General features: G+C 41.9%; 3 protein-coding genes across 8 annotated transcripts in view; 1 reads left to right on the top strand and 2 right to left on the bottom strand.

The window, feature by feature from the left end:
- rbm45 (RNA binding motif protein 45) overlaps positions 1 to 8,015 on the bottom strand; it is a 19,284-nt gene extending 11,269 nt beyond the window's left edge. For both annotated transcript variants that reach the window (XR_014030321.1, XM_081368180.1), the window contains exons 1-4: positions 7,510 to 8,015; positions 6,367 to 6,489; positions 3,567 to 3,693; positions 3,370 to 3,489 (exon numbers count right to left, since the gene is read on the bottom strand). Coding sequence is in view for 1 of the 2 variants with exons in the window: in XM_081368180.1 (XP_081224306.1) it covers positions 3,370 to 3,489; positions 3,567 to 3,693; positions 6,367 to 6,489; positions 7,510 to 7,785 (646 nt within the window). In the remaining variant the exon portion in view is untranslated. The remainder of the gene's footprint in view (positions 1 to 3,369; positions 3,490 to 3,566; positions 3,694 to 6,366; positions 6,490 to 7,509) is intronic.
- A 19,881-nt stretch (positions 8,016 to 27,896) lies between these two features.
- LOC308692307 (nectin-3-like) lies at positions 27,897 to 35,129 on the top strand. 3 transcript variants are annotated; one of them, XM_081368182.1, is made up of 8 exons: positions 27,897 to 27,954; positions 28,225 to 28,375; positions 28,464 to 28,805; positions 29,759 to 30,061; positions 30,382 to 30,487; positions 33,331 to 33,470; positions 33,601 to 33,732; positions 33,979 to 35,129. In XM_081368182.1, exons 2-7 carry the CDS (start codon positions 28,297 to 28,299, stop codon positions 33,708 to 33,710), a joined length of 1,080 nt encoding a protein of 359 aa, XP_081224308.1. In that variant the 5' UTR covers positions 27,897 to 27,954; positions 28,225 to 28,296; the 3' UTR covers positions 33,711 to 33,732; positions 33,979 to 35,129. The 3 variants fall into 3 exon arrangements, with proteins under 3 accessions (XP_081224308.1, XP_081224307.1, XP_081224309.1); XM_081368181.1 differs by lacking the exon at positions 27,897 to 27,954 and having other exon boundaries at positions 27,985 to 28,375; XM_081368183.1 differs by lacking the exon at positions 27,897 to 27,954 and having other exon boundaries at positions 28,122 to 28,375; positions 34,292 to 35,128.
- Positions 35,130 to 42,547: 7,418 nt separating this feature from the next.
- On the bottom strand, positions 42,548 to 69,477 carry LOC308692308 (nectin-3-like). Of its 3 annotated transcripts, XR_014030322.1 has the most exons (8): positions 68,691 to 69,111; positions 66,636 to 66,786; positions 66,206 to 66,547; positions 61,014 to 61,316; positions 60,585 to 60,690; positions 56,539 to 56,678; positions 56,074 to 56,328; positions 42,548 to 42,818 (listed from the first exon to the last, which is right to left on the bottom strand). XR_014030322.1 is itself a non-coding variant. In XM_081368184.1 (7 exons), exons 2-7 carry the CDS (start codon positions 66,712 to 66,714, stop codon positions 56,222 to 56,224), a joined length of 1,077 nt encoding a protein of 358 aa, XP_081224310.1. In that variant the 5' UTR covers positions 66,715 to 66,786; positions 68,691 to 69,477; the 3' UTR covers positions 55,525 to 56,221. The 3 variants fall into 3 exon arrangements, 2 of the variants coding, with proteins under 2 accessions (XP_081224310.1, XP_081224311.1); XM_081368184.1 differs by lacking the exon at positions 42,548 to 42,818 and having other exon boundaries at positions 55,525 to 56,328; positions 68,691 to 69,477; XM_081368185.1 differs by lacking the exon at positions 42,548 to 42,818 and having other exon boundaries at positions 55,525 to 56,328; positions 68,410 to 68,751.
- Between the last annotated feature and the right edge of the window lie 2,612 nt (positions 69,478 to 72,089).

The following is a 72,089-nucleotide window of genomic DNA, read 5'->3' as shown; positions in this document are numbered from 1 at the left end:
TCCAACGCTTAAAGGGGCATTCCACCCATTTGAACATTGTTTTTTATTTAAAGTGGGTCATATATGTAGTCGAAATGTAAAATAAATTTTGAATTTGGTGCCTTCGTGACCGAGGAAAGACAAAAAATAACTTCAGGACGCATTTGTATGAAAGAAAACAACTCCCACAATGCACCACATTGCACAGCTCCGCAAGCCACTCCCACTAATCCAGAAAGCGCATATCTGCCTATAAGAGAAATCACTCTTCCGTCTACAAGGCTAGCTACTACCAGAGCTTGAAATTCATTTCACATTCACACAAAATGTCTAGTTAGTTGGCGAACTCATTAGTGCATTACTCCTCGTTTGTATTTCTTTCGAAAAGGTGAATTATTGCATGGTACCTGGATGTTCAGTCAGAACATATGCGGTGCGAAACTAGGAAACTAGTTCACAACACAAACGTCCGTGTCCTCGTCTGATTCAGAGATTTCGTCCAGGAGAAATTGTCATCGTTGAAATTCTTTGCCACAGACGGACTCTATCTCTGTGTTCGTAGCGGTTCGTAGTTGCGTAGTGAGATCACCGGCGCCACCAGTCCGCCCTAACTCGAGCCAGTCCGGGCTCCTCGTCCGCGGCAGGCAGGTCTTCTGCCTCGGCTGCTCTTCGCTATAATGCGGCTTGTAAAGGTAGCCACAAACACCTGATTCAAGCATCAGACTTCCGAAATCCTCTTCCTCTATCATATTGAGCACTCTCCTCCACTATTGTCATAACTGTACATCTGTCTCCACAGAGCCTGTTAGCTTAGCTTCAAACAAGATGGAGGATATTGCTTTCAGTTTCAGAGAGTAAAGTCCCACCCACTGATCTGTAATAGGTCTGTAGCGTGAGCGGGTCCCGCCCCCTGGGAGAGATGAGGAACGAGTGTCTGTAGTCTCAACAGAAATCCCCCCCTCTTACACTTCCTCCTACAAAAACGCAAAATGACGATTTTTGCGTCATTGTAGGAGGAAGTGTAAGAGGTAAATAACGGATTTCTCCCGTCTCAGGGGAAAATGAGAGAGTGTTGCACGACCATTCAATAGTATGACTGGGTTTCTAACAATGCAAAGCTTAATGCAAATGGGTGGAGTGTCACTTTAAACTATGGCTGACAGAGTTGACTGGTACACTACATTTAGAGAGAATTAGGTATGCTCTAAAAAACAAGATTTTGTTATTTGAAAAAATGTGGTCCCCTTTTATTTCTTTTCTGCAAGCTAGTGATTAAGTTTTACTATGCCTTCATGACCTGCCTTTACCACTGGATAGCACTTTTGGGTGGGGTTGGAGGCAGTTTTTTTGTTGTTGTTGTTTTTCATGCATTTTTGTGAGGTTGTCGGTTTTATTTGAGTTACAAATGATCTTCTGCTGAAATACCAAATAAAAAACATTTAAACACAAATGGTTGCCGGTTCGAGGTAGAATTATCTATAAGATCCTGTTATCTTATCTTATCTTTCTAGTATACTGGCATTTTATAATCCCTCTAAATCTTTGAGATACGAAAATCAAAATCTTCTCTGTGTTGTCAGAACAAAATACAAACATAAAGAAGGCAGCGCGTTTTCCCGTGTCGGAACCAAACTTTGTAATGATCTCCCTCTTTCTGTAAGGTCAGTAAAGTGACTACCAAGATTTAAGGCCATGTTAAAAGCACATCTGGTAACACTTTATTTTAAGGTGTGTAGCGTCTGGACGAAATCACAATGACTTATTCATTCTAAACTTCAGAAAGCTTTTAACCTATTGGACTCACTCATGTAAATTACAGTCCTAGTGCCAATAAGTCTGGATCAAATTGCTCCATTAACACATTAGTGTCATGGTAGAGATTAAACAGAAACACCTCCAAACTCCTTCGTGAGCTTCAAACAGATCGTAATCACCTCAACTCCCCTCTCACGGCAAGCAAGAAGTGGATGGACCTCTCAGAGACGCCCCAATACACACACACACACACACACACACACACACACACATTCTTTGCATTTAACTCATTCCAAGAGGTTATGAGATATTCCTGTGTGTATGTATGTATGTTTCCCACCTCATATTAGCCTAGTTAAGACTTTCTAGTTGTGTTAGCTGAACACTAAGTGCTTATATTCAAGTGTAAGAATGTATCTCTACTTTTGTATCTTCCAGGCATATCTATCTTGGTACCGAATTAAATCTCTCGGTTTGCCTTAGCTAAATATATGTAGTAGGTTACAATAAAATGTATTATACTATGTTTACCATGCTTTGGAGTAGAAATGACGAATTCTAACACCATCATAAAACATGCAAATTAGGCTGTGTCAGAAGGAGACAAAGACACTCTCTCCCGCTCAGTTTTCTGAGTGTCATTGGTCGGTTCACCCAAAATGGTGTGGACTAAGATTTTCATTAAAGGACGATAACGGTGGCTCATCATCTCTCTCCGAGTTTTGTTCTGTGTCTTACCTCTGTTTTCTTAGCTTTTTGTCTTAGTCTTGTCTCCGGCTTCTTGCCTTGTCTTAGTCTCGTGCTCATTCATTTCTATCTACGAGTGAAATGGACTTAGCCTGAATTTCCGGCAACTTTGCTTACAAGTAAACCGTTTGAACTTCCCGCAAACCGGAAGAACCGAGAGAACGCTTCAACCTCAGGACCCAGCGAGGATCATCACACACACACACACACACGCACACGCACACACACACACGCGCACACCCTGGCTCAGCAACAAAGATACATGTAAGTATTATTTCTATCGAGATTTAAATGTATTTAAGGTTGTCTGCCCCTGCTTTAAGGTGATTTGATTCTTTGCTGGCTCTCAAAGGTTAACTGTTTGTGATATTTTGCCATTCTGTGATCTGCTCTCTCTCTTTCTTTCCTTTCGTTATTCTGTTTATATGTATTCTTTGTTTAAATGTTTTTATAGTTTAATTTATTAAAACCCATTATACGCTTGATTGTCTCTGTCTGCTGCTCACCGAACAAAGCCTCTTAAATGTGTGAGCTACAAGCTTTATATTGATGAGTACTTTAGTTAGTAATCTTATAGAACAGAAAGTTATTCTTCATGACCAGAAGAATAACCTTTCTCAAGAGTTTATAAGAAGAACAATCCTTCTTGATAGGTTGATAAGAAGATCGTATGGTCGGTTTGGTGGACGAACGGATTATACGATGTGAAATTAATTCTGTTTGATCCTTACCATGTCTATGTTTTGTGAGTTTTGTTTTTTGTATTTCTCTCTCCGTACTCCTCTCTTTTTGTGTGTTTTAGTGATTGTGAAGCACTTTGGGCAACAGCTATTGCATTAAATGTGCCTATATGAATAAATAAATGCAATGAAGTGCGCAGATACTCACCAAAGGCGTATGAGCTGGAGCCGGGATCATTCCCGGAGTGCTCCGATCTGGGGTTGCTGAAATAGTCGTTGTCTGCGGATGAATTCTTGGTCCTGGGCTCAGCTAAAATCGCTCTGTAAGCTGCAGAGACAAGCGGTTTATAAGCACACCTGAAAACAACAGCCATAGTCGTGAAGCAGAGAACATGACACCCTTACTCTTGTCACAGTTTTCGATGGCCTTGGCGGCTTGCGAGGGTTTGTGGAACCGCACGTATCCCAGACCTTTGCTTTCACCGGTGTTCTTGTTCCTGATAATGATAGCGTACTCTATATCTCCATACACCTGTGGAAAAGACAGCAGAGAGATGCCTGGATCATATATCAGCTTCAAATCAAATACAAGAAATAAGAAATTATATTTTGCTTAGCCTGTTTTAGGACCACTAAGATTCCATGCATGATTTTCATGTTAATCATTCAAATTTGGTCAAAAATCTTTCAAAATCTTGTGGGGGGGGGGGGGGGGGTCGCACAAGGATCATTGCTCTGTTACTCTTTTGGCTTTATATGTTACCTCTGGGGGCTAACTTCTGAAAATACATGTAGCATTTCATTGCTGTGCGGATGATACTCAGATATATGTGCCAGTGAGTCAAATACAAATTCAATTTATACTTTATTAGCATTGTCTATAAGACATCGAGGCCTGAATGGCTGCAAAAAAGTTTTAAACTTAACGGAGACAAAACTGAGGTGATTGTGTCCGGCCCTGGCAGTGATGCTGTGACTCCATCTTTAAAAAAATCAACAAACACCCTTGTCTGGTTTAATGAAATCCAGTGTAATCCAAGTTTTGTGTTGGACAGTAACTTAAAAATGGATCGTCATATAAACTCAGTTGTGAGAACCAGTTTTTTCATTTACGTCTTTTAGCTAAGACTAAACCATTTTTATCAGTTCCAGATTTTGAGAAAGCAATTACAGCTTTGGTACACAAATGGACTATTGTAACTCTCTTTATATGGAACTGATGCTAGATCACTAGCCAGCTAGGATGATCAAGTAAAAAAAATATGACTGTTACACCGCTATTCATTTTATTGAAATGGCTGCCTGTACATTACAGAATTCTGTATAAGATTCTCATACTTGTTTTTAAGGCTCTTCACAATCAGGCACTTATGTTTATGTCCAACATGTTGTCAATATATACTCCCCCCAGAACCTTGAGATCAGAGAATCATCATCTTTAATGAGTTAGCAGGACAAAATATAAACATTAGAGCGATAGAGCTTTCTCACGAGGGGGTCCACAACTTTGGAACGATCTCCCCATCTCTATTAGATCAGCCAAAACACCAGCTACTCTCAAATATAGGTTAAACGCTATGTGAGCCCTCTCATGCACCTGTGTGTTTTATGTGGTTCTATGTATTTTGTATCTCTATGTATTGATTGTTGTTTTTTTGAGTGTGAAGAACTTGTGTTTGCAGCTCGTGTTGCCTTAAATTGTGCTATATAAGAATGATTAAATGAAACAAAATTTTATCCCAAAATTTTCCCATTTTTAATTATGTCACTGTTATGAATGGAAAAAGACTAATTTGATGCTAGAAATACATTCTTCACCTTCATGTAAAACACAATTTCTTGTTTAATTTCCTTTAAATTTGGGGTGAAATGTGATGCGTTTTCAAATCGTCCACCAGAAAATACCTCAGAAGTTTATTTTAAAGGCACAGTATGCAAGTTTCACCGCTAGAAGTCGCTTATTCCAAACAAAGGCGTAGAATGAACAATGAGCCGACTGGACTCATCCGTTCATGGATGAGCAAATGTATTAAATGTTTATTAACATTACTGTGGTATGAAGCAGGGCGGGCCGAGAGGACATTTTACCTGGATGTTTTGATTGTGCTTATATGCTGCAGTTGCTACTGCCGTTCCTTTCGTTTTGTTTTTATTTTACAATTAAATTTACATTTAACATAAGATTCCTTCTTCCCTGAAATTGAACAAATGTTACAATTACGTTTGAGCACTTAAATTCACATAATTTAATTTCATTCAAATGAAACGGTCACTAGTGCTCAATTAGTACTCATACACCTCTCATTATCTGATGAATTAAAGCAATGCAGCGCTGTTGTACTTGATCAAAACAATCATATTAAAATACATTTGAGTGTGTTAAAAGTTATGTTAAGGTTGTTCGCTCGGTGGCTGCTATGAGACACTCGTTTCACACTGCAGGACACTAGACCGATATTAGAACATTATATAAATAAAAGCTGGAGGAGTTGTGTTGCTAAATGGCATGCCCTTAATTTAAAACATTGTATAGTGGAGAAACTGCTGAATTACTGTTCCTACAGCTCTTTCTGATTATGCTATGATTGTCACTTGGCAGAATACTATAGTGTTGTCTCTGAGGTACAAGCATGTTACTGGCGGTAAATCAAGAAAACAAGAGACTTAGACTAAGACAGCTCGTGTTGAGCTTATAAATAATTAGTTTTCTGTCGATAAAGCTATCTAAACAGTTGCTCACCTGTAAAACACAAAATATTAATGCATCTTTGGTGTTTCCATGGTTTCTACAAAAGACTGGTTAAAATAGCGTATTTCTCTGGATTTTAAACATTGTTAGAAACATTTGGGATAATTTAACTACACAAGTCAACAACATATTTGTTCCAGTGGTTTTTGGATATTTGAATCTAAAAATATCACACGTTACAGGATTTTAGGATCATTTCAGATATTCTGGTGAGCTCCTCTTCCTTCACAACCACATTTTCTCGACTTAAACGAACCATTTAATCATATTATATTGTTATAATCTCAAAATAATTAGACACATGATAAATTGGTCATTAGAAATACATGTGTTTGCTTTTATGCAAAATATAACTACATGCAATGTCAATTTCCTTTTAATTTGGGGGTAAAATTTGACATGCTTTGATACATTCACCCCTCAAGACATGCTTTCAAACTTCCCATCAGATAATACCTTGAAAGTGTCTTTTAAATCTTCCTCAGTGAAGGACTTTGGGATCATCACGAATATCCTGGTCAGCTCCTCGTCCTCCACATCCCGGTGGCTCCCGGAGGATCTGGCCTGAGCGATGAACACCTGGACGAGCAGGACACGCTTACATTAACAGCTGCGATGAGGACTCACACTGTAACCAGCCTCGGGGAAAGTTACTTTCAAAAGTAATGCATTACAATATTGCGTTACTAAGTTACTTTTTTAGAAAAGTAATGTGTTACGTTACTTTTGCGTTACTTTTTTTTTTCATTTTACATATTACTTAAAGTTACTTATTTTAAAGTTAAATTTAAAAAGTTCTATTTTTGGGCAAATGTAAAGACCCTTTCACACCAAAAGTGAAATGATAAGCCTCAGGCTGAAGAAAAACCCTTTAACACTTGCTTTACCCATTAAGACAAAAAAAAAAAAAACTATTCTATAGTAATTTTTGCTTAATGGTTTACCTGATCAAAGGTCAGAAGCAAGTACATTGGTCAGTTAAATTGAGATTAAATGCATAAAATTATTATGTTTTATGTAACATATTTAGTTATTGGAGGTTTGCATAGTATTCTGATTCTGCATTTCACTGATTTTATTCATTTTGAGGAATATTTTGTGCAAGTGAGATGAGTAAATGCACGCTTACATTTAGTCTAAATATTACAATAACCATCATGTTCTCTCACACACACACACACACACACACACACACACACACACACACACACACACACAATGCCTCTGCACTTCGATTGGTCTCAACATGAGGACAGGAGAGCTGTCAGTCAATAAATGGGAAAACAAAGTAACTTGCATTACTTATTTGAAAAAGTAATTTCAGTAGTAATGCGTTACTTTAGTTACGTGAAAAAGTAATCTGATTACGTAACTCAAGTTACTTGTAATGAGTTCCACTGCATTTATATAGAGATTATATTGCTTTACCCTCATCCCAGACATTAAATTGTAAAACATACAAGTTACTTGTAATGATTAGTTACCCCAACACGGACTGTAACCGTGTCTGGCACTATATTAATGCCCTATTATCACTGTAAAGCTGCTTTGAAACGATCTACATGGTTAAAAGCGCTATAAATGAGGTGTCTGGATCACCTTGATGGGTTTGGTGCCCTCGGCCAGGCTCCTGCCGTGCATCTCCTCCATCGCCGTGCAGGCCTGAGAGGACTTGGAGAACTTCACAAACGACACTCCTTTCGACTCTTTCGTGTGCTTGTCCTTCACCACCCATATGTCCTGGATCTCGCCGAAAGGGGTGAAGTGTTCTCGGATGATCTCCTCGGTTATGGACTTACTGGTGACGAGAAACAGACGACTGTTCGCCGGCTCGTCCAGGTACGAGGAGGCGCGGTTAGATTCGTCCATAGCCATGGATCAGATTTCTATTATTGATTTGTTATACTTTCTAGTCAGCAAAACTGATCTAAAAACCCCTTTGAAGAAATACAGCGTTGGCTATAGTTCGTTTAAAATGATATTATCCTGACAACATTTCAACAACAACAACAGAGCTTCTTCTCCTTCTTCTTCTTCTTCTTCTTCTTCTTCTTCTTCTTCTTCTTCTGTGGGTTTATTGGCGGGTTTCGGTTCATACCGCCTCCTCCTGTGTGGAGTGTGAAGTGACTTTAGTCTACGTATCTTAAAGAGATAGTTCACCCAAAAATGTAAAATCTATCATAATTTACTCAAACAGAAATTGTTTCAAAGCTGTAGGAATTTCTTTGTTCAACACAAAAGAAGATATTTAGAGGAATATGGGTAACCAAACATGTGATGGGCCCCAATGACTTCCATAGTACACTCTCAGAAATAAAGGTACAGTGAGGGTACAATTAAGTACTTTAAGGTACAAATTTCACAAATAGGGAGGGGAAAAGAAACACAATGAAAGTCAATGGGGCCCATCCTTTTTGAGTGAACTATCCCTTTAAGGCGACTATTCTTTATGCATTTTAAAACTGCCTGTATCATTTGACCTGATCCTTGTTTTTGCATTTAAGACTAAAATGCATGTTTTGTTATTCTTGTCTTGTTTTGTTTTGCCTTTTGCATATACCACTTTAAGCTTACTGTTTGTTTTTATTTTTTTATTGTCTGTTATTTTATTTTGAATTAGTTAAAAAAAGCTCTCAGAATGTACAAGTGAATTGTATGTCAAATCATATGATTTAATAAAATACATTTGATATAAGACTAAAATGCATGTTTGAGCTGTTTAAGCTGGAAGCAACTTGCACCGGCATATCTTTAAAATCTGTCAGCCATTGTTTTGTCTCAAGATTCACACCAGTAATGTTTCTTTTTCTAAGGCAGGATTATAAAAGCTAGGTGAATGTCCTTGAACTAAGGTCTAATCCTGGCTTAATCTAAGCCCTGACTGTGAAACCAGGCCTTAGTGTGTTAAAATGACTACAATATGACAAATCAAAGTGCTTCACATAAAAGTGATTTAAAATAACCAGTAGTAAAAAATACCAGTAAATAATAAATAAATAAATCAACCTGGTCTCACTCTTGGTAATTTTAACTGACTTGATCCTAATTATCAGAATAGTCTTTTAGGTTCACAATACTGTTCAAAAGTTTGGGATCAGTGTATATATATATATATATATATATAATAATATTATATATATATATATATATATATATATAAATATATATATATATATATAATTATTATTATTATTATTTTATTGGATCAAAACTGCCTTTGCTCCAGTGTCACATGATCCTTCAGAAATCATTCTAATATGATGAGTTGATGCTTAAGAAACATTTCTGATCATTATTATTATTAATATTGTGACGCTTAATGACTGTGGAAACTGTGATGCAGTTGTTGCTTCTGCAGTTTCGCAGTTTGGTCAACACGTGGCGCTATATTGATATATGAAAGCACGTCGGTTCAACGCTCATCCTTCAGCACTCTTTCTCCATTTCATGGGAATCAAATCATGCTCAAACGGAGGATGCAATCAACATTTTGTTTTAATCTGGACAAACAGGTGAGTTCAAATTAAATAATGCTCTTATCTTGTGCATTAAAACTAAAACAGCTGTGTTGACAGAATTAGACAAAGTAATTTCTCAAATTTAAACAAATCACTTAAAAATACTATCCAGCCTTTGCTGAGGACTTTACAGAAATGTTATCAACACTTTCCTCAGAGTTCAGTTTGACTGTTTTGCTATTGCTATTGCTGGAGATTTTAACATTCAGATAGATAATGCAGAAACCAGTATGACAAAAGAAATCAAAACTGTTTTAAATACATTTGATCTAACTCAACATGTACACGGACCCACACACAATCGCGGACACACTCTAGATTTACTTATCAGCAAGGGTGTAAACATTTCATCGATTGTTATTAAGGATGTAGCGCTGTCTGATCATTTCAAGCTAGACCTGTGTCTGTCAAGAAGAGATGCTTAAATGAGAACACTAGTGTACTATTTATGAAGGCTATATCCTTAAAGGGATACTTCAGGATTTAGCATTAAGCTTTGTATTAGTAGAAAACCTGTAGTATTTTCGAATTACCATGCTTTCCCCCCTCATATCCCCCTGAGAGGAGAGATTTATGTATTTTTTGTCTGGAAAAAATCCTCCGATGACGCAAAATTCGTCATTTTGCGTCATCGGAGGATTTTTAGGCCAGAGAGGCGAGAGACTACAGCCAGTAGGAGGCGCTATTCTGCATGTTTTCAACCCGCCCATAGAGGGTGGGATCTCACTCACAGAATGTACACACAGTGTCAGCCATCTTTCTTTGGAAGCTAAGCTAACGGGTTCTTATTCTGTGGAGAAAGCTGAGTAGTAGGGGTTACCATCCTCTTTTTCCCGGACATGTCCGGCCGTCGAGATCGTCCAAAATGTCCGGGATTCAGCTTTTGCTTTCTGCGGTCGCCATTCATTGTTTACATCAGTGGTTCTCAATTCCAGTCCTCGTGACCCACTGCTCTGCACATTTTGTATGTCTCTCTTATCTGACACACTCAGTTCAGTTCATGGAGTCTCTCCTAATGAGCTGATGATCTGGTTCAGGTTTGTTAAATAAGGGAGACATACAAATTGAAATAAACGCCTCGCGTTCTTTTAGAGAGTGTATGTCGCAAAGGCGAACACACACACACACACACACACATAGAAGCAATGTAAGGATATGACGCCGGATAGCGTGGCAGGCACGGAAGGCTGAAGGCGGCGAAGATGACCGTCGTCTTCAGACGCTTTCCTAAGCTTGCTGGTCGCTTGTTTCAACGGCGGCGGCTTCTCAAGATCCAGCGATGCGTAGAGCTTCGCTGAAGACATGAAAATCAGATTTCCAGCCTGTGAGCCCTTCCTATATACACGCTAGCCACACCCATTCTGGCGGGCTGTGATGTGTGAAGGGCGCGAGTCACGCAGGGCTCACCGATAGGCTGCTGCAGTTGCCGCAGGTCAGCCAATGAGCACGCTTATACAGCCTGCTATGGTCTGCTGGCTACCACACTGCGTTGACAATAAATACAAAATTAAGGATAATTTTTGGCTTCAGATCTTGAGAAAAGACAACTTTAACCGTAGCGTAAGCAACTTACGCAATACGAGAGAACCTCTCGTAAGAGAACTGCAGTTGTCAAGCCCCTCCTGAAAAAGAGCAATCTGGATAGCAGACCAATCTCAAATTCTTTCATAGGCAAGATCATTGAAAAAGTTGTCTTCAATCAGTTGAACAACTTCCTAATCTCAAATGGATACTTTGACAATTTTCAATCTGGTTTCCGACCGCACCACAGCACAGAGACAGCGCTCATAAAGATAATAAACGATATTCGCTTAAATACTGATTCAGGAAAATTATCAGTGCTGGTACTACTCGACCTTAGTGCTGCATTTGACACTGTCAATCATAACACACTTCTTGACAGGCTGGAAAACTGGGTTGGGCTTTCTGGGATAGTCCTAAAATGGTTCAGGTCATACTTAGATGTGAGAGGTTATTATGTGAGTATAGGAGACCATAAGTCTGAGTGGACATCCATGACATGCGGAGTACCTCAAGGCTCAATTCTTGCGCCACTCCTGTTCAACCTGTATATGCTCCCACTGAGCCAAATGATGAGAAAGAACCAAATTGCTTACCACAGCAATGCAGACGACACACAGCTCTACCACAGCTATGCAGACGACACACAGATCTACCACAGCAATGCAGACGACACACAGATCTACCACAGCAATGCAGACGACACACAGATCTACCACAGCTATGCAGACGACACACAGATCTACCACAGCAATGCAGACGACACACAGATCTACCACAGCTATGCAGACGACACACAGATCGACACACAGATCTACCACAGCAATGCAGACGACACACAGATCTACCACAGCAATGCAGACGACACACAGATCTTCCACAGCAATGCAGACGACACACAGATCTACCACAGCATTGCAGACGACACACAGATCTACCACAGCAATGCAGACGACACACAGATCTACCACAGCAATGCAGACGACACACAGATCTACCACAGCAATGCAGACGACACACAGATCTACCACAGCAATGCAGACGACACACAGATCGACACACAGATCTACCACAGCATTGCAGACGACACACAGATCTACCACAGCTATGCAGACGACACACAGATCGACACACAGATCTACCACAGCTATGCAGACGACACACAGATCTACCACAGCAATGCAGACGACACACAGATCTACCACAGCAATGCAGACGACACACAGATCTTCCACAGCAATGCAGACGACACACAGATCTACCACAGCATTGCAGACGACACACAGATCTACCACAGCAATGCAGACGACACACAGATCTACCACAGCAATGCAGACGACACACAGATCTACCACAGCATTGCAGACGACACACAGATCTACCACAGCTATGCAGACGACACACAGATCGACACACAGATCTTCCACAGCTATGCAGACGACACACAGATCTACCACAGCAATGCAGACGACACACAGATCTTCCACAGCAATGCAGACGACACACAGATCTACCACAGCATTGCAGACGACACACAGATCTACCACAGCAATGCAGACGACACACAGATCTACCACAGCATTGCAGACGACACACAGATCTACCACAGCTATGCAGACGACACACAGATCGACACACAGATCTACCACAGCAATGCAGACGACACACAGATCTTCCACAGCAATGCAGACGACACACAGATCTACCACAGCTATGCAGACGACACACAGATCTACCACAGCATTGCAGACGACACACAGATCTACCATAGCAATGCAGACGACACACAGATCTACCACAGCAATGCAGACGACACACAGATCTACCACAGCAATGCAGTCGACACACAGATCTACCACAGCAATGCAGACGACACACAGATCGACACACAGATCTACCACAGCATTGCAGACGACACACAGATCTACCACAGCTATGCAGACGACACACAGATCGACACACAGATCTACCACAGCAATGCAGACGACACACAGATCTTCCACAGCAATGCAGACGACACACAGATCTACCACAGCATTGCAGACGACACACAGATCTACCATAGCAATGCAGACGACACACAGATCTACCACAGCAATGCAGACGACACACAGATCTACCACAGCAATGCAGTCGACACACAGATCTACCACAGCAATGCAGACGACACACAGATCTTCCACAGCAATGCAGACGACACACAGATCTTCCACGGCTATGCAGACGACACACAGATCTACCACAGCTATGCAGACGACACACAGATCTACCACAGCAATGCAGACGACACACAGATCTACCACAGCAATGCAGACGACACACAGATCGACACACAGATCTACCACAGCAATGCAGACGACACACAGATCGACACACAGATCTACCACAGCAATGCAGACGACACACAGATCGACACACAGATCTACCACAGCAATGCAGACGACACACAGATCGACACACAGATCTACCACAGCAATGCAGACGACACACAGATCGACACACAGATCTACCACAGCTATGCAGACGACACACAGATCGACACACAGATCTACCACAGCAATGCAGACGACACACAGATCGACACACAGATCTACCACAGCAATGCAGACGACACACAGATCTACCACAGCAATGCAGACGACACACAGATCGACACACAGATCTACCACAGCAATGCAGACGACACACAGATCTACCACAGCATTGCAGACGACACACAGATCTACCACAGCATTGCAGACGACACACAGATCTACCACAGCAATGCAGACGACACACAGATCTACCACAGCAATGCAGACGACACACAGATCGACACACAGATCTACCACAGCAATGCAGACGACACACAGATCTACCACAGCATTGCAGACGACACACAGATCTACCACAGCAATGCAGACGACACACAGATCTACCACAGCAATGCAGTCGACACACAGATCTACCACAGCAATGCAGACGACACACAGATCTTCCACAGCAATGCAGACGACACACAGATCTACCACAGCTATGCAGACGACACACAGATCTACCACAGCAATGCAGACGACACACAGATCGACACACAGATCTACCACAGCATTGCAGACGACACACAGATCTACCACAGCAATGCAGACGACACACAGATCTACCACAGCAATGCAGACGACACACAGATCTACCACAGCATTGCAGACGACACACACATCTACCACAGCTATGCAGACGACACACAGATCGACACACAGATCTTCCACAGCAATGCAGACGACACACAGATCTACCACAGCAATGCAGACGACACACAGATCTACCACAGCAATGCAGACGACACACAGATCTACCACAGCAATGCAGTCGACACACAGATCTACCACAGCTATGCAGACGACACACAGATCGACACACAGATCTTCCACAGCAATGCAGACGACACACAGATCTACCACAGCAATGCAGACGACACACAGATCTACCACAGCATTGCAGACGACACACAGATCTACCACAGCAATGCAGACGACACACAGATCTACCACAGCAATGCAGACGACACACAGATCTACCACAGCTATGCAGACGACACACAGATCGACACACAGATCTTCCACAGCAATGCAGACGACACACAGATCTACCACAGCAATGCAGACGACACACAGATCTACCACAGCATTGCAGACGACACACAGATCTACCACAGCAATGCAGACGACACACAGATCTACCACAGCAATGCAGACGACACACAGATCTACCACAGCAATGCAGTCGACACACAGATCTACCACAGCTATGCAGACGACACACAGATCGACACACAGATCTTCCACAGCAATGCAGACGACACACAGATCTACCACAGCAATGCAGACGACACACAGATCTACCACAGCAATGCAGACGACACACAGATCTTCCACAGCAATGCAGACGACACACAGATCTTCCACAGCAATGCAGACGACACACAGATCTACCACAGCAATGCAGACGACACACAGATCTACCACAGCAATGCAGACGACACACAGATCTTCCACAGCAATGCAGACGACACACAGATCTACCACAGCTATGCAGACGACACACAGATCTTCCACAGCAATGCAGACGACACACAGATCTACCACAGCTATGCAGACGACACACAGATCTACCACAGCAATGCAGACGACACACAGATCTACCACAGCTATGCAGACGACACACAGATCTACCACAGCAATGCAGACGACACACAGATCTACCACAGCAATGCAGACGACACACAGATCTACCACAGCAATGCAGACGACACACAGATCTACCACAGCATTGCAGACGACACACACATCTACCACAGCAATGCAGACGACACACAGATCTACCACAGCAATGCAGACGACACACAGATCTTCCACAACAATGCAGACGACACACAGATCTACCACAGCATTGCAGACGACACACAGATCTACCACAGCAATGCAGACGACACACAGATCTACCACAGCAATGCAGACGACACACAGATCTACCACAGCATTGCAGACGACACACAGATCTACCACAGCAATGCAGACGACACACAGATCTTCCACAGCAATGCAGACGACACACAGATCTACCACAGCATTGCAGACGACACACAGATCTACCACAGCTATGCAGACGACACACAGATCTACCACAGCAATGCAGACGACACACAGATCTACCACAGCAATGCAGACGACACACAGATCTTCCACAGCAATGCAGACGACACACAGATCTACCACAGCATTGCAGACGACACACAGATCTACCACAGCTATGCAGACGACACACAGATCTACCACAGCAATGCAGACGACACACAGATCTACCACAGCAATGCAGACGACACACAGATCTACCACAGCTATGCAGACGACACACAGATCTACCACAGCATTGCAGACGACACACAGATCTACCACAGCTATGCAGACGACACACAGATCTACCACAGCATTGCAGACGACACACAGATCTACCACAGCTATGCAGACGACACACAGATCTACCACAGCAATGCAGACGACACACAGATCTACCACAGCAATGCAGACGACACACAGATCTACCACAGCATTGCAAACGACACACAGATCTACCACAGCTATGCAGACGACACACAGATCTACCACAGCAATGCAGACGACACACAGATCTTCCACAGCAATGCAGACGACACACAGATCTACCACAGCAATGCAGACGACACACAGATCTACCACAGCAATGCAGACGACACACAGATCTTCCACAGCAATGCAGACGACACACAGATCTACCACAGCATTGCAGACGACACACAGATCTACCACAGCTATGCAGACGACACACAGATCTACCACAGCAATGCAGACGACACACAGATCTACCACAGCAATGCAGACGACACACAGATCTACCACAGCAATGCAGACGACACACAGATCTACCACAGCAATGCAGACGACACACAGATCTACCACAGCATTGCAGACGACACACAGATCTACCACAGCTATGCAGACGACACACAGATCTACCACAGCAATGCAGACGACACACAGATCTACCACAGCAATGCAGACGACACACAGATCTACCACAGCATTGCAAACGACACACAGATCTACCACAGCTATGCAGACGACACACAGATCTACCACAGCAATGCAGACGACACACAGATCTTCCACAGCAATGCAGACGACACACAGATCTACCACAGCAATGCAGACGACACACAGATCTACCACAGCAATGCAGACGACACACAGATCTTCCACAGCAATGCAGACGACACACAGATCTACCACAGCATTGCAGACGACACACAGATCTACCACAGCTATGCAGACGACACACAGATCTACCACAGCAATGCAGACGACACACAGATCTACCACAGCAATGCAGACGACACACAGATCTACCACAGCTATGCAGACGACACACAGATCTACCACAGCATTGCAGACGACACACAGATCTACCACAGCTATGCAGACGACACACAGATCTACCACAGCAATGCAGACGACACACAGATCTACCACAGCAATGCAGACGACACACAGATCTACCACAGCAATGCAGACGACACACAGATCTACCACAGCAATGCAGACGACACACAGATCTACCACAGCTATGCAGACGACACACAGATCTACCACAGCAATGCAGACGACACACAGATCTACCACAGCATTGCAGACGACACACAGATCTACCACAGCATTGCAGACGACACACAGATCTACCACAGCAATGCAGACGACACACAGATCTACCACAGCTATGCAGACGACACACAGATCTACCACAGCAATGCAGACGACACACAGATCTACCACAGCTATGCAGACGACACACAGATCTACCACAGCAATGCAGACGACACACAGATCTACCACAGCATTGCAGACGACACACAGATCTACCACAGCATTGCAGACGACACACAGATCTACCACAGCTATGCAGACGACACACAGATCTACCACAGCAATGCAGACGACACACAGATCTACCACAGCAATGCAGACGACACACAGATCTACCACAGCTATGCAGACGACACACAGATCTACCACAGCAATGCAGACGACACACAGTTCTACCACAGCATTGCAGACGACACACAGATCTACCACAGCAATGCAGACGACACACAGATCTACCACAGCTATGCAGACGACACACAGATCTACCACAGCATTGCAAACGACACACAGATCTACCACAGCAATGCAGACGACACACAGATCTACCACAGCATTGCAGACGACACACAGATCTACCACAGCAATGCAGACGACACACAGATCTACCACAGCAATGCAGACGACACACAGATCGACACACAGATCGACACACAGCAATGCAGACGACACACAGATCTTCCACAGCTATGCAGACGACACACAGATCGACACACAGATCGACACACACCAATGCAGACGACACACAGATCTACCACAGCAATGCAGACGACACACAGATCTACCACAGCAATGCAGACGACACACAGATCTACCACAGCAATGCAGACGACACACAGATCTACCACAGCAATGCAGACGACACACAGATCTTCCACAGCAATGCAGACGACACACAGATCTACCACAGCAATGCAGACGACACACAGATCTACCACAGCAATGCAGACGACACACAGATCTACCACAGCAATGCAGACGACACACAGATCTACCACAGCTATGCAGACGACACACAGATCTACCACAGCAATGCAGACGACACACAGATCTACCACAGCAATGCAGACGACACACAGATCTACCACAGCAATGCAGACGACACACAGATCTACCACAGCAATGCAGACGACACACAGATCTACCACAGCAATGCAGACGACACACAGATCTACCACAGCAATGCAGACGACACACAGATCTACCACAGCAATGCAGACGACACACAGATCTACCACAGCTATGCAGACGACACACAGATCTACCACAGCAATGCAGACGACACACAGATCTTCCACAGCAATGCAGACGACACACAGATCTACCACAGCATTGCAGACGACACACAGATCTACCACAGCTATGCAGACGACACACAGATCTACCACAGCTATGCAGACGACACACAGATTTACCACAGCAATGCAGACGACACACAGATCTACCACAGCAATGCAGACGACACACAGATCTACCACAGCAATGCAGACGACACACAGATCTACCACAGCAATGCAGACGACACACAGATCTACCACAGCTATGCAGACGACACACAGATCTACCACAGCTATGCAGACGACACACAGATCTACCACAGCTATGCAGACGACACACAGATCTACCACAGCATTGCAGACGACACACAGATCTTCCACAGCAATGCAGACGACACACAGATCTACCACAGCATTGCAGACGACACACAGATCTTCCACAGCATTGCAGACGACACACAGATCTTCCACAGCAATGCAGACGACACACAGATCTACCACAGCAATGCAGACGACACACAGATCTTCCACAGCAATGCAGACGACACACAGATCTACCACAGCAATGCAGACGACACACAGATCTACCACAGCAATGCAGACGACACACAGATCTTCCACAGCTATGCAGACGACACACAGATCTACCACAGCAATGCAGACGACACACAGATCTACCACAGCTATGCAGACGACACACAGATCTACCACAGCATTGCAGACGACACACAGATCTACCACAGCAATGCAGACGACACACAGATCTACCACAGCAATGCAGACGACACACAGATCTACCACAGCAATGCAGACGACACACAGATCTACCACAGCAATGCAGACGACACACAGATCTACCACAGCAATGCAGACGACACACAGATCTACCACAGCAATGCAGACGACACACAGATCTACCACAGCTATGCAGACGACACACAGATCTTCCACAGCAATGCAGACGACACACAGATCTACCACAGCATTGCAGACGACACACAGATCTACCACAGCAATGCAGACGACACACAGATCTACCACAGCAATGCAGACGACACACAGATCTACCACAGCAATGCAGACGACACACAGATCTACCACAGCAATGCAGACGACACACAGATCTACCACAGCTATGCAGACGACACACAGATCTTCCACAGCAATGCAGACGACACACAGATCTACCACAGCATTGCAGACGACACACAGATCTACCACAGCAATGCAGACGACACACAGATCTACCACAGCAATGCAGACGACACACAGATCTACCACAGCAATGCAGACGACACACAGATCTACCACAGCATTGCAGACGACACACAGATCGACACACAGATCTACCACAGCATTGCAGACGACACACAGATCTACCACAGCTATGCAGACGACACACAGATCGACACACAGATCTACCACAGCAATGCAGACGACACACAGATCTACCACAGCAATGCAGACGACACACAGATCGACACACAGATCTACCACAGCATTGCAGACGACACACAGATCTACCACAGCAATGCAGACGACACACAGATCGACACACAGATCTACCACAGCATTGCAGACGACACACAGATCTACCACAGCTATGCAGACGACACACAGATCGACACACAGATCTACCACAGCAATGCAGACGACACACAGATCTTCCACAGCAATGCAGACGACACACAGATCTACCACAGCATTGCAGACGACACACAGATCTACCATAGCAATGCAGACGACACACAGATCTACCACAGCAATGCAGACGACACACAGATCTACCACAGCAATGCAGACGACACACAGATCTACCACAGCAATGCAGACGACACACAGATCTACCACAGCAATGCAGTCGACACACAGATCTACTCAGCCCTATCGCCGCGATTACAGCCCCACTGACTGCCTGTGCCAATGCACTGATGAAGTCAACAGTTGGATGTGTCAAAACTTTCTTGAAGTCATTGCGTTTGGAAACAAAGATGAAGTTCTCAAGGTGAACGCATACCTTGACCTTAGGGGTCAAACAACTAAAAATCAAGTCAGGAATCTTGGTGTGACACTAGAGTCAGACCTTAGTTTCAGTAGTCATGTCAAAGCAATAACTAAATCAGCATACTATCATCTGAAAAATATTGCAATAATTAGATGCTTTGTTTCCAGACAAGACTTAGAGAAACTTGTGCATGCTTTCATCACCAGCAGGGTGGATTATTGTAATGGACTCCTCACTGGCCTTCACAAAAACACCATAAGACAGTGTCAGCTCATACAGAACGCTGAGCAGAACCAGAACATGAACACATCACACCAGTCCTCAGGTCTTTACACTGGCTCCCAGTTAAATTTAGGATTGATTTTAAAGTATTATTACTGGTATATAAATCATTCAATGGCCTAGGACCTCAATAAATTGCAGATATGCTTACTGAATATAAACCCAACAGATCACTCAGATCACTAGGATCATATCAGCTAGAAAAACCAAGGGTTCACTCTAAGCATGGCGAGTCCGCTTTTAGCTATTATGCTGGAACCAGCTTCCAGAGGAGATCAGATGTGCTCCTACATTAGTCACATTCAAATCCAGACTCAAAACACTTCTGTTCAGCTATGCATTTACTGAATGTTCACTGTGCCAATGTTCGTCCGACTGTTTGTACTGTACTGTATTTTAGTTTATTTTTTTATTCTAAACGGTTTTAATTATTCTTATTTCTTTTTATTATTTTAATTTCTTCTATGTAAAGCACTTTGAATGGCCATTGTGTATGAAATGTGCTATATAAATAAAGTTGGCTTCCCTTGCCTAACCTCATTACGCAAGACCAGCCTAGGAATCTATGTGGTCAGACATGAAGGAGCAGAGGCTACAGATCCTTACAAAGATGTTGGCATCATGATTTAAGGCTTCTAAATACAGGAAAACCTTAACAATGTGCAGATGTGCGTTCTTCGACGCTTGGTCTTATTTATGCCTGAAAAAACTTTTTTTTTCATTTCTGCTTTTCCCATAATGTTGCAATGTTGACTGTTACAGTCCATTTGTTTCAAAATCAACCGTTACATTCCTTTAAATAATAGTCTTGTTTTTAACAACTGATCAATTGTTTTTTTTGTTTTTTGTTTTTTGCAGAACACATGAATAAGTATTTAATAAACCCTTTCACTTAAAGGCAACAAGCTTTTATTTTTAATTATTATTTAATTAACAATACTTTTTCTTGAAAAGTGAAGGCAGTCTTTACAGATTAAATATTTTGTACATGTTCATGTTGGAAATTGTTGTAAAAATGTAAACAAATTTGTAAAAAAGAAAAAGTGAATGTATTCATTGAATAAACTCATAATAAAACTGGATTATTTGTTTTGGTTGAATGTAAAAATATAAATTTTAGGATAATTAAACTTAATTAACTTTATTGTTTTGGACAAAATCTGTCAGTAGGATGGTTCACCTTTCAAAAGTTATACCATTTAGGTAGTAATATGTAAACTTTTGGTCCAAATCAGTGTTTATTCAGCGGATGACTGACTTGTTAAAAAGAACAGCTGAACATCAGTTCACAAATAAAATATATTGTTTAAATTGTTACAGTCATTATCATTTTGGAATAAATGTAAAAAATACTTTTTTTAGACTAACTTGAGATTTACATTTGACCAGGAAAATGTGACATAAACTTGCATTTGATTTATTTATTTATAGTAAATTATGTTTTAATAGTTTTGCTATTTTTGGTTTCAGCTGTGTGTAATTATTTAGTCTGGCTTGTGTTTGCTATACAAGTTGAACCTTCACATTCATTCTCTGTTCGGTCATGTTCGGTGTGTTTCTCTGCCCTTATTGGATTGTCTTGGATTATATTCTTCTTCTAGTCTTCATCCGTCCGTCTGCCTGCTACACACACACACACACCCTCACACAGCCTCATACTCAACAGACTTTGATTCACTGTTTGTGACACTCTCCTCCTACTGTTGGTAAATCCTCATGACTTGCTGACCGGGAGCATCTCACGTGCCTCGCCGTTTCAGAGATACTCTCTGACCCACTCGCCGCACTCACTCTTTATCAATAAATCAATATCTGTATTCCTGCACCTTTTCTCCTGAATCCAACACAGTGATTACGAGAATTGATTGACATCTAATCTACCCAGAACTTAATATGTGGCTTTGTTACGAGATAATGTCAAAGAAGAACCATTTGCATTTCCGAAAGAACCTTTCTGTAAACCGTTCTAAAAAGCTTTTTTTTTTTTTTTTTGTTATGTATGAAGAACATTTTAGAACCAATGGAAAGTTTCAATTGACATTGAAGGATCTTTATGGAGAGAGAGATATAATACAGTTTTTCTGAATTGCTAAAACACTAAACCCTATTCTCTGAACCAAATTCTCAATAGCCTAAACCAATTTGTCGAATAAATCACTCTTTCTGTAAAACATTAAACAAGTTCAGGTCGTTAAAACACTGTTGCAAATCTCATGCACACAAAACTCTAAACACATTCTCACTCATTAAAACACATTTTTTCACACTGTGATGCACTTATGTTTCAAAACGCTAAACACAGGCAGGTGAAAGTTGAACACAACTACAACACAGTTGTCATCGTTTACACACAAAGACTCAAAATAGTTCACACTTATTTCTAATGATGTGACCAAACCAACTGTACACCAAACAAGTCAGTTCAGAGTCCCAAAATTGACTCAAAATGTTGCACTGAATGTTGATACCAATAATGGATTGAACAATATAAGAGGGAGAGGAGGAAGAGTATGTGTGTAAGAGGTGGTGAACAAGGAGGAAGAGCAGGTGTTGAGAATGTTGGATCTGCTTTAGGGTTTTCCCTTCTCCTGCAGAGATTGTCTGTGATGTGGACAAACTCCTCAGACTGACTCAACATGAAGACTTGATGCTGAAGCAGAATCAGTCTCTCACTGACCTTGATTCTGCAGTGGCACAACTCTTCTGAGTTACTGTAACATGCTTTTCATTTAGAGTTTTTTACTGTAACCTTTTTGGCTTTTGCATTTGGGTCTCTGTATTTTCACAGTGTGCAAGAGCTGAATATAGGGGAGAGTGGGGTGAGTTGTGCCAGTTTTTACTCAAAGTGACTTTAAAGTGAGGCCATGACAGTAATGCCTTCAACTTAAGGATGTACATGTATTTCAGGATGTTGTGCATCCCTGAGAATAATAACTTTGGATCTGAAATAAATAGATTCAGAAATATAGCTCTTGGGAAAAAAGTGGTCTCATGGCACAACTTGCCCCTGGTGCGGGGTAAGTTGTGCCTTTTGGGGAAATATGTTGGGGTAAATTGTGCCAGTGCTTTCTGAAGTAAAACAGAACATTTTACTGTTATGAACCGTATGCTATATGAAAGCAAGACAAATTCAATACAAAATGACTAATTTAAGGTTTATTTAGATATTGTCACCCTGGAATACCATAGCATGCGTTTTTCCTACTATGGTCAATTGCATAGGGATTTTGTATTGAACACAACTCTGGATCAGTGTCATAGAGACAAGGGGGCGGGCTCATTTTACTCAGACGACCAATCAGGATCATTGTGAAGCTATCAAGCTACGCCCTAGCAACCATTTAGAGCACCATAGCAACACAATATATGATATTTGTGAATCATTTCAGGCAAAAAGGCTTTGGCAATAGATGCCTGTTGACATATAGCGCTGTCTGTCAATTATGTAACATAAGAATAAAGTTACTAGGCTAATTTCTAAACATCCTATTGTGACTTAGGCCACTTAAAAACTGAATAAAACTTCTATTTATTAACATAGTGCAAACTCAAAACTGAAATCAGTGTTAGCTAAATTAAACAAATAGCAGGCAGGCCTAAGTCAAACACTGATGAGGCATGCCCATCTCCTCACTTCTCAAGATTATACCCTGTGAGTATGTGGTCTGGATCTGGCACAACTTAACCCAGGCCCTTTGGCACAAATCACCCCAGACCCACAAGTTTGAAAAACTAGCATGATCCAGCAGTTAAGAGCTAACATCATGCTAACTGTATAGACTCATTGTGTAGCCTACTAAAGCACTAAAACATGTGTGAAATGTTTTCAAACTTGTCTATAATTGTCCAGACACTACAATCCAAAAACCTTAATCAGAGAAAATTTACTTTGAAAGGGAAAAAACAGTTTTTTTGCACTAAAATGTGCTTAACTCTCATGCCATGTATCTCTCTTCTTTGGAGGATGAGTAAAATTGATTGCTTTTCAAAATGATGTGGTCACATGACCAAATTATTCGATGGTTTTCCAGAACAAGGGGTGGAACTACAAATCACCCCACTCTCAGACATTCGATAGGCCTACTACTCAATATTCAGTGCAATACTACACTTGTAGTGGACACAGTATACCATTTATTCACCTTACTTCTGTAAGTTGTAATTACTATACTTTTTTACGTAATTGCAAAATTAGTTTACTTTGTTACAATATACTTTTTTTTTCTGTAACATGCTTTGGATTCTGTATTCTGTAGTGTCTAATGAATGATCTGTAGTGTTTATAATACTGACTCTCTGTGTGTATGATCTGAGAGCATTGTTTGATTCTGAGCTCAGATAAAATGGGCAATTGTTTGATTTTGCCAGAAGAGTCAGAGGTTCTGTGAATGGGGTTTGAGAATTTGGTTTTGTGTTAAAGGTTTTGAGAAAGTGAGTGATGGTTTCAAGAAAAGCGTTTTAGCAATTCAGAAAAACTGTAAAAGCACCATTATTTTTGAGAGTGAACACTTCATCACCAGTCGAGCAACACACTCCTCCAGTGGATTCTGCAGTTGTCAGTGAATCTGAAAAAGCATTGTGATGGAATTTTTAACATAACTAATATTTACTTTTCTTGCAGGGTTAATATTTGCCCCATTTGTGTAAGACTTGATTATAAGACAAAAGCTGAGGTCAAACCCCCTGCAATAACATAGTAAAACACACCCTGGGGAGAAGATCTCAGAGAAAGAGTGTGCGACATCGCCTTGCATCCCCCTCTCCCTACTCCCTTCTTTTCCCCGATTCAAGTCACGGAAAGTTCACTGAGAATGTCTATATACTAATACCACATATGATGATATCTTGTGAATCTGTTGTTTTTTCCTTTTCATGTGTGGTATCATTTTAAAAGTCTCAGTGTGATTGGTATAACAGTATCAGTATCAGTGCAGTCATTGGTATTATGAGAAAGATTGAAAACTTAGGAGAATTCTGTTCTCCTTTTTTCTCTTCAAAATATCTGAGAATCCTTTCCTCTTCCCCGAAAGGCGTTACCCGCCTTGGGTACATGATTAGACCCAAAACAACTCTACAAATGTTTGTGCAGGCCTTTTGTTCTCATCTGGTTATTTAAGAGGAAGTGGCAGAGCAGTCTTTTCAAATTACACCTTTTGTTATGAGTGAGCAGAGAGAGACTAGCCTGGCTCCGCCCTCCTACGTACTTCCGCTCAATTTCATTTTCCTTCAGTACTACGTCTGGGACTGCTGTATATTCTTAGGTTTCCAGAAACAAATTTTTTGTAGGACCAATCAGCGAATAGAGGGAGTGGCTGAGAACGATGACGTTGATGTGATCACACACATGACTAGCGTCGGCCAATAGTGAGCCTACGTGTGACGTACAACACACAGACGCACTGCTTTATCAAGACTCGAGGAACAGAGAGAAGGAAATGAATAGTGGAATAAAGTCGTTTTTTTTTTTTTTTGCGCACAAAAAGTATTCTCCTCGCTTTATAAACTTTATAAAAGACAGACATCTTATTCTAAACATAATCCTCTGATCATTCGGACGACCACACGTTAGCGATAGGCTATGGCAGATCCTGAGTGACTCTGGGCAGATCCAATAGTTTTGAACTTTAACAGAGAACCCGCCTACAAGGAAGTAAACGTTTCTCAATTGAGCGAGGCCAGACTCTCTGTACAAATGAAATGTACGAGAGTCTGGTAGAACCAGGCTAGAGAGAGACCCGCTTAAGGGTAAAATAGTTTTCACTGCACCCTCTGACTATTTCAGAACTGGCTAGTTTGTGTCCGTGAGCTCACACTCACGACATGCAGTCTCGAAGCGACACCGGGTCCCTTAATGAACGAATAACTGATGGTTTCAATGGGATACCAAGAATAATCAAAGATCTAAATTAAATCATAATCAATATTTATGATTATTTTCTAATAAGAAACATGATTTAAATTTTATAAGCATTTGGAATTGGAGTCAGATTAAACGTGGAGCTAAAGTAAAATTGAATCTAAATTCTAATAAATGAAGTGAACTTCACAGAACGCTGAAAAGACAAACACGCATTATACCTTCACACACACCGTTGGAATCTGTCGTTGGGCCGACGGGAGGCCTTTACATTTGCTGAGTTTGCACCAATGCAGAACCAATCATATTAGAGAAAAATTATGTGCTGATGAGTAATGTGTCATGTTACCTTTTCTATGCTCCCATTCTATCAAAATTCTATCAAAACTGTTGTACTCTTTTTGTTGGTGGGATTCTCCCTGAAATTGGTCTGAGGTCCTCTGGCCGTGATTAAAAGCATATTCCACTTACTTCTCACTTATATTCTCAAGTGTTTAGTGGCGCAATAGAGACCTTATTCCTGAGTGATCGTGTTCAAAAAGGTAGAGACGTCGGCCGACTCGAACAGGTATTGAAGTACGCTTAGTAGAGTATCAACTCATAGGTGTCTGGGACACCAGGTTTTAACTTAAGTCAGGTGCGTTGGGGAAAGTCTGCCACAGCATCTGAGAGCGTCCCAGAGCATCTGAGAGACTTGAAATTTTTTTAAATAATAATTTTTATGCAGTCATTTTTATTCCTTATAAAGGAATGTTTTCACTTCACCACCATCAGCAACTTCACAACCCAAATGGCTAAGTGCTCTCCACACTCATATCTGTTTCCGTTCCTAAGTCGTTAACCGCGTTGTCCAACAATGATTCATCTTCCCCCTTCGCAGACTCTAGGGGATATTCCTCTTAAATTACTTTGAAGCCTTAGGGCGGGTGTCTCCAGCATCCTGTAAACACAGAGCTGGACACTGCCGACAAGGCTAGCTAACCCTTACCAGCTCCAGTGGGGTCTCTTTCCTTTTAATCTTTTACGATTATGATTTGAAATAATTTTTTGACTCTATCAAAGCATTTGCTGTGGAAAAGTTAACAGACTAAGACTCATAGATATATACACGTGTTAACTTTTATCACTGAGTGATATAATAATTTCATTTATATTATTTTAAAAGAACAGAATTTTTTTTTTCACTTTCTTCAACTTTGGCTAGCGTGTAATACTTGTTAGAAATGTGTGTGTGTGTGTGTGTGCGTGTGTGTGTGTGAGAGAGAGAGAGAGAGAGAGAGAGAGAGAGAGAGAGAGAGAGAGAGAGAGAGAGGAAATGACTACAGCACAGGTTCTCTCCTGTCAGTGGAGTAGCCGCAGGCGTCAGAGGATCTCAGTCAGTGGATTGTTTTGAGTGTGTGTGTGTGTGTGTGTGTGTGTGTGTGCGCGCGCGCATATTGTGATTCACCCTTATGATATGGTCTGTTTTTTTTGTTTGTTTTTTTCTTAATTTAGATTTACATTTTGAGAGTGACCCCATAAAATGCCCTTGAGCTGGAATGCAGAGGGAGTGAGGGGTGTGATGCTTGCATGTGGCTTTTTATAATCTGAGGTGCAAACCATCGATGTAAACTTAGGGAACTGCCTTGATTTGGTTTGTTTACAGATGTGAGGTAATCGGAGACAGTTGGTTCACTCTGAGCACTGAGAGGAAGGATTTTTAACAGCTGAAGACAACATGATCGGGAGAAGAAACGCGTTCGATCTATCACTCTATGGACTGTTTTTGACTTATCTCAAATGCTCCAGCATAGCAGGCAAGTGAAATATTTATACTTTTGTTTATGTTAGATATGCCAGCAGATATGTATATGTTCACTCACTCTTGTTCTATTAATTGTGCAGGTGTTAAGATTGTTGGCCGTGATTCAACAGTCATGAAAGGAGGAAATGCCACTTTGTTTTGTCATCTGATGGAGACAGAGGAGACTATCACTCATATCGTCTGGCAGAAACAGACAAGAGGAAACCCTGAACAGCACAGCTTCTTTATCATCTACAAAGATGGGAAAACTGAACACAGAAAGGATTTACAGGACAAGGTCAAATTTATTGGGGACTTTAAAGAGAAGAATGGATCGATTCAGCTGCTGGGAATGTCACTCCTGGATGACGGGATCTACACTTGCATCTTCAACACATTTCCTAGTGGACAAATTCTGACAAACATCAGTGTCACAGTACATGGTAAGACTGCGAATGTTTTTCTCTCACTTTGGGTTTCAAGTTCAACCAAAAATGACAAATCTGTCATTTATTAACCCATGTAGTGTAACTGTGTAACTCTCTTTCTTTCACAAAATACACTGTTTTCATGCAATTACAATGATTGGGGACTGAAGCTTTCGAGCTTCAAAAACAGGACACAAAAGCATCATTGTCATAGTGATATATTCCAAATCCCGTACAGTTTTAGGAAACCATGACGGGGGAGTAACATGACGACAGGATTTTCAGTTTTTGGATGAACTACTGACAGTCATTTAAATGATTCATGAAGATATTTCCCCTCACAAACATGGTGTAAATTAACACTTGGAAAGTGAAATGACATTAAAATAGATAATTCTGTGATCCTGTTACACACCCTTCATGTTTTTCATATCTATCTATCTATCTATCTATCTATCTATCTATCTATCTATCTATCTATCTATCTATCTATCTATCTATCTATCTATCTATCTATCTATCTATCTATCGTTCTGTGTATTCTCTTTTCCCTACAATTACTATAAAGTTCCTCATGTAAATCTACCATATGGTTTTACAAGATTTGTAATACAGCAAATGAGTCATATAAATCACTGCTATTATATTTTAATGGTGTTTTTGTGTCCTTTTTTGAAGCGGAAGCACAGTTTTGCAAAGGTCCCTTTAGGGGCTCCGTTTGAAAGCTTCAGTCCGTAAAATAAATAAAAATAAATAAAAAAAGGATTTTCAGCTTCGGATGAACTACTGAATGTAATTCATGAGTATGTTTCATGAGTATATTCCTCTCACAAACATGGTGTGTGTAGAGCAAAACTTGTAAAAGTGAAATGACAGTGTTTGTTAGGTATGCACAATATCTGGGCCATATTAATTATTGGCTAATTTTGATGACTCATGGTTCACAATTCTTTTATTGTCCTTTGTAGTTCCTCCCGAGGGGAAAGTAACGGGAAGCACACATGTTTCTAATCATTACGACGTTACTTTGGCATCATGTGTTGCCTCGAATGCCCTTCCTGCAGCAGAAGTGTTGTGGAGATTAGGAGCTCTGAATGACTCTCTGAGAACAGAAGCCAGCAGCACACAGCACTCAGACGGCACCGTCACTGTTGTGACCAACATACTGGGAAAACCATCTAAACATCTAAACCAGAAGAAGATCCAGTGCGTGGTAAAACACAGAACACTGACAAAGCAGCTTGAACTCGACTATGTGATAAATGTCCACTGTAAGTAACACTGTACACACAGTAAAAGTCAAGCTAGTGTACAAATTAATATAACAGTCAGGAGCATTAGCAGGTCTGGACCTCTGTATATCACATTTGTTTGCTGGTGGAGGTGGAATGCAGGGGACTTTTTTACTCCTATAAAAACATTAATCACAGTTTTTGGCCTCACTAATGATTATACTTGGACAGAAGTGTAACTGAGTCAGTACAAGGTCAGGCTGCCCTCCTGTAACTAAGCATACCTAAATTTCAACGCCACATGAACAATGTTCATGGTAATCCAATATTATTATTTTCATATTTTTTAATTCTCTTAGATCCTCCAGAAGTATTGGTGATAATCCCTGATGATCCAACAAAGGGTGAAGTATATCACTGTCTAGTGGATTGTAACCCAGCACCGACTAGCTACATGTGGATCAGGTAATGAAGTCCTCAGTTCTTTGATTTCTACACTTTTCAGACACACTCAGGCTCTGTCCACACTAGTGCATTTTCGTTTTAACACTGTTTTTAAAATGAAAACAATCCTCGTTCATACTGGTGTTTCCACTGCGTTTCAGAAAAGATCTCCATCCACACACATGACCGAAAACGCATGTCATTCATGCTCACATGCTCAATGCCAAAGCTGACGTAATAATTAATAAATAAATAAATAAATAAATAAATGTAAAAAAGTATTTATACTTTTATTTCCTTATTTATGTATAATTGTATTTTTACAACATTTTTTTAATGTATTTATTTATTTATTTATGCATTTATTTATTGAAGAGTAGCTACAGTAGGAATCTTCCATGCCTTAAAATTAGTCCATATGTAGTGCACAGACAGACAAAAAAAAATAAGAGAGGCACTTCAAAAGAGTCCGCACACTCCACAAAAGACGAAGGACGTCAAAAAGCGAGATAAAATCAAGCGCTTTTACTGAGAAAAAAGGCAAACGTTTCGGTCACATGCGACCTTTCTCAATGGCAAAGGTTGCATGTGACCGAAACGTTTGCATTTGTTGTTTACTTTTGTTGTTTACTAGGTATTTTTGTAAAATTTTCCCAAGCATCGATGTTTTACCACAGGTTTACAATAATAAGTGATACATTGATCATAATGAACTAATTTGTGTCAAGATTGCACATTAGTCACACAGTAATAAAGTGATATTTACAGTTATTTCACAAAAGGAGGAGGACGCACTTACTTCAGTTGTGTCTGTTTCTGTTTATTTGTAGTCACAGGACAGTATTTACATCACATTTAGAAAGAATGATCATTTCTACAAATTTTCATCCAAGACGAAATCACACTCCCCCATCTCGTCTCTCTCTCATGCTGAGATCACCTGAATTCACCCAAAAATCTATATGGTTTAATGTGAACAATTATCATACAACACTATACATGTCTGGTATCATTTGAAATGTCTCAGTGCGACTGGTACAAAGGTCTCATCCCCAAAGAAGGCAAACATGAGGTAATACAGTTTTTAAGAGTTTAGCGATATCTTGCTTACAGAGGAGGCTGGGTCTTCCATGCAAATGGCATCCTGCCATCAAAAGGTGTAAACTCTGGTGGAGACAGTGATTCATGCAAATTCCCACCGTTAGCACATGTGAAAAGAAGTTTCTGTCTCGGTCTGAGTACTTAAAGAAATGCCACAAGAGGCTCAGGGCGATTTTGAAGTTGACATCAGCCTGTAATGCTGGACGTTTTCAGACATTCAGCATTATGTATTTTTCTAATGTCAGGTTTGCGTCTTTTCTCTTTATTCCAGAGCATTTGAAGTTTTGTATTTATTATCTTTGAACTGATTATGTAATTGGCATGATACATTAACCTGACCATTAATAAATTGTTATATTTGTATTTATTCTGACTTTGAAATGATTAACTTTAATAGATTACGTTGTATCCATTGTTTCCGCAAATCTGCGTCCAGGCTTAAGTACATACTAGATCCCAGTGTAGATGGAGCGTGAGGCACATCCGGTGGGATTCTAGATTCCTGACTACAGGGCTGCCAACTCTCACGCATTGAGCGTGAGACTCACGCAATTGACACTTTTCACACGCTCTCACGCCACACATCCATTTTCTCACTCACAGAAAAATTGTGGAGCAAAGAGGTACTTTTAATATTGAACTAATTCTCAGCTCTTAGATTCCGTCAATTTTATTACGAAATTCTGAAAAAATACGTTTGGAGCTTGTAAATGTGACGTGACAGATCGCTGAGTGCCTCACTTCAAGTGCACGTGAACCGATCATCTTTTACTTTTTTATTTAACGATGCAGTACAACTTACCGAAAGTATACATAATACCGACCAATTGGTGTTTTTTAACCACGGAATGAGGTCAATATAACAGCAGGAGAACAAATATGTCACATAACGTTACATTTACCTCAGGAAAGCCATTTAATGACCATAGCATGTTAATTGAATAGAAAAAATAGCTAGAGAGGAGATTTTGCTGAGCACTATATATATTTTTACTTATGTCATTAAATAATGAAATTAAATTTAAAATAAACATGTATCCAAATTAGTCAATATTGAATCAAAATCAGAATCAAACCACAAGAATTGAATTGAAATCTTGAAATTTTTGTCAAGCAATAATAAAAACTGTATCCTACCAGTCATTGTACAATGTAAACACTGTATAACATGTTGTCACTAAACTTCATAAAATTCTATTTAGTTACCAAATGTTTTGACAATCACAAGTACACTTATTGTGATGCAATATTTGTTTTGACCCCCCCCCCCCCCCCCCCCCGAAAAAAAAACTCACTCCTAGCTAAATTTAAAAGTTGGCAGCCCTGTGACTCACTGCTTGACTTGCAGTCGCATTACTATAGGGGGCTAGATAAGAATACTATTGAGGTGATAGCAAGCATTGGAGCGGCATTATCTTAATGTACTAGCCATAACCTCTGGTTATTGTTTTGGGCTTTAACTAAGTTGTCCTATAGGCGACTGTAGGGCTACATGGGTACTTTTTATATTTTAATCAAATATTCAAATGCGTCTCCAAACTATTATATAAATGACCAATAACCAATTGGCATTCTAATCTAAATTTGAGGTTGTGATAAAATGGAGTCATGATAAAAGTTTAACTGGAATTAAATTACTTTGCTATGCTGAAAAGACTGTGACATGCAGTAAACCTTCACCTGGGGAAACTGTCGCTGGACTGATTGGGCAGGCCTTAGACTTTCGTATAATGTCAGTTTCTCTCATGTGTCTTCATTAACAGAGTGAATGGAAGTACTCCGCATTCTGAAGGCAACAAACTTTTCATCCCCAAGTCATCCTCTGATTTGAATGGCGTGTACATTTGTACAGCCTCAACCGAGTATGGAAATGTGTCAGGTGTGCTCTATGTGGATAACACTGGTGAGTCATTCTAGTCTAGTCTATACATGTATGCATTTAGGAACAGAAGTAAATCAACAGAGACAACAATATTCATAGACAAAACTTAAATATATAACCTGACAGTTCTCTTTTTCTCGATGCGTTGTAGGATCCACTGATGTCTGTCCGGATCTGGGTTATATCTCCAGCTGTGCCATCCTGGGGTTTATACTGTGGTGTTTATTCTGCACAGTGTCTCGAGCTCAAAAGTTCTACTGAAGTAAAAGTCGATTTTACTAAAGTAAGCACTATTAATTAGAAATCATCATATGTCATCTCATGGTAAAGATAACCACAGCTAAACTGATGTGCTGTGACAGAGCAGTGCTGGGGAAGGACATGTCACCTGCCTATGTTATGTTTCATGACTGTTTCAATGCTTGTGTGTGAATTATGCATCTGTTTAATTTTTACCATGTTATTCTTGGGTGTGTTTGAGTACACTCTCAGAAAAAAAGGTACAAAAACTGTTACTGTCACAATACAGGTTGTTTATTTGGGAAACATTTTTGGATCTCCAAGCTGAGGAGCACCAGAGGAACACATCACTCAATACCCAAGTAGCACTCCTAGTAACTCGTTTGTGGAAAACAGAATGCTTGTTACAACATTTAAGGCACATTTTTAAAACATTTTATTCTCACTTAACTTACAGTAAACATTCTTTATAACATTTTGATAAACAATCAGTATAATGCCTATTTATACATATATTAGCCTACTAATGCAAATTTCTAGAGCCTATAAATTCCCAACAGGATCAAAACTTTGCTGAAAAACCTGTTGCACTCAATCTACAGGGATTTGGACATGGACATCAGGAAGACATGAACTGGCATGATCTAATATTCACATGTGCACAGAGAAGCCATCACTACACTCAGAGAAAACGGTTCATAAGCTGTCACTGGGACGCTATACTTTCAAAAGCCTCTAATGTGTACCATTTAGGTACTAATATGTACACTTATACATTAGAGAGGTACTAATATGCACTCTTCAGGGGTGTGATTGTTTATCGACTGCTGAGAATAAGCTGACTATTAAAAAGAACAGCTGAACATCAGTTCACAAATAAAATAATTTTTTTCAATTGTTGCTGTCGTTATTATTTTGGAATAAATGTAAAAATACTTAATTTGTTTAAACTAACGAGATTTATATTGGTTTTAATAAATAGAACGTTAATTGCATAATGTAAAAATAAAATACAAAATAGAATTGTATTTGGTTTCTCTTTTTTGTGTAATGTTTTACCATTTAACATTTAACCAGGAAAATGTGACATGCATTTGCATTTGATTAAAAAACAACAAACTTTTGACTCCTCATTTCAGAGCACAGACAAAAGTGCACTTTTGAAAGGGTGACGCCACAGTAACTGTTACATTTTGTTAGTTTTGTTATGCATGGACTTTCAGTTTGTTTTCTTTTGTCACGTGTCTTCCTTGTTCAGTTTTCCTGCTCCTTATTTGTGTTTTTGGTTTCAGCTGTGTGTAATTATTTAGTCTGGTTTGTGTTTGCTATATCAGTTGAAGCCTCACATTCATTCTCTGTTTGGTCATGTTCTGTGTGTTTCTCTGCCCTTATTGGATTGTCTTGTCAGTATGGATTTATTAAACTTTGTGTTGGAATTATATTCTTCTTCTAGTCTTCGTCTGTCTGTTTGCTAAATACTTATGCACATTTTAAAGTGTACTCCAGGAATTAAGGACGCAACTTCTGAATTGGGATGCAGCAAACCAGTTCACCTTACCTGGCCACGGTCTTGACCAAGCCGGAGATACATCACCTGGCGGCGCCGGGGATGAAACATCCCCAACATCTCCTCCAGTAAAACAAAAGATAAAAATGTCAAATTCTTGCTCCATTGTAACATCAGAAATGCAGTGTAGGATGGCAGCTCTCCATTCGCACCGTTGCTAGGCGATAGCATAATGGGGAACACCTGGTGGCACAATTACAAATCCTTCGAAGGCTAGACTCGGAGTGTCCTTCGAAGGCTGGAAAGGGCTGGGTCCTTCAAAGGGCACGTTCTTCGGACGATGCAGGCCCTGAATTGGGACACAACTCGGGTGCTTCTCAATTCTTATTTGTGCATCCTCGTTTCCTTTCCTTGCTTCCTTTCCTCGCGTCTCTGCTCCTACTCCTGTAGGATGTGAGGGAAGGCTGCAAGGAAAAGAAGCGAAGACGGAGGAATCGAAGGAAAGCTTATATATACTTTGGAATACTTGATCATTCGAGCGTCACTCCACAGCGTCATCAACAGCGCTCAAAGGAATCTGCCCTTATGTTGTTAAAGTTTGGTTATTTAAGAAATTCATAATTAATAATAATAAAGCATGTCCTGTTGAAATATGTGAGATGTGTGGTTTGTATAAACTGCAAAGGTAAAGTATAATCTTTACCTTTATATCGATAAAACTCTTCCGCATAGGATACAGCTGTGTATCCTCGCTCATGACTCTTCAGGAAGCCTCCTCACTCCTCGATCCTCACCTCCTCGCGGTGCAATTAAAGTATTGAGATGTCCTGCAAAATGGCTGCGCTCGATCGGTTTCCGGGTCATAGGATGGAGGAAATGAGGAGGGATATTGAGAAGCACCCATAATGTTGTTAACACATCCTTCCCATAGATATCCTTATAAGGCTAGATGTCTTAAAGGGGTGGTAAAACACGATTTCACTTTTCTAACTTTAGTTAGTGTGTGATGTTGCTGTTTGAGCATAAACAACATCTGCAAAGTTACAACGTTCAAAGTTTAAAGCAAAGGGAGATATTTGCTTTTAAAGAAATCAATTTCTAAGAACTACAGAAACGGCTGAGAAGGACTACACGACATTCCTTTGGGCTTGCTGACATCACTAAGCCCAACATTTACATAAACCCCTCCTCTGGGAACACAATACATAGAGGGGGCGAGGCCATTTTATGTTGCTTTGGAGAAGAGTTGTTGTGGTAGTAGAGAGTCTTTGCCGCTATGCCGTCGAAACGCTGTTATTTTCACCCAGATTGCAGGTCCACTTTGTTCAGTCTTCCTAAGGACGGTTACAATTTATTTTTAACTCGGTCCCTCATAATTATAATCCAAATGTCGCTCTCTGTGCTGCACATTTTCCGGAGGAAAGCTTCCTCAATCTACACGAGTTACAATGCAGGATTCACACAACGGCTTGTCCTGAAAGATCGAGCAGTTCCAACTTTAAAAACAGAAGCTGTTTACGAGCCACAACATGTAAGTATGATTTTTTCGTTGATGAGTTTTCCTGTAATAGTTCGTATTGTTAATTGTACATTGTAGTGAGGAAGTAAACGAAGGACAACGCTGTTTGTCTCCACAAACCAGTTTGTTAAATGCTAACGTTAATTCATACTTATCCGACAAACACATACAAACTTCTGTTTAATATCACCAGCGCAGCGAACTTGGAATGTTCGTGGTTGTTGTCGTTTATGTGATCACTGTAAATTATTCTTTGATTAATAGCTTTTATGTATTGTTTATCTACAGGCATGCTAAACATGGTTTGTGTTTGATTTGGCTACTGTTGTAAAGCCGATGTTTAGTGTTCGTATTGGGTTAATAGTTCTGCGACAGATATTTAGCTACAATCGTTTTAAATATACAAAAGTAACAGCTTCATATAGCGATCACAATAGATCTGCAGTCTTAAAAAAAAAAAACATACCTTTCTGAAACGTCCTTTAACAGCCGTTCTTGAACAGGTTCTGCTCGATCCTCTCCACTAACATTCTCTGGGTCTGATTCGGGCTCAAACTGGTATGGGAATATTAACGCCGTTGTTTACTGAAGCACAAACTACCGGTGAGGGTAAGGGGCGTTTCCGAAACAACGTGAACTTGGCGGTTAGCGAATCACAACACACTGGGCCAGCTAACCAATCTGAGCCCATTACGTATTTTTGAGGGCGGGGCTTCTTAGAACCAGGAAATCATCCGACCGTTTTTACAAGGAGGGACAGAGCAGTGTAGAATAATGGTTAAATATGTGAAAAATAATGCGAATTTTAAAAAACGAAGCATGAACACATGTTACAGTGCACCCCACAAACACAATCAAGCCTTCGAAAAAAGGTGTTTTACCACCCCTTTAAGGCGGAGTCTCGAACGGCATAACCGGCGGCCATCTTGTCACAGGCAGGCTTTCTGGCGAGCTCTGTGGTATCTGATGTAAGGTGAGTGATCTGCACAAACACAAATCCTCTTATCTCGCTGAAATCTTGACGGATTTACAAACGGTTTGGTTTCTTACAAACGTTATTAACGTGGCTATAATTCTGCCATATGGAAGTCCATTGTTATAATTATTCATAAGTATGCAGTGTCATAACTACATCTCTGACGTTTATAACAAACCAAACCGTTTGAAAATCGGTAGAAAATTGAGCAAGTTATGGTAATTTAAAAGTACATGCACCATTAAAACACAATGTTATGAGTGAGCGAGCTCCCTGTGGCAAGATGGTCGCCGTGTGCGGACGTCGACCTCCATTGGCCAGCAGCGCGGACGACACATCTAGCCTTTATTATATGATGGCTGTGTCCAAATTCAGGGTCTGCATCCTCCTTAGGATCCTTCCTACCCGGTTGAAGGAGGAGGGGTCCTCCGACGACCGCAAAGCCCGGAAGTCGGTGTTTGTGAATTTGGACAGCCTACCCTTCTTTCACATATTTTCAGAGGAGAAAGGCCGCAAAATTTAAAAATACTACTGTTACTGTGCCACGAAATGTAGTTTTAAGAGTTTTTCAGTCGACAATGTAGTTGTTTAAAGCTCAAATCTGTGGTTTATTTATAAAGAGAGCGCCATTTTAAAAATGTTATCTGACGGTTTCGGAGTTGTGAGATCCAGGGATCACCGGGCGCTCAGCGCTCATGTACCCTGCCGAGAACAGCCTTACCTCGGCTAGAGCTTCTAGACGTTCGCCGCTGTCAGTCTAGTGAGAATAATTCGTCTTGTGTATATCTAACGGGCAATCTTTGGTTTCATTAATCTTTAATTTGTTCCTTGGCAGATTGTTGTGGCTGAGGGCAAAGTGAAGTTTCATAACTTTATTTATTTAGGCTTATTTAACTTTAACTTTTGTAGCCTGCTGTATGTTTGACTGAATCGTTTACTTTATTTCTTGACTTGTAGCTTCTTATACCTTTTAAAAACTGAAATTTAACAACAATAGACAGGGTTGCGTCATTTTATTTTATATAGCTTATGTAATAATATGTTAAAATGTATAAATTTACATTATTTATTATTGTTAGTATAATAATATATCACTTGCGATTATCAATCTATTATAGTTATGCTGTTAAATTATTTTACTATTCATAGTAACTATTTAACTTATTTTTTATTGTCTATATTCTGTAATTGATATTTCATATTATATTGCTATTATTATAGTATTATACATAAACTATATGCTATTATCAATATATTATTATTATTATTATTATTATATTAGTACTTATGATATTATATAATTATACTTTTCATTACTATTTTATTTGCTGTAAATAATTTTATTGACTAAACTATTTACTATTAGCCTACCTCTCACTTTATCTTATATTTACTATTTGCATTGCACTGTAGTTGTACCATATCATATGTATTACCATAAAGGATCCATCAGTTATCTTTGTTATTGCTAAAATCGGGTCAATGACAGAATATGCTTTTCCCACAATAAGAAAACTTTATTTAATTTAATGTGAAAATTAAATTATATCTCAGTATGGGGGTGTTCACAATTCTTATCCAAGAATGAAAAGCCAAATACATGACAAGCCTGAGCTTTGGCCATTCCTTATAAAAAAAAAAAAAAAAAAAATTTCAACCACTGAAAAAATATATTTTTTTGAAAAGCCAGTTTTTAAAAAACTTAAATCGAAAAGCATACTCCTCTCCCACTCCGCTACCGCTCGCTTCGTCCGCCATTACGCTCTGCCGAAAAGAATTATGGGATAGGTAGGACGGGAAAGGATCCACCACACCCATCCTTCCAATTCGGGGAAAAGGAGGACGTATTTGTGGGCCGCATTTGAAGGATCCTACGAATTTGAACAGCCTTCGTCGCGGCGCTGTGACGTAACATCCTTCAAATGAGTACTCCGAAGGATGTAGACCCTGAATTTGGACACAGCCATCTATGATCCTTCCTACCTCATACTACTTCTCTTATCCTTTTTATGCTACTAGGTATCTTACTGGCTAGAGCGCCCCTAGTGACAGGATTAAATATTGCACGTACAGAAAGCTAATGGGACAAATGTAACTGTAAAACTGAATTCTAAATAAAAATAAAACTAACTGTAAAAAATAAGTCCCATAAAATCTCTTTAGCTTTTCAACATGGTAAGTATTACTTTGGCTTGGGTTGTCAAGCATTACTACCTTGTAATTCACATTATTAGCCCTTTTCAAGATTTTTCCTTTTCCAGAATTCTGGTATCCACTTGTCCCAGTCACGGTGATTATCATGGACATAAGATGATGTCATCGTTTTCAAGGTCCTGTTGACCCTCTCGGTTAAGTTGGTCTGGGGATGATAAGCTTGTAGTGAGTTTTTGAACTACACCCCATCGTTTGCAGGTATCATTGAGTAGCTGGGCAGTGAACTGAGGCCCACAGTCAGAAACTAAGGATGCTGGAGCTCCCCATCGTGTGAACATTTCTTTAGTCAGAATGTTGGTTATGAGGTGAGTTTTTGCAGACTATAGAGCAAAGAGTTCTACCCACTTGCTGCAATAATCCACAAAGATTAATAAGAATTCATTGGATTGTAGGCTTCTTGGGAAAGGACCCATCAAATCCACTCCGAGCATATAGCCAGGCTCCACTACTGGGGTTGACTGCAACAATCCAGATAGCTTGGAGATTCTTGGTTTGTAGGCTTGACACGTCTTACATTGGGTGCAGAAACTCCAAACATCTTTACAAATGAGTGAATTGCAAAAACGCTTCCCTCAGTGATGCAGGTATGATTATTTGACTAGTGCACCCTTGTTGCTTGTCAGTTACCCTGCAAAACAAGTTGTCATTCTGTACAATGTAAGCAATGCAGTTTTGATCGGTGTTAGGTTGCTTAGCTGTCTCCTATAAAGACTGTAAAGAAGAACCAAGCTTTTGAGCTTTCCCAATCTCATCCCAGCTGACTGGTAAATTAGGGTCTGGTTTTGTGGGTTGACATAGGGCAATGTGGCTTACCACCTCTTGCACGGGTATTCCTCTGGACAGGGCATCAGGTACCACATTACATGATCCTTTACGGTGCAGTGAAGCTAAAACCTTACAACCTTAAAGCCCACCTGGTCAAGCGTGAGGATGGTTTAGGCTGATTTAATACCCAAGTCAGAGCAGAATGGTCAGAAACATCCCTGTTGCCAATGGGAAAAGACCACCTCAGATAAAAGAGAACGCCAGACGTTTCTTCCTCCCCACGCGGCTTTGTGTTGATATCTTGCACAAATTACCCTGCTGTTATTGCTGTAACCCTTTTGTTTGTGTGTTGCTTGATATGTGTAAATTCTTCTTGTATTCGTTTCTTTTGTTTTATGTAACATGAGTATACACTGTATGTTACTAGTCCTGAAAGAGGCGGACAGGTAAGAACGTCACATGACATACACTGCAACACGTAGGGTTTTTTGGGTTGTCTAGTACATTGGGTTAGGGGCGAGTGCCACTCCATGTACTTTTGGTTTTGGGTAGTTAGTGAAGATTAGATAGGGCGTCATGGATGCTGAAGATCTTTGTTTGTTTTCTTTATTTTCTTAGTTGGGATTAGAGGTTATTTAAAAATTAGACTTCGTTTGGTTTTGTTAGTTTCTTTTCTTTGGCGCAGCCCACGTCCCCTCTTCCTCTTTGTGGTATTGACCATCTTACAGAAATTCTGTATCCACTGTATATATTATCTAAATTCTTTATGTGTTTGTCTTGCTTCACTTTTGCCTATAACCTTGTTGTACTGAATAAAGGTATTGGCTTTTTGCACAGTTAGCTGGATTGGTGGGTCTTTGTACAACATATAGATTATATATGTTTCTCTTTAATGTCAATTTTAAATGTTGGACCCCCGAACCCCTACACTATATCAGGGGTCGTAACAATGGTTTATTAACATGTATTTCTACTGTAATTGGTTAATTCAGGTAGTTATAAAGCATTTAATAGTTGTCAGTTAACTATCTTTGTGAGCTCATCTAAAGTGAGGACTAGTTATGCCTTGTAAAGCATTTACAAAGGAGATTTAAATGCTGTTAAATATTTTATGTTCTGTATCGCTGTGTTGTGTTTGTTTCCTTTTTCTGTTTAGAAGATCAATGAGTCTTTAAATCTCCTTTGTAAATGCTTTACAAAGCATAAATAGTCCTCACTTTAGATGAGCTCACAAAATAGTTAACTGACCACTACTAAACGCTTTATAACTACCGAATCTACCACATTTACTTACACTTTCTAAGTGATCTTATTAATCAATGACAACACCTAGTTTGTAAATAATGGTAAATAATGTAACTGGTTTGTAAATAATGTTATACTTCATTTAGAAATGATAAACTGATCATTAATAAAGTATGAAAATACAATTATTAAACACATTATAGATATGCTTATTAATCAAGAATAAAGCTTTTATAGCTGTATTTATAAACTGCTTATTAATGTCTATTAATGCTTTATAAATTATGAATTAACTGTTTACTAATGCTTAACTAATGATTAATAGCGGTTATTGTAAAGTGTTACCCAATTTCATTATATTTTATGTTTGTATCATAATACGTCATTCATTGAAAACAGAATGCTTGTTTAGCAATGCTTGTTACAACATTTAAGGCACATTTTTAAAACATTTTATTCTCACATAACTTACAGTAAACATTCTTTATAACATTTTGTTAAACAATAAGTTTAATGACTATAAATATATTAGTCTACTGATGCAAATTTCTAGAGCCTATAAATTCCCAACAGGATCAAAACTTTGCTGAAAAACCTGTTGCTGTCATGGTCGAACAAAACAGGAAGCAATAGCAGGTACTCAAAGCGTTTATTAGGTTCAAATGGTCACACAAAACAGTTCAGTTCAGGGAGGGCGGCGACTCAGGCTCGTGCAGGGACTTGATGGTCTGTGGTGCGCTGGTGCAGTGCTGGTGAAGAATCCCAATCCCGGTGCTGGGGTGCGGTGAACCCAATGACGATGAACACGAACGGCAGGAAGACAAGGCAAGGCGAACACAGACACGGCAACTCCACGGGAACACAGACACGGCAAATCACAGGACCTCAACAAACAATCCGACACTGGAACAGAGAATGGTGTGAGTATATATAGGGAACGGAAATGAATCGCAGCTGTGAACAGTGATTGTGATGATGATGATTATCAGCTGGAGCGCTGACGGACACGTGAGCGAGACAACGCCCACTCACACATAAACAACATAGACACGAGACAAGAAGGAAACAATGCATTCAACAACCGTGACAGTACCCCCTCCTCTAGGAACGCCTCACGGCGTTCCCAGACTCCCTTACCTGTCGATTGTAATCATCGATAAGAGAGTGATCCAGGATGTCACGATCCGGAACCCAACTTCTCTCCTCCGGACCGTAACCTTCCCAGTCCACCAGGTACTGGAATCCGCGTCCCTTCCGCCTAGAGTCCAGAATGCGACGGACCGAATAGGATGGTTCCCCATCTACGAGGCGCGGCGGTGGGGGAACCGGGGCAGGCGGATTAATATGGGAAAAAAAAACGGGTTTAATTTTGGACACGTGGAATACCGGATGAATTCTCCTGTACACTGGAGGAAGGTTGAGGCGGACTGCCACCGGACTAACAATTTTGGTGACAGAAAACGGGCCAATGAATTTAGGAGCCAATTTATTGGATACGGAGCGGAGCGGAATGTTCTTAGTAGAAAGCCACACTTTGGAACCGACGACGTATACGGGAGGCCTAGACCGGTGGCGATTGGCTTTGGCCTTGGTGCGCGCCCGCACACGGAGGAGAGTCTCACGGGCTCTTGTCCATATGTGGTGACACCTCTGGGCGAAGGCGTGAGCGGAGGGGACCGCGACTTCGGATTCCAGACTGGGAAAAACCGGTGGCTGGTATCCTATACTACACTCAAAAGGAGATAGGCCCGTAGCTGACACTGGCAACGAATTGTGGGCGTACTCCACCATAGGCAGTTGTTGACTCCAGGAGGAAGGATTCCTGGCAGCCGTACATCGCAAGGTTCTCTCCAGGTCTTGGTTGGCTCTCTCAGTTTGACCATTGCTCTGGGGGTGAAACCCGGAAGACAGACTGACCGTCGCCCCCAGCAACCTACAAAACTCTCGCCAAAATTTGGACACAAATTGGGGACCCCTGTCGGAAACCACGTCTGTCGGGAGGCCATGTAACCAAAAGACGTGATTAACGACTGAAACCGCTGTCTCCTTGGCTGAGGTTAATTTGGGCAAGGGAACAAAGGGGGCTGCCTTCGAGAATCGGTCCACCACGGTTAAAACTACCGTGTTACCCTGGGAGGGTGGGAGGGCGGTAACAAAATCTAGTGCGATATGGGACCAGGGTCTCAAAGGCACCAACAGCGGTTGGAGTAACCCATCTGGGGGTCGATTGGACGACTTGCCAATAGCACAAACTGAGCAAGCCAAAACAAAATCGTGAACATCGCGAGCCATAAGCGGCCACCAGAATCGTTGTTTGACCAAATAGAGGGTGCGACTAACTCCTGGATGACAGGCTAGACTAGAACAATGGCCCCACCGAATAACGTCTGGACGTAGTTCCTCCGGCACAAATAAGCGGTTCGGTGGGCACCGGATCGGAGGTGTTACCCCTTCTAGAGCCTTCTTGACTCTCGATTCGACCTCCCATGTGAGCGTAGAGATAATTAGGGTCTCAGGAAAAATACGCTCGGGAGTAGGTGCGTGTTCGGATCGATCAAAAATACGCGACAAAGAATCGGGTTTGATGTTTTTGGAACCCGGACGATACGAGAGGGTAAAATCAAAACGGCCGAAAAAAAGTGCCCACCGAGCCTGCCTGGAGTTCAACCTTTTGGCGGATCTAATGTACTCCAGATTCTTATGATCCGTCCAGACGATAAAGGGTACCCCGGACCCCTCTAACCAATGACGCCATTCTTCCAAGGCTAACTTGACCGCCAACAACTCCCTGTTGCCAATGTCGTAATTTCGTTCAGCTGGTGATAAGCGATGAGATAAAAACGCGCATGGATGCACCTTGTTGTCTGAAGGTGAGCGTTGTGAAAGAACTGCGCCTACCCCCACCTCTGACGCGTCGACCTCCACCACAAACTGATGTGAGGAATCAGGGGCGATTAAAATGGGAGCCGAAACAAAGCGGCTCTTGAGGTTGGAAAAAGCAGTTTCGGCTGCTTCTGACCACCTGAACGCAGTTCTGGGAGAGGTCAAGGCAGTCAGAGGTGCGGCTAGTTTGCTAAAGTTGCGAATAAAACGCCGGTAGAAATTGGCGAACCCCAGAAACCTCTGTAGGGCCTTACGGGAATCTGGGTTTGGCCACTCTACCACAGCCTTAACTTTGTCAGGATCCATACGCATACCCTCAGCCGACACGATGTGTCCTAAGAAAGGGACCGACTGTGCATGAAAAGCGCATTTCTCCGCCTTGACAAAAAGCCCATTCTCTAGCAACCTTTGGAGTACCCGTCGGACGCGCTGCACGTGTTCCTGGAGAGACGAGGAAAAAATCAGAATGTCATCCAGGTAAACATAAATAAACTGATCGATCATGTCTCGCAGCACGTCATTGACGAGCGCTTGGAAGACTGCGGGACTGTTGGACAAACCGAAAGGCATGACCAAGTATTCAAAGTGCCCCCTAGGGGTGTTGAAGGCAGTCTTGCATTCATCCCCCTTCCTGATACGGACCAAATGATAAGCATTACGTAAGTCCAGTTTTGTGAAGATGAATGCTCCCTGCAACCTCTCGAAGGCTGAAGACATCAGCGGCAAAGGATAAGTATTCTTTACCGTGATGTTGTTCAGCCCCCGGTAATCAATACAAGGTCGCAGCGATCCATCCTTCTTCCCCACAAAAAAGAACCCCGCCCCCGCTGGAGATGAGGAAGGTTGGATGAACCCGGATGCGAGAGAATCAGAAATATATTTCTCCATAGCCTCCCTCTCCGGAACCGAGAGTGAATAAATCTTGCCCTTAGGCGGAGACTTACCTGACAGTAAATCTATAGCACAGTCGTAGGGACGGTGCGGAGGGAGAGAAGCAGCCCTTGACTTACTGAACACTTCCCTCAGGTCACGGTAGTCCAGTTGGGTAGTGCACATATTAAATGATACCGTTACCGAGGTGATAAAAGCACCAAATTTTACATGAAGCTTCTTTAGGACCTCCTAAATGATTTCAGCCTAGGAGCCCAGCTGAAATATTGAAATTTAGTGTCAAATCACTTAAAAACAATATTCATGAAAAACGTTTTTTTTGTTGTTTTTTTTTTTCAAGTAAAGCTTTCAGTTATTTTGGTTGCCTATTGTAGACGTGTTGCAGGTCAGAATTTGTTCGTTCTTTTATGCTCAATATCCAACTAAGGAATACACTTGGAATACACTTGGCGACCTCTTAGAGTGCTCTGGTTGGACGACAGCACTCACTGAAGCAGAAGTAGCATCTTCTGGAAAGGCTGACTCATTTCTGAAAGCAGCACACCTAACTAGGCATGGTGCGAGTCATGGAGACCAAGTCACTCTACTGTCACTTCACAATAGCAGCAGGAGGCTTTTAGGCTTATTGCTGGCCCCAAAGATGAAGATACCTTTATCACTTGGAGAAATGACATGCTGAAGAAGAGTCCAACTTTCATGTATTGGGATCTAATACTAAGATATGAAACCCTCATTCTTATTTTTGTCAGAGCTCACAGAGAGAAGAACTTCCTTCTATATGTAGAAGTTTTAGAATAACTCATCCCACTATTTTTTGCCTTGGACCATACAAACTATGCAATATAGGTGTCTGTCCACATTAAGGATCTGAAACGCAAGTATCAAGCGCAAAACGCAAGTAACTTTGTGGGCAGGTCTTTGGCGCTGTTGCTATTATACCGACGGGATAAATGACTCTTGCGCCCGACGCAAATCTAAAAGGGGTTGGTCTGAAGTAGTTTCATTATTCATAGGTGTGGTTTGGGCGTAACGTGAAATAAACCAATCAGAGCGTCATCTCACATTCCCTTTAAGAGCAGGCGCGCTTGTTCCATGGCGGATTGCTATTATAACGGCGGATTTGCCAGGCGCGCGCCAGGAGCGGTTCACAGCCGAGGAGACCGGCGTTCTCGTCAGGGACGTTGGGGATGGAGAAACACACCCAAATTAACTTCGGTTAAACAGGCGTATGATAATTTGGGTAAATGTGTAAGCTAGATGTATGCTTTTATAATAAACTGTCTATCTATCTATCTATCTATCTATCTATCTATCTATCTATCTATCTATTGTAATAATGTATGATTTGCAAAAATGAAAACTGCTGCGTCTGTGTGTATATGAGATAATCAAAGTGTATGCGCGTTGTGCACACGCTACATTGATTAAGGCCAAGCATGCGCCCTTAAAGTAACAACATGTAACTTTTCAACCTTCATAATATATTTCCAAGACCCTTGTGATAGTACATCGACTTACAATAGATTGAATGAGACGTCTGCCAGAACCTGACGGGGTCTGTATCGCTTTTACTGGCACTATGTAACTTCGGGGTGCGGGTAGTAACCAGTGCTCAAAAAGAACTACAAAATTTGACTGCTTTACGGCATACGTCACTTTGCCCACCACTTCCTCAAATGTGGCCAACCAGCGCGTTTGTTTTCGTACGTCTGTTTTCGTCATGGCTGAAGCAGCAGCGAAACGTAAGAAGTCCAAGGTTTTGTCTGAGTAGAGTCGGAAGAGGAAAAGGGAGAGTGATAAACTGAAAGGCAGGACGAGGATCAATATTGGTCGAGCGTTTGCTCGCTGGCGTTAGCTTATGGAGGAGGAGAGTTACCAGACCGATGCTGACTTGGCCGTCATGCTGTTGAACTAGTAAGTGACTGTAAATTGCTTGCATACTATCTTTAGTTTTTCTAATCTGTTGTCTGCCTGGCTACGTTACGGAAACTATCTGGTCCTCCATTTATCTTCATGAATCAGCTAGTAGATGAGCGAATTGTCAATCTGGTAGCTAGTAAACAATAACATGGTAGTTTTAGATGGTTAGGATGCTATCGCTATCATTCTCGTTCAGATTTGAGCATTGCAATCGACATGCAAATCGCAAATGTTTGAGTTAAAATGTTTAGTCTACTAAACATGTATAAATTATGAAAGGGGGAAGATTAATAATATTATCATTGCCCATATGAAAAAAACCTGCATGCTTCATATACAGTAACCGTAAGTCATTTTACGACAGCGGTAATGGACAATTCCGCTTCCAACCTGTAGGGCGACCGCAGAGGAAAAGTTCCATGTTGTTGCTTTAAAATAGCATATGAATAACATGCGCAACGCGCCACTGACTTTAAACTGTTTTTTTTTTGGTCAGTGGCGCAATTGTTTTCTAAACCTGTAAAATAGCATGAGGGAACGTTTGCGCCGGAACACGCCTCCTCTTTGCGCTGAACCGCCCCGGGGAGTGCAAGTGTATTTCTTAGTTAACCGACGTGCGTCTGTGGAGGGAAAAGTCCGCTTTGCGCGGGTGCAAAATAGGAATGATACATGCGTCGGTGTACAAAGTCAATTGCGCTGGGTGCAAGATAGGGCCCGAAGTCTTTGCCCAGCACCATCAAGGAGGAGTTTGAAAAACATTCACACTGGGTTCTCTCAAAGACATACAACAAGTTCTCTGCAATACCTTTCGACCAAGCTCATGAACAAGAGAATAAGATTCTCGTTTCAGATCGGATAGCTATCCGATCGTGAAAAGACCAGGTGTAAATGCCCTCCGAAACGCATTCGAGACGGATTTGAATCCGATCGCTCTATTCATTAAGCCAACGTGCAAACTATCGCAAATCAAAGTGAAAGTAAGTCGTAGACACTTAACACACAATCATCATCATTAAAAGTAGAGAAATGAAATGATCTTACCAGGGCTGTTGCCGCTCTCTCTTATTGCGGTCTTTGATTTAGAAATTTTTAGCTGATGATCAATAAAATGCTGCTCATATCTGTTGCTTTCGTGACGGGCACTCCATTAAATCTGCATATAGTGCGGGAATTGAAGATCGGATTTAAATCCGTTTCACAAAAACACATTTACAGTAGGTAACCAAGTGTAAAGTGAACTCGTTTTGATAAATCAGATAGCTATCCGATCTGAGAAAACGCATTAAGTGGCCAGGTGTAAACAGGCTCATAGATAATCCTTAGAACTTCCAGCATCATGAACAGTGTCTTTCCACACAGAAGACATTTCAAAGACATGTAGCCAACCTGTCTGAAACAATTAAAAGAATGGGCAACCCTTTCTTAGATGATTTAAAAGATATAGTCACTCTTGACAGCCATAACTGTGCAGATGAATCTGTAGCTAAAACAGAGTTCATCTTAGAAGAGAGAATATCCTTTCTGGGCACAGACAGTCTATGACAGCACAGCTATCACCACAGCGCAGACTGGACATTCAGCGCATGACGGAATCCTTCCGCTGCGGCACTGTAGTCCCGCTAAGACAGTTTCAGAAAATGCTGGGTCTCATGGCCTCAGCGTCATCTGTACTCCAGTTGGGCCTGCTTCGCATGTGCCCACTGCAGTTTTGGCTAAAAGCGCGAGTACCGCGCCGAGCATGGACTTCCGGTCTGTTCCACCTCAAGGTCGATCAGAAATGCGTCTCGGCTCTGAAACCTTGGAGGGTGACCGATTGGTACCGGTCAGGTGCATTACAGCCAACTGCTGTGGAAGACATTCAGCAGAGCGAAGGTAGACCTGTTCGCGTCTCAGGAAAATGCTCACTGTCCGGAGTTTTTCTCCAAGAGCAGCGATGCGCTGGCCCATGTCTGGCCCCGCTGCCCGCTCTATGCCTTTCCCCCCGTCTCGCTCCTACCTCAGGTATTCGAGCAAATCAGGGAAAACGGATGCTCAGTGCTACTTGTGGCTCTGTTCTGGACGAACCAAGATTGGTTCCCGGTTCTGATACAGCTGACGAGCACTGCCCCATGGCCAATACCAGTGAGGAAGGACCTCCTCTCTCAGGCCAAGGGCTCGATCTGGCATCCTCGCCCAGAGCTTTGGTCCCTACATGCGTGGGCCATCAACGGGTACCCGTTAACCTCCTGGTAGAAGTGTTAAACACGATCACGCAGGCTAGAGCCCCGTCTATTAGACGGCTCTACTCCTCGAATTGGTCTGTGTTCACTAGCTGGTGCACAGCTCGTGGCTTTTCACCCTCAGACTGTGGGGTGACGGAGGTTCTCTCCTTCCTGCAAGAGCTACTGGATAAGGGCAGAACCCCATCCATGCTCAAGGTCTATGTGGCGGCCATAGCAGCGTTCACTAAACCGAGGCTTGGCCAGTCACTGGGAAGGAACGATCTGGTCATTCGCTTCCTTAGAGGAGCTAAGAGGCTGAATCCTCTCAGATCTCCCTCAGTTCCCATGTGGGACCTTTCTACGGTCTTGGAAGCCATGAAAGGTGCCCCATTCGAGCCAATCCGATCAATAGATATCAAATACTTGTCTTTCAAGACAGCGTTTCTTCTGGCTCTCGCTTCAGTAAAGCGCGTAGGGGACTTGCATGCGCTCTCAGTAAGCGCAACGTGTATGGAGTTTGGGCCAAATGACTCAAAAGTCACACTCAAACCAAGGCACAGATATGTTCAAAAATCCCTCAACACACCGTTTAGGGCTCAGGTGATTTCCCTGTTGGCCCTGCCGGTCTCCAACGAGGAGGAGGACGCGAGCTTCCTTTGCCCGGTCAGGGCATTAAGGGCTTATCTGTCTCGCTCGACTGTCTTCAGACAGACGGAGAAGCTCTTTGTTTCGTTCAACGGACGTTCTAAGGGACTAGCTGCGTTGAAACAGGGCCTATCCAGGTGGATAGTTGATGCTATTGCGCTGGCTTACGCTTCTGCCTGCAGTGCCCGTTAGGTGTCAGAGCGCACTCCACAAGAGGCATGGCCTCTTCGTGGGCTTGGTCTAGTGGGATTGCCTTGCAAGATATCTGTATGGCAGCAGGCTGGGCCTCCCCATCTACATTTATGAGGTTTTATAACCTAGAGGTTCCCGCCTTGCAGGCTAAGCTGCTTTCAGTCTAAAATCAGTACTATCTGCCAGATGCTATCGGCTCAGAATACTGAAAATGCTCGAGCACTGCTCGCTGATCGATTAAATAACTTCATGGGCAGTGTGTAAGACCCGTAATATTCATCAGACCAGGCCGAGTTTTCGCCCTGACTGTGTGGAACACTATATAATTGCTCCTTAGAGGACGCTACTTAGTACAGGAATGATGCTGTTCCAGCCCCTCTTTCCTGGACTCTCTGCGAGTCCCTGATGATCATGCACTATATGAGCCCCGGGCACTTGCCCTTGGGACTTTGGTGTTGGATCTCAGCACGCACAGCGTTTTACACTGTGTTCCCCTAGCGTAAGATATTACGCAGTACGAGAGACCTCTCATAAGAGAACGTACTCGGTTACTAACGTAACCTCAGTTCTCTCTAGAAGAGGGAACGAGTACTGCGTATCTTTGCCGTACATGCATCACGCTCTGGTTCGCAACGGCGATGAAAAACCAGATTTCACAGCCTGTCGAGCTGTATTTATAGGCCCAAGCCACGCCGTTCGGCAGGACGTGACGCAGTGGGCGCAAAGCGCCCTCATTGGATCTGACGTCACGAGGGGCCTCTTTTGATAGGCTGCTGCAGTTGCCGCAGGGCAGCCAATAGGCGCGTGAGCTGTCTCGCCTATGTCTGCATGCTGCCGCAACGCGTTTTACATTATTACAAAATTAAGGATAATTTTTTGGCATCAATATCTCGCGGAAAAGAGGTTTTCCCCTAGCGTAAGATATTATGCAGTACTCGTTCCCTCTTCTTCTACGTTAGTAACTGAGTACGTATTTGCTTCCCTTGACAGAAATCCATTCCAAAAATTAGTTGCTGCCTCATGGCAGTTCCAAAAGCTTGAGAGACTGACTGTCATCTTGTATGACAAGTCCAGTCCTTCAAGCTCCATTGTCCAGAAGAGGAAAGAACTCTTCTGCTATGGGAGTAGGACAATGGAGAAACTGCCACCCACCCAAGATACTCTACTGCAGCACATAAGACGGGCACTTTATCAGACTGGAATCTGGGCGACCAGCACACTCTCACAGCAAGGTATTCCTTCTCCAAGGGACTATGGATGGACCAAGGAAACAGGGTCTTGAGAACCAGTTTGGATGACACTTCCAGAAGTCCCCACAGCCTGCAGAGAACTTATCAAATGTTGCTGTAAGGGGGATTGTTCCACATGCAAATGTGGCAAAGCAAGTTTAGACTGCTCACCTCTTTGCAAATGCAACTGTAACGACTCATAATTATCAATTACAGGGCCCATAAAGACCATATTGCTAATACTTTAACATGTATTGAAGCTTTAGTTATGTAAAAGTTCATAAACATAAATAAACATATCAAAAATGTTAACTTTGGGATTCATTTGAATACTTTATCTTGTGCAGAAACTTGAAAATCTCAGTGTTTTTAAGCATATTTCATTGATAATGATATACTTCTAATATGACATGTTACAACATTTATTTCCGAGGGCTCCTAGGCCAAAATTACACTATAGACCCTAAGGAAACACCATGCAAAATTTGGTGCTTTTATCACCTCGGTAACAGTATTTTCACTACGCCACTGGACTAGTACTCCGCGGGCACGTTTGATAAATCCACTGCTTCCTCCTGCAACACAGGAACAGAGACAACAGAACAGGCAGACACAAGAGAAGAACTATGACATTCAGTGCTCCAGGCTGATATGGTTCTTTGTTTCCAGTCAATGCGGGGGTTGTGTTGATTAAGCCAGGGGTGACCCAAGACAATGGGTGTGTGATGTGAGTCCATGATGAAAAAGTCTCTGCGTGATTCCCTGAGTTGATGAGCGTGATGTTCTCGGTGGTCTGGGAGATGGTTGGTAGTGACTGTCCATTGAGTGCATGTACGGCAGTGGTTCTCAAACTTTTTTGGTCACGCCACCCTTTAAACCTTTAAAAAAATCTGACGCCCCCCCTCCCAATTTTTTTTAATAATATATATATATATATATATATATATATATATATATATATATATATATATATATATAAAAGCACGTGCAACGATAAACTTACAAGTGTCTTTGATTTAGGAAATTATTCAAGGCCTGCTTTCTGTATTTCTCCTTGAAAAATGAAAAATAAAAAATTACAAAATAAAAACGTGCAATGAAAAACAGGAATAGTTTTAATTTGTCATGTCACTGAATTAACAGTAAGAGAGAATAATAAACCAGAACTTTAACTTTTAATTTATAATTAAAAGTTAATATATAGCAGCTTTGGAGAGTGCCTCACGAGTGGTCTTCTCACCAGAGCGCGCACAGCAGCGGAGTGCCGCGTTCACAATAGCAGCTCGTGATTCGGTCCGCTGAAGAGGTTTTTTTCTTTGGCGAGCAACTTCTATGTTGGGCTTGTTCCAACGGTCTGAAGAAGAACGATTCATTGCCGTTCGTTGCCACTTTATAAAAGAAGAGCGCTATCACTACCGCTTTCACGCACTTGAATGCCGTAGTAACGTAACGGCTGTATTTTTATTTATTTATTTTTTGCTGATCTCCCGCGCCCCCCCTGCAGTAACCTTGCGCCCCCCTTGGGGGGCGCGCCCCACACTTTGAGAACCACTGATGTACGGTGATTCTCTGGGGAAGTGTTCTGAGTGGGACTTGAAACTGTAGTGCAAAGGTGCGATCCATGAAATTACCTTCAGCCCCGGAGTCCACCAGTGCGGTGCAGTGGTGATCGTGGACAGACCATCTAAGTCTTACCGGGAGGATGGTGGATGTAGATGAGGACTTTTCGGCGGAGATCCCACCCGATAGTAGCCTCATGCTTACTATCGGGCTTGGCCTTTTATCGGGCAGTTGTTAGCAAAATGTCCCGCTCCCCCGCAGTACAGGCAAAGGCCAAGGGATCTCCGCCTCTCCCTCTCCTCCCGGGAAAGCCGAGCTCGACCCACCTGCATGGGCTCGGGATCGGAGGGACCGGCCGCGTCCATGCTGCTGGACTACTGATGTTCCACTCCCCCACGAGGCAGGCTGGGTGGAGCGCGTGGTCCGACCCGAGCTAGTCGGGCGTCCACCCTCAGAGCCAGGTCGATCAGTCCGTTCAGTGAGGGGGGTAGGTCCAGGGTGTAAATCTCCCTCTGGACGCGGTCGGCTAGCCCATGCAGGAACCTATCCCACTGCGCTTCCTCGTTCCAGCGACACTTGGCCGCCAGGGTCTTGAACTCGATGGCATAATCCGAAACAGATCGTTCCCGCTGGCGTAGTTCAGACAAGACCCTGGCAGCCTCTCTCCCCGCAACCGCGCGGTCGAAAACTCGTCTCATTTCTGAGGAGAGCTCCTGGAACGAGGAACAGCATGGTTCTTGGTTCTCCCACACTGCCGTCCCCCATAGTGCCGCTCTCCCAGTCAGTAAAGTGAGTACAAACGCCACTTTAGTCTCCTCTCTCTCGAAGGTCCGGGGATGGAGTGCAAAATGCATGCCGCGTCGAGTCAAAAACGGCCGGCAAAAGTTAGGCTCACCAGAGTATGGCTCAGGAGTCGGAAGGCGAGGTTCCGACTGGGAGGCGGGCATCGGTGGTGTAGGAGGGACGGGCGGTGCGGCTGGCGCAGCGGGAGGTTGCAGCTGTTGAAATCGCTGGGTCAGCTCGGACACCTGCGAGACGAGAGCCTGAATCGTGCGCGCCGCTTCTCCTTGATGGCGGTCCTGAGCGTCCATCCTTTCAATACTTGCACAAACAAAGTCATCCATCCTTGCTGCGGCACCACCTGCTGCTTCCATGGAACGGTCGGATTGTTCTGTCATGGTCGAACAAAACAGGAAGCAATAGCAGGTACTCAAAGCGTTTATTAGGTTCAAATGGTCACACAAAACAGTTCAGTTCAGGGAGGGCGGCGACTCAGGCTCGTGCAGGGACTTGATGGTCTGTGGTGCGCTTGTGCAGTGCTGGTGAAGAATCCCAATCCCGGTGCTGGGGTGCGGTGAACCCAATGACGATGAACACGAACGGCAGGAAGACAAGGCAAGGCGAACACAGACACGGCAACTCCACGGGAACACAGACACGGCAAATCACAGGACCTCAACAAACAATCCGACACTGGAACAGAGAATGGTGTGAGTATATATAGGGAACGGAAATGAATCGCAGCTGTGAACAGTGATTGTGATGATGATGATTATCAGCTGGAGCGCTGACGGACACGTGAGCGGGACACCGCCCACTCACACATAAACAACATAGACACGAGACAAGAAGGAAACAATGCATTCAACAACCGTGACAGTTGCACTCAATCTACAGGGATTTGAACACGGAGGAAGACATGAACTGGCGTGATCTAATATTCACATGTGCACAGAGAAGCCATCGCTACACTCAGAAACAAGCGGTTCATAAGCTGTCACTGGGACGCTATACTTTCAAAAGCCTCTAATGTGTACCATTAAGGTACTAATATGTACACTTATACATTAGAGAGGTACTCTTCAGGGGTGTGATTGTTTATTAACTGCTGAGAATAAGCTGACTATTAAAAAGAACAGCTGAACATCAGTTCACAAATAAAATAGTTTAAATTGTTACTGTCGTTATTATTTTGGAATAAATATAAATATATATATATATATATTTTTTTAACTAACGAAATTTATATTATATTATATTACATAATGTAAAAATACAAAATAGAATTGTATTTGGTTTCTCTTTTTTGTGTAATGTTTTACCATTTAACATTTAACCAGGAAAATATGACATGCATTTGCATTTGATTAAAAAACAACAAACTTTTGACTCCTCATTTCAGAGCACAGACAAAAGTGCACTTTTGAAAGGGTAACGCCACAGTAACTGTTACATTTTGTTAGTTTTGTTATGCATGGACTTTCAGTTTGTTTTCTTTTGTCACGTGTCTTCCTTGTTCAGTTTTCCTGCTCCTCGTTTGTGTTTTTGGTTTCAGCTGTGTGTAATTATTTAGTCTGGTTTGTGTTTGCTATATAAGTTGAAGCCTCACATTCATTCTCTGTTTGGTCATGTTCTGTGTGTTTCTCTGCCCTTATTGGATTGTCTTGTCAGTATGGATTTATTAAACTTCGTGTTGGAATTATATTCTTCTTCTAGTCTTCGTCTGTCTGTCTGCTACACACACACACACACACCCTGTATTGTGACAGTAACAGTTTTTGTACCTTTTTTTTCTGAGAGTGTACTCAAACACACCCAAGAATATCATGGTAAAAATTAAACAGATGCATAACTCACACACAAGCATTGAAACAGTCATGAAACATAACATAGGCAGGTGACATGTCCTTCCCCAGCACTGCTCTGTCACAGCACATCAGTTTAGCTGTGGTTATCTTTACCATGAGATGACATATGATGATTTCTAATTAAATCAACTTTTACTTCAGAAGAAATTTAGAACTCGAGACACTGAGCAGAATGTGCAAAGTAATCCCAGGATGGCACAGCTGGAGATAAAACCCAACAGATCCCGACAGACACCAGTGGATCCTACAAAACATGGAATAAGGGGTCGAGAAAAAGAGAACTGTCAGGTTACATATTTACGTTTTGAATATTGTTGTCTCTGTGTTGATTTACTTCTGTTCCTTAATGCATGCATGTATAGACTACAATTAATTAGAACAGAAGAATAATATGAATAAAATAATAATAAAAAAGAACTATTTTAAAATATAAAGATTTTAAATAAGGACTCACCAGTGTTATCCACATAGAGCACACCTGACACATTTCCATACTCGGTTGATGCTGTGCAGATGTACACGCCATTTAAATCAGAGGATGACTTTGGGATGACAAGTTTATTGCCTTCAGAATGCGGAGTACTTCCATTCACTCTGTTAATGAAGACACATGAGAGAAACTGACATTATAAGACAGTCTAAGGCAGGGCTATTCAAATAGTTTCATTCGAGGGCCGCAGCATCAAATCGAAAAGTTGAGGTGGGCCGGTGGGTTGGCTTGGGGGTTTAGCTTATTTATTGAAACATAACAGTTTCAAGAAATAAGTTAAAGTAACCCTAAAAAAGTGTGGTATTTACTTGGAAATGTGGTACCCAACAGTATGCAAATATATAAAACCATAATAAATAAAAACTTGATAATTTACAGCTGTGTACAACTATTTTCCTTGGAACAAATAAATTATTTATACAAACTTATAGCTGTTGGTGAGAAATATTAATTATTTTATTTATAATTGTTATGCTTAAATGAAAATATTCTGACAGTGAGACTTGTTAACCACAGGCTACTCGCTCCCACTGTATAAAAAATGCCTAAACACAAGTTAAAAACTATACACACCTTTACAAAGAAACTGACATAATTTCATAATTAGCATTAATTATATATTCCTCTACCCACCTAATAAAACTAATGCAATATAAATCACTATATTTACTATTATACTATATAATATTATAGTATATATATTTACTATATTTATTTATTACTACATAGTATTCAATATAAATATTGCACATTTCTGCCCAACCATGGTAAATTACTACAGTACATTCATGGTAAATGTTTGTAAGGGTGATTAGGGGATTTAAAGTCTTCTAATTTCGTTCATGCCACAATGTTTCTCCTGCTTTCCTGATCAGTCTTGTTGGGAATGTTGAGGCTGTTTCATCCGATTTAATACTAATTAAATCATCGAGTGATTTGTGTTTTGTAACAGAGAGGTTTCTGTCGAACTGAAACGCTTCCCACTGGTTGTCGCAACGCTGTTTAATATAGTGTCTGGGACCGGGAGTAAACGCAACTCCGTGCTGGGCCGTGTTGAAACAACTAGTGAAACAACTGAAAACATTGCTATTTGTTGTTATACTGTACTGAACGAGAAACCGCTTCAGATGATTCAGTGACGGAGCGGTCCGAATGAATCCGAATAGTTTTAGACCGTTATGCAAGCGCGTTTAGAATCGAACCAAAAGAATGATTCATTCACGAATGATTGGTAGCCTATCGCTGGTTCAGTCGACATAAATTCGGGACACATATAACTGCTGAAATATTCACACGTAAAACGTTTCTCAGGTCAATCGGAGCGAGTATCAAACTGAATTAGCCGCACCGCCAGGAAAAGAGGAGGAGGGAGGTTGGTGCCGTCGGGCCGCATAGAGATGATTGGCGGGCCGCATTTGGCCCGCGGGCCGCCAATTGAATAGCCCTGGTCTAAGGCCTGCCCAATCAGTCCAGCGACAGTTTCTCCAGGTGAAGGTTTACTGCATGTTACAGTGTTTTCAGCATATCAAAGTAATTTAATTCCAGTTAAACTTTTATCATGACTCCATTTTATCACGACCTCAAATTTAGATTAGAATGCCAATTGGTTATTGGTCATTTATATAATAGTTTGGAGACGCATTTGATTATTCTATTTACCTCTTTACTCTTATTATCCTCGTTCATTCGGGTGCCTCGCACCGGCCGTTCATATTATCCGGGCCCACGATCACAAACTCGCCAGTCTGATCGATAACCAGAGGTTATGGCTAAAGCAGTTCACCAATGTCGCAACAGGCTTGTTTTTGTTAAAAAGTACCCATGTAGCCCTACAGTCGCCTATAGGACAACTTAGCTAAAGCCCAAAACAATAACCAGAGGTTATGGCTAGTACATTAAGATAATGCCGCTCCAATGCTTGCTATCACCTCAATAGTATTCTTATCTAGCCCCCTATAGTAATGCGACTGCAAGTCAAGCAGTGAGTCAGGAATCTAGCCCACCGGATGTGCCTCACGCTCCATCTACACTGGGATCTAGTATGTACTTAAGCCTGGACACAGATTTGCAGAAACAATGGATACAACGTAATCTATTAAAGTTAATCATTTCAAAGTCAGAATAAATCCAAATATAACAATTTATTAATGGTCAGGTTAATATATCATGCCAATTACATAATCAGTTCAAAGATAATAAATACAAAACATCAAATGCTCTGGAATAAAGAGAAAAGACGCAAACCTGACATTAGAAAAATACATAATGCTGAATGTCTGAAAACGTCCAGCATTACAGGCTGATGTCAACTTCAAAATCGCCCTGAGCCTCTTGTGGCATTTCTTTAAGTACCCAGACCGAGACAGAAACTTCTTTTCACATGTGCTAACGGTGGGAATTTGCATGAATCACTGTCTCCACCGGAGTTTACACCTTTTGATGGCAGGATGCCATTTGCATGGAAGACCCAGACTCCTCTGTAAGCAAGATATCGCTAAACTCTTAAAAACTGTATTACCTCATGTTTGACTTCTTTGGGGATGAGACCTTTGTACCAGTCGCACTGAGACATTTCAAATGATACCAGACATGTATAGTGTTGTATGATAATTGTTCACATTAAACCATATAGATTTTTGGGTGAATTCAGGTGATCTCAGCATGAGAGAGAGACGAGATGGGGGAGTGTGATTTCGTCTTGGATGGGGATGCTAGTTTCTCAAGAGAGAGTTCAAATGTTAATTTCCAGAAACGTCCTTTGTCTTTTTAGAGAGTGGTCTATCCTCAACCAGACTGCCCGGCATTTTCTAATGTCTCAAGACTTACAGTATACATGTGATGATCTAAAATGGTATAAGGCAATAATCTGGAAACTTGAAAGAGGAAAGAGGAAGGGAGGAGATGGATGGATGACAGGATTTTCTTTGAATAAGAAATCAATATATGAAATCCATTATATATACAGTATAAGCTGTGACATAGTTAATCTGGTTAATTTCTTTTTTTGGCTAGTAGAAGTTCTGAATGGCCGGTAATTGGCCGGTAGTAGCCAAAATGGCCAGTCAGAGAAAAAGTTAATTTCAAACCCTGATTACCATAGTAAACATGGTAAATATGACCGCTTAAAGAAATCAGACAAGTCATATAAAGGTCCTCCGTTCGTATTTTTGGTGAAAAATTTGAAGAAATGATCATTCTTTCTAAATGTGATGTAAATACTGTCCTGTGACTACAAATAAACAGAAACAGACACAACTTAAGTAAGTGTGTCCTCCTTCTTTAGTGAAATAACTGTAATTACCACTTTATTACTGTGTGACTAATGTGCAATCTTGACATAAATTAGTTGTGGTAAAACATCGATGCTTGGGTTTTAAATTTTACAAAAATACCTAGTAAACAACAAAAGTAAACAACAAATGCAAACGTTTCGGTCACATGCAACCTTTGCCATTGAGAAAGGTCGCATGTGACCGAAACGTTTGCCTTTTTTCTCAGTAAAAGCGCTTGATTTTATCTCGCTTTTTGACGTCCTTCGTCTTTTGTGGAGTGTGCGGACTCTTTTGAAGTGCCTCTCTTATTGGATTTTTTTTGTCTGTGCACTACATATGGACTAATTTTAAGGCATGGAAGATTCCTACTGTAGCTACTCTTCAATAAATAAATGCATAAATAAATAAATAAATAAATACATAAAAAAAAATGTTGTAAAAATACAATTATACATAAATAAGGAAATAAAAGTATAAATACTTTTTTACATTTATTTATTTATTTATTTATTTATTAATTATTACGTCAGCTTTGGCATTGAGCATGTGAGCATGAATGACATGCGTTTTCGGTCATGTGTGTGGATGGAGATCTTTTCTGAAACGCAGTGGAAACACCAGTATGAACGAGGATTGTTTTCATTTTAAAAACAGTGTTAAAACGAAAATGCACTAGTGTGGACAGAGCCTGAGTGTGTCTGAAAAGTGTAGAAATCAAAGAACTGAGGACTTCATTACCTGATCCACATGTAGCTAGTCGGTGCTGGGTTACAATCCACTAGACAGTGATATACTTCACCCTTTGTTGGATCATCAGGGATTATCACCAATACTTCTGGAGGATCTAAGAGAATTAAAAAATATGAAAATAATAATAATATTGGATTACCATAAACATTGTTCATGTGGCGTTGAAATTTAGGTATGCTTAGTTACAGGAGGGCAGCCTGACCTTGTACTGACTCAGTTACACTTCTGTCCAAGTATAATCATTAGTGAGGCCAAAAACTGTGATTAATGTTTTTATAGGAGTAAAAAAGTCCCCTGCATTCCACCTCCACCAGCAAACAAATATGATAAACAGAGGTCCAGACCTGCTAATGCTCCTGACTGTTATATTAATTTGTACACTAGCTTGACTTTTACTGTGTGTACAGTGTTACTTACAGTGGACATTTATCACATAGTCGAGTTCAAGCTGCTTTGTCAGTGTTCTGTGTTTTACCACGCACTGGATCTTCTTCTGGTTTAGATGTTTAGATGGTTTTCCCAGTATGTTGGTCACAACAGTGACGGTGCCGTCTGAGTGCTGTGTGCTGCTGGCTTCTGTTCTCAGAGAGTCATTCAGAGCTCCTAATCTCCACAACACTTCTGCTGCAGGAAGGGCATTCGAGGCAACACATGATGCCAAAGTAACGTCGTAATGATTAGAAACATGTGTGCTTCCCGTTACTTTCCCCTCGGGAGGAACTACAAAGGACAATAAAAGAATTGTGAACCATGAGTCATCAAAATTAGCCAATAATTAATATGGCCCAGATATTGTGCATACCTAACAAACACTGTCATTTCACTTTTACAAGTTTTGCTCTACACACACCATGTTTGTGAGAGGAAATATACTCATGAAACATACTGATGAATTACATTCAGTAGTTCATCCGAAGCTGAAAATCCTTTTTTTATTTATTTTTATTTATTTTGCGGACTGAAGCTTTCAAACGGAGCCCCTAAAGGGACCTTTGCAAAACTGTGCTTCCGCTTCAAAAAAGGACACAAAAACACCATTAAAATATAATAGCAGTGATTTATATGACTCATTTGCCATATTACAAATCTTGTAAAACCATATGGTAGATTTACATGAGGAACTTTATAGTAATTGTAGGGAAAAGATAATACTCTTCAAAACATCCCCTTATTATTATGACCGCCGCTAAAGCGGTCATATAGGGATTGTCAAAGTTTTTTTTTTTTTTTTTTTCGTCACCTTACTGAATTTTTCGTCAACGATACCAGGGACACCGAAACATCGGGGAACATGAAATTTGGTGGGCATGTAGCCCCACTAGACTTCTAAGGCAAAATTTCGTTTGGTCCCCGGGGGCCACTCCCCCCCCGCGCTGGCCCCCCCCAAACCCAAAAAAATGCAGTTTTTCCTAAATAACTACCTGAACCGTGGCACCGAGGATGAAGAAATTTTTATGGTATGTTGGTCTACTAGACTTCTAAGGAAAAATTTCGTTTGGTCCCCGGGGGCCACTCCCCCCCCGCGCTGGGGCCCCTGTAAATTTTTCATCAACGATACCAGGGACACCGAAGCACCGGGGAACATGAAATTTGGTGGGCATGTAGCCCCACTAGACTTCTAAGGCAAAATTTCGTTTGGTCCCCGAATGCCACCCCCCCCCCGCGCTGGCCCCCCCCAAACCCAAAAAAATGCAGTTTTTCCTAAATAACTACCTGAACCGTGGCACCGAGGATGAAGAAATTTTTATGGTATGTTGGTCTACCAGACTTTTACGGAAAAATTTCGTTTGGTCCCCGGGGGCCACTTCCCCCCCCCCCGCGCTGGGGCCCCCGTAAATTTTTCGTCAACGATACCAGGGACACCGAAGCACCGGGGAACATGAAATTTGGTGGGCATGTAGCCCCACTAGACTTCTAAGGAAAAATTCCGTTTGGTCCCCGGGGGCCACTCCCCCCCCCGCGCTGGGCCCCCCCAAACCCAAAAAAAATGCAGTTTTTCCTAAATAACTACCTGAACCGTGGCACCGAGGATGAAGAAATTTTTATGGTATGTTGGTCTTCTAGACTTTTAGGGAAAAATTTCGTTTGGTCCCCGGGGGCCACTTCCCCCCCCCCGTGCTGGGGCCCCCGTAAATTTTTCGTCAACGATACCAGGGACACCGAAGCACCGGGGAACATGAAATTTGGTGGGCATGTAGCCCCACTAGACTTCTAAGGAAAAATTTCGTTTGGTCCCCGAATGCCACCCCCCCCCCCCGCGCTGGCCCCCCCCAAACCCAAAAAAATGCAGTTTTTCCTAAATAACTACCTGAACCGTGGCACCGAGGATGAAGAAATTTTTATGGTATGTTGGTCTGCTAGACTTTTACGGAAAAATTTCGTTTGGTCCCCGGGGGCCACTTCCCCCCCCCCCGCGCTGGGGCCCCCGTAAATTTTTCGTCAACGATACCAGGGACACCGAAGCACCGGGGAACATGAAATTTGGTGGGCATTTAGCCCCACTAGACTTCTAAGGAAAAATTTCGTTTGGTCCCCGGGGGCCACTCCCCCCCCGCGCTGGGCCCCCCCAAACCCCAAAAAATGCAGTTTTTCCTAAATAACTACCTGAACCGTGGCACCGAGGATGAAGAAATTTTTATGGTATGTTGGTCTACTAGACTTTTACGGAAAAATTTCGTTTGGTCCCCGGGGGCCACTTCCCCCCCCGCGCTGGGGCCCCCGTAAATTTTTCGTCAACGATACCAGGGACACCGAAGCACCGGGGAACATGAAATTTGGTGGGCATTTAGCCCCACTAGACTTCTAAGGAAAAATTTCGTTTGGTCCCCGGGGGCCACTCCCCCCCCGGGCTGGGCCCCCCCAACCCCCAAAAAATGCAGTTTTTCCTAAATAACTACCTGAACCGTGGCACCGAGGATGAAGAAATTTTTATGGTATGTTGGTCTACTAGACTTTTAGGGAAAAATTTCGTTTGGTCCCCGGGGGCCACTCCCACCCCCCCCCCCCCCGCGCTGGGGCCCCCGTAAATTTTTTGTCAACGATACCAGGGACACTGAAGCACCGGGGAACATGAAATTTGGTGGGCATGTAGCCCCACTAGACTTCTAAGGAAAAATTTCGTTTGGTCCCCGGGGGCCACTCCCCCCCCGCGCTGGGCCCCCCCAAACCCAAAAAAATGCAGTTTTTCCTAAATAACTACCTGAACCGTGGCACCGAGGATGAAGAAATTTTTATGGTATGTTGGTCTGCTAGACTTTTACGGAAAAATTTCGTTTGGTCCCCGGGGGCCACTTCCCCCCCCCCCGCGCTGGGGCCCCCGTAAATTTTTCGTCAACGATACCAGGGACACCGAAGCACCGGGGAACATGAAATTTGGTGGGCATTTAGCCCCACTAGACTTCTAAGGAAAAATTTCGTTTGGTCCCCGGGGGCCACTCCCCCCCCGCGCTGGGCCCCCCCAAACCCCAAAAAATGCAGTTTTTCCTAAATAACTACCTGAACCGTGGCACCGAGGATGAAGAAATTTTTATGGTATGTTGGTCTACTAGACTTTTACGGAAAAATTTCGTTTGGTCCCCGGGGGCCACTTCCCCCCCCGCGCTGGGGCCCCCGTAAATTTTTCGTCAACGATACCAGGGACACCGAAGCACCGGGGAACATGAAATTTGGTGGGCATTTAGCCCCACTAGACTTCTAAGGAAAAATTTCGTTTGGTCCCCGGGGGCCACTCCCCCCCCGGGCTGGGCCCCCCCAACCCCCCAAAAATGCAGTTTTTCCTAAATAACTACCTGAACCGTGGCACCGAGGATGAAGAAATTTTTATGGTATGTTGGTCTACTAGACTTTTAGGGAAAAATTTCGTTTGGTCCCCGGGGGCCACTCCCACCCCCCCCCCCCCCCCGCGCTGGGGCCCCCGTAAATTTTTTGTCAACGATACCAGGGACACTGAAGCACCGGGGAACATGAAATTTGGTGGGCATGTAGCCCCACTAGACTTCTAAGGAAAAATTTCGTTTGGTCCCCGGGGGCCACTCCCCCCCCGCGCTGGCCCCCCCAAACCCCAAAAAATGCAGTTTTTCCTAAATAACTACCTGAACCGTGGCACCGAGGATGAAGAAATTTTTATGGTATGTTGGTCTACTAGACTTTTACGGAAAAATTTCGTTTGGTCCCCGGGGGCCACTTCCCCCCCTGAGCTGGGGCCCCCGTAAATTTTTCGTCAACGATACCAGGGACACCGAAGCATGAAATTTGGAACATGAAATTTGGTGGGCATGTAGCCCCACTAGACTTCTACGGAAAAATTTAGTTTGGTCCCCGGGGGCCACTCCCCCCCCCACGCTGGGCCCCCCCAAACCCAAAAAAATGCAGTTTTTCCTAAATAACTACCTGAACCGTGGCAACGAGGATGAAGAAATTTTTATGGTATGTTGCTCTTAAGGGCCCACATCAACCTAGCCCATAATCACTCATTTGTGATTTGCGCCCCTCCCATAAAAAATGAAAATGCAATATTATTCTGCTTTAATCGCCCCTATCTTCAGTGGAGATGTTCAGAACTGCACCATATTTCATGTGTATGATTAACTTGACATCCTCTGGGGGTATCCTCTGCTAAGTTTTGTAGAATTTCATCCATGGGGGGGTATAAAATAAATTCATTTATGTGCACATTTAGTGACTGTACACTCATCGGCCTGTAGATGGTGCTGTTGAGCGAAGGGTTGCTGGTTTAGGATGATACTGTCACACACACACATGCAGGAATACAAAGAAACGCAAGCATGCACACACACTGACATCCACAAGCACAGACACACACCCATACACACACATACAAATCCACATGCACAGACACACACACACAAACACACACGCGCACACATGTACGCACACATACATACATACACGCACAGACACACACACACACACACACACACACACACACACACACACAGACACACACATACACAAACACACACACACATACACACACACACACACACACACACACACACACAGACAGACATGCACATACTATTACTTTTTTTAGGTATATACATAAACACGCAATACAGCCAAATTACTCCACGTCATTTATTTTTGTGGAAAGCCAGTGCAGGCCTGAGCGGCGGTCATATTTTGTACCGCGATGCGGTACATCTAGTTAAATAAATAAAATCCTTACAGGTTTGGAAAAACATGAAGGGTGTGTAACAGGATCACAGAATTACCTATTTTAATGTAATTTCACTTTCCAAGTGTTAATTTACACCATGTTTGTGAGGGGAAATATCTTCATGAATCATTTAAATGACTGTCAGTAGTTCATCCAAAAACTGAAAATCCTGTCGTCATGTTACTCCCCCGTCATGGTTTCCTAAAACTGTACGGGATTTGGAATATATCACTATGACAATGATGCTTTTGTGTCCTGTTTTTGAAGCTCGAAAGCTTCAGTCCCCAATCATTGTAATTGCATGAAAACAGTGTATTTTGTGAAAGAAAGAGAGTTACACAGTTACACTACATGGGTTAATAAATGACAGATTTGTAATTTTTGGTTGAACTTGAGACCCAAAGTGAGAGAAAACCATTCGCAGTCTTACCATGTACTGTGACACTGATGTTTGTCAGAATTTGTCCACTAGGAAATGTGTTGAAGATGCAAGTGTAGATCCCGTCATCCAGGAGTGACATTCCCAGCAGCTGAATCGATCCATTCTTCTCTTTAAAGTCCCCAATAAATTTGACCTTGTCCTGTAAATCCTTTCTGTGTTCAGTTTTCCCATCTTTGTAGATGATAAAGAAGCTGTGCAGTTCAGGGTTTCCTCTTGTCTGTTTCTGCCAGACGATATGAGTGATAGTCTCCTCTGTCTCCATCAGATGACAAAACAAAGTGGCATTTCCTCCTTTCATGACTGTTGAATCACGGCCAACAATCTTAACACCTGCACAATTAATAGAACAAGAGTGAGTGAACATATACATATCTGCTGGCATATCTAACATAAACAAAAGTATAAATATTTCACTTGCCTGCTATGCTGGAGCATTTGAGATAAGTCAAAAACAGTCCATAGAGTGATAGATCGAACGCGTTTCTTCTCCCGATCATGTTGTCTTCAGCTGTTATAAATCCTTCCTCTCAGTGCTCAGAGTAAACCAACTGTCTCCGATTACCTCACATCTGTAAACAAACCAAATCAAGCCAGTTCCTTAAGTTTACAGCAAAGGTTTGGATCAAAGATTAGATAAAGGCTGATGGGAGAGCAGAGGGGAGAGAGAGCATGAGGATGACCAACAACTCGCTCACTAAAGAATGATATGGGATGGGTTTGTGTGATGTTGTTCGGGCGTGTGAAGCTCTGCAGAGCTTGTGGGCTCGTTTTGGGCTATTAGCATATTCATATAGACGCTGATCACGTCCGTACTCCCTAGCCCTACGGTTCAGAAAACCATCAACCTTCCGATCAATACACCAGAACTGGCTCTCCGCCCAGGACAAAAATGCCTGCTCATGCACTCTCACAACCCACTAATTTGCAACTAGTTAGCAACCTTGACTGACTTTGTAAAGTCTGTTGGAATATCAAATACAAATCTTTCTTTTTCAGACAGTTATTTCATGATACCCCAAAATGATTCTTACTCTCCAGCAATAAACAGACTGGGACAATACTATTCAGAGTTTTGAGGGCAGTCCTCATTCTCAATTTATTATTTCTTGCAGAGGCAAAAGCTAAATACACCACTCTATGCCAGCTAAGCTGGAAGTTTCATGGGCCAAATACACAATTACTATGGTAACACTTTACAATACGGGTGCACAAATCTGCATTAATTCATGCTTAACAAATGCACAGATAATGATGTGTTAATGTATGACTCATGAAGAAATAAACCATTAATTAATGATTACTGCATCAGCAACTAATGACGATTATAAATGATTAATAGATTAAGTTATATATGAATTGTTATTAATTAAATGTGTCATAATGTATTAATTCCTTAATAACATATTTTATTAACTAATAGTGTAAATTAATGCGTTAATTACCACAATTGGTCAAAGCAATGTACTTCAGCTTCGAATTGTCTGCTTTAATTAATCATTAGCTAATGATTTGCAAATGTATCATTATGTTATGACTTTACTTGTTGAGGCACATGACTATTAACTAATTAAGTAATATGCCATTTTGGTTTTGACATCCACACTAAGCCATGGATTTCAATTTCCAACCATGTACAACCAAGATTTCACTGAGGCCGATAAACCTTGTTGTTCACGCACAGGACTATGTCAGGTTCAGCTTGAGGTCGTGGAACACTGAGAACATGCGGCCGAGCGCTGCTGTTTCATAACACTGTGTCTAGACTGGACAAAGACAATAGAGCGTCCATTATAGTCAGTGATACTACCCTGGATGCGGCGCGACGCTACACGACAAAACCCAGACAGAATCTTTCTTTTTTTTTATATATATTTTAAAGTGTTAAAAATATATGTGCCATATATATTCCAAATACATTGAAATATATTTGCATTGTTGTTCACTTATATTTATCATTTTGAAATATATTCTGAAATATAACAAAAGTATATGATGTTAAGTGTGAAATATATTTATAACATGCAATGTAAAATATATGACAAAATATATGGTCATAAAATGTTTAGCTTGCAAAAGAAGGGTAAAAAATTTATTTTGGTCATAGTAATTCCTCTACCTTTTCCCCTATACACAACAGAAGGCTACCATATTTCACTACTGTATTATGACAATAAATAGGCTACTGTACTTACATTTAAATGACTGCAATGTAAAATGACAGATGGTTGCTTTCCTAGGACTATTAGGCCATATTAGGTGGCACGTCCCATAAGTGCAATTATTAGATTTATTGTTGTTTTATTGACATCTTTCCTGAAGTCATTTAAATATTAAAAATATGCACAATATTTATGATGCAAGTATAACAGTGACACTCCAACAGTGAAGTGGACTTAAACAATAGATAGAACTCAGTGTCTAACACTGAATACACACTATTAAATAACTGCATTCAATTCTATTTCGGACTTACTCCGAGCTCTTGTGCTAGTTCTGTCACTGATGTATGTCTGTGTTCCTCTGTTCTGTCCTGTGTTCAGCAGTTCCCCGTTATGTTGATTAGTCTCCCCAGGTGTTTCTGATTAGCCACGCCGCCTTGTTATCTTGTTTGTTCTTGTCTGTCTGTGTATTTAAGCCCTGTGTTTAGTTCAGTCTTTGTCAGTTTTTGTATATTGTTGCACCATGGTGGTTGTTCTGTTCCCGAGTCTCAGTCCTGAGTTTGTGCATGTGAAGTTTTGAGTTTATTTAATAAAAGACTACTGCATGTGGATCCTGCTTCCTCCTCTGCTTCAACCAAGACGTAACAGTGACTTGCGATGGTCTGTCATGTCCAGTGTAGAGCTGGTCTCGTCCAGTGTAAACACAGTGTAACAGCGGTCAGGAGTTCAGATTCTGGTGTGCTGATATTTGTGTGCAGCCCAACTCACACATCCTTCAAACACATTTCACAATTCGAAGCTGAAGTACATTGCTTCGACCAATTGTGGTAATTAACGCATTAATTTACACTTTTAGTTAATAAAATATGTTATTAAGAAATTAATACATTATGACACATTTAATTAATAACAATTCATATATTATTTGCTGATGCAGTAATCATTAATTAATGGTTTATTTCTTCATGAGTCATACACTAATAGCTACATGATTATCTGTGCATTAGTTAAGCATGAATTAATGCATATTAGTGCACCCGTATTGTAAAGTGTTACCAATGCATTTTAAGGCGTATCCTGTCTTTGTTCACTAAATGCGCTCTCTCTAAGATAATCAAGTGTCTTGTGGTGTGTGGCCTCTCTCTCTCTCTCTCTCTCTCTCTCTCTCTCTCTATCTCTCTCTAGAAGATCTTGCACACACACACACACACACACACACACACACACACACACACACACACACACACACACACACACACACACAGAGAGAGAGAGAGAGAGAGAGAGAGAGAGAGAGAGAGAGAGAGAGAGAGAGAGAGAGAGAGAGAGAGAGAGAGAGAGAGAGAGAGATATCAAAAAGGCCCCATGGGGCACGACACAGAATATCTCTACATTTGCACATGTTGCTTCTACTTGTGTCAAAATATTTCCAATGTTTGTTCATTTTTACATTACTTGAATCAGCTTTCCTGTAACTTGCAATGCCAAGGTCATGGGTTTGGTTCCCAGGGAAAGATTAGAATGTAAATGTCTACCTTGAAATGCAATGTAAGTCTTTTGGATAAAAGCATCTGCCAAATGCAGATTTTGTAAATGTAGAAATGTGAATCAGTGTTTGGTTTTACATGCATCAATGCTTTTCCTGTTTGCATCAATGGCATTACCAACACGCACATTTTTTTTATTGTACATTTGATCAAATTTCCACCTTTCTAGACATTTAATTCCTGTCTTCATTGTTAGCAGTACACACAACAATGCTCCTGTTCCCCAAAACCCATTCACCTACACACACAATGCAACATACGTCATCTACAGGGTGTGGTTTACTGTACACACAGTTCACAGTGATCTTTATCTAATTGTTTAGAAGAGAACACTCTCTTTTCTCTGAAACATTTCTCTTGACACTCTGAAGACCGGGTCCTTGTCCGCAGGTTTATTGACGTTGCAAGGAAAGATGAAACTGAAGCATAGGCATAATCAGCACAATATCAGCTTGCCCTTTAACATGTACAGATATACCAACTCAATTATATTTATCCCAAATCCCTTTATAAATTATGACCTTTATGTATTTAATAGATATTTCTGAATGTTAAAACTGATTCATTTATGAGCACCACCACTCAGAAAACATATAAAATCAGAGAGACTATCACTTGCTCATCGTCTTTTGTTATTTATCTCATCACATGTCCGTGCAGTCTGCAATATATTGGTAAGACCAACCGCCAATTAAAGATCTGCATCATGAGTTATATAAGAAGGATAAGGATTTGAAAACCCATTTGTTTCCTTTAGCTTTTAAATTATGCTGATGGTCTTATTTATTATGTGTTACTTAGTTTTCTGATGTGTTTATCTGACTTGTACAGCACTTTGTTCACTCCTCATACTGTTTTTAAATGTGCTTTATAAATAAAAGAACTAGAACTAGAACTAAGGATAGATATCCATTCTCCTGTGGCCAGACATTTTGCAGATGCTGGTCACGAGCCTCTCAACATGAGATATTGTGGCATCCAGAGACTGTCTAGGTCAAGAAGAGGTGGTGATTGTGAAGCTAAGTGGATTTGTGCATAAAGGGATTGAATGAAGAACTTCAATTGTCATGTTTCTTATGAATTATACCTTCTTGTTAATCCGAAGTACAGCAATTGTTCTCTAATTTGATGTAAACTATTTACCCATATCATGATATTTACAACATTTTTATATTATGATATTACGGGTTTATTTATATAGACTATGTAATTCAGCGTGTGAACTTATTTATTATTATCATTCTGAATTTCAATTTAATATATATATTTTTTCTTTTTTTCCATTTTCTTCTTTCCTGTAGCATGCTGTCCAACACTGTGTTTAGATCATTTATCGGTCTTGGCTTGAGATCATGAGATCTATGTAACCATGTGACTTTAAAAATTAAGATGTCTCCTTGTCACGGTTGGTCAAAAAGTGAAGCGAGGATTCAAGTGCAGGTAAGGATTTTAATAAATAATAAACAAAATCAAACTACAACAAAAACTCCCCGTGGGGGAAAACAAGGCAGGCATAACTCTGGAACATAACAGGGAAAACATAGACAACGATCGACACAGACTGCAAACAAGAGGGAACTAATAAAGGGAAACTAATCAAAGGGGAACAGGTGAAAGAACTCAAACAATAATCAGATAACAAGGGGGAGGGACCAGACAATGACATGAGCACATGGCCCAAAATAACAAAAACACCCATGTGCAGCACAAGACAGGACAGCATGTGACATTACCCCCTCCCTACGGAGCGGCTACCAGACGCTCCATCAGACCAGGGCGGGGGACGGGAGGGACAGACCAGGGCGGGACGGGAGGGACAGACCAGGGTGAAACAGGGGGAACAGGAAGGACAGACCAGGGTGGGACAGGGGGAACAGGAAGGACAGACCAGGGTGGGGCAGGGAAAATGGACAGTTCGGGAGGCCAGGGCGGAGCTGAGAGTCCATCGGGCGGCCAGGGCGGAGACTTTCCCTCGGGCGGCCAGGGCGGAGACCTTCCCTCGGGCGGCCAGGGCGGAGACCTTCCCTCGGGCGGCCAGGGCGGAGACCTTCCCTCGGGCGGACAGGGCGGAGACCTTCCCTCGGGCGGACAGGGCGGAGACGACCCCTCGGGCGGCCACGGCGGAGACGACCCCTCGGACGGTGGAACTGGCACCACCGGCTCAGG

Source organism: Scardinius erythrophthalmus, assembly GCF_964197995.2.
Source record: "Scardinius erythrophthalmus genome assembly, chromosome: 6".
Lineage (NCBI taxonomy): Eukaryota > Metazoa > Chordata > Actinopteri > Cypriniformes > Leuciscidae > Scardinius > Scardinius erythrophthalmus.
This window is presented reverse-complemented; position numbering and strand designations above follow the sequence as displayed.

Coding starts and splice junctions, on each gene's coding strand:
- LOC308692307 (XM_081368182.1), top strand. CDS start 28,297: ATGATCGGGAGAAGAAACGCGTTCGATCTATCACTCTATGGACTGTTT. Junction 28,376..28,463: donor CAAATGCTCCAGCATAGCAG/GCAAGTGAAATA, acceptor TTAATTGTGCAG/GTGTTAAGATTGTTGGCCGT. Junction 33,471..33,600: donor GCTCTATGTGGATAACACTG/GTGAGTCATTCT, acceptor GATGCGTTGTAG/GATCCACTGATGTCTGTCCG.
- LOC308692308 (XM_081368184.1), bottom strand. CDS start 66,714: ATGATCGGGAGAAGAAACGCGTTCGATCTATCACTCTATGGACTGTTT. Junction 66,548..66,635: donor CAAATGCTCCAGCATAGCAG/GCAAGTGAAATA, acceptor TTAATTGTGCAG/GTGTTAAGATTGTTGGCCGT. Junction 56,329..56,538: donor GCTCTATGTGGATAACACTG/GTGAGTCCTTAT, acceptor CATGTTTTGTAG/GATCCACTGGTGTCTGTCGG.